The sequence below is a fragment of the Stomoxys calcitrans genome, chromosome 2 (assembly GCF_963082655.1).
Source record: "Stomoxys calcitrans chromosome 2, idStoCalc2.1, whole genome shotgun sequence".
NCBI classification, from domain to species: Eukaryota; Metazoa; Arthropoda; class Insecta; order Diptera; family Muscidae; genus Stomoxys; species Stomoxys calcitrans.
The window spans coordinates 158,830,943-158,903,031 of record NC_081553.1 but is presented as its reverse complement, the minus strand read 5'-3'; the positions used below and the strand labels follow the sequence as shown (position 1 = coordinate 158,903,031).

The 72,089-nt window shown below is 38.7% G+C and overlaps 2 protein-coding genes and 3 long non-coding RNA genes across 5 annotated transcripts; 3 read left to right on the top strand and 2 right to left on the bottom strand.

The window, feature by feature from the left end:
* Window positions 1–7,922: 7,922 nt before the first annotated feature.
* LOC106084237 (tubulin alpha-2 chain) lies at window positions 7,923–12,373 on the bottom strand. Its single transcript, XM_013247796.2, has 3 exons — window positions 12,132–12,373; window positions 11,502–12,026; window positions 7,923–8,866 (listed from the first exon to the last, which is right to left on the bottom strand). The coding sequence occupies exons 1-3, from the start codon at window positions 12,132–12,134 to the stop codon at window positions 8,042–8,044; spliced, it is 1,353 nt and encodes a 450-aa protein (XP_013103250.1). The 5' UTR covers window positions 12,135–12,373; the 3' UTR covers window positions 7,923–8,041.
* A 7,468-nt stretch (window positions 12,374–19,841) lies between these two features.
* LOC131994809 (uncharacterized) lies at window positions 19,842–27,919 on the top strand. Its single transcript, XR_009396878.1, has 3 exons — window positions 19,842–19,995; window positions 27,503–27,615; window positions 27,682–27,919. It is a non-coding gene; the product is annotated as an uncharacterized LOC131994809 (long non-coding RNA).
* A 3,468-nt stretch (window positions 27,920–31,387) lies between these two features.
* On the top strand, window positions 31,388–32,913 carry LOC131994808 (uncharacterized). Its single transcript, XR_009396877.1, has 2 exons — window positions 31,388–32,478; window positions 32,547–32,913. It is a non-coding gene; the product is annotated as an uncharacterized LOC131994808 (long non-coding RNA).
* Window positions 32,914–43,209: 10,296 nt separating this feature from the next.
* On the top strand, window positions 43,210–44,025 carry LOC131994807 (uncharacterized). The gene is made up of 3 exons (XR_009396876.1): window positions 43,210–43,535; window positions 43,810–43,901; window positions 43,964–44,025. It is a non-coding gene; the product is annotated as an uncharacterized LOC131994807 (long non-coding RNA).
* Window positions 44,026–47,202: 3,177 nt separating this feature from the next.
* Window positions 47,203–49,102, bottom strand: LOC106084240 (transmembrane emp24 domain-containing protein bai). The gene is made up of 5 exons (XM_013247801.2): window positions 48,828–49,102; window positions 48,649–48,769; window positions 48,508–48,578; window positions 48,321–48,447; window positions 47,203–48,258 (listed from the first exon to the last, which is right to left on the bottom strand). Exons 1-5 carry the CDS (start codon window positions 48,999–49,001, stop codon window positions 48,137–48,139), a joined length of 615 nt encoding a protein of 204 aa, XP_013103255.1. The 5' UTR covers window positions 49,002–49,102; the 3' UTR covers window positions 47,203–48,136.
* Between the last annotated feature and the right edge of the window lie 22,987 nt (window positions 49,103–72,089).

Below are 72,089 nucleotides of genomic sequence, written 5' to 3'. Positions count from 1 at the left end.
TCCGAAATAAACAAGAGAAAAATTTTTTAAAGCCAGTGTAAATAATTATATTTTATTTCTCGTCGTTAAATTAAACACCGAATAATTGTCCGTCATTTGGTTGACGATTTTCTATTCGTAGCGACAACAGCTGATTTTAGTGATGTCCTTTATCGTTAAAAGAGGCTACTGAATACCAAATTCGTCAACTTTTCTGTTTATAGCTTTTTAATTTAACGATTTTCTTAAAACGGTTCGCGGTTCTGTTATAGAAGAGGTGTTTTATTTACCCAAAATGACAGTACTTTGCCAATACCACCTGGTATTATTTTGTTTGCTTCATTGACAAAGATTTTTATTTGAATACAATTTGGTATCAATCCAATACCAGACAAAGCTAGCTTTTAAGAATTGACGGCGTCACAGTTGTATTCTTGCCATCGTGCCGGAAGTGTTGTTGAGCTTTGTACTTAAAATATTGACGCCAGTATAAAATATATGTTGAACAAATAAATAAATGTTTTAATGCAATTTGAGAGCGTGAAAACCTGTTCAAATGCTCCAAGGCGGTGAAAATGGGAATTGTACTAATTCTAAGGACAATGTACATCAAAAATGTCAATTTAAAAAAAGTTCCTTTAATAGGAGCAACTTTATCATAAATCTAAATTGCAAAATTGTTGGTCAATAATATAAATTCCTTTACAGGTCAGATTTCAGCAAATTTTTTAATTGAATATACAAATTTCTTTATTGAACCTTGTGTTCAATTTTTTCTGGGCAAAGGATGAGGGAAATAGTCAATTACATGTTGCCATATAAAACACTTTAAATGAACCCAAAAAGTCGACAGAATAACGAGCTGGTAAACGAATTGTATTCAAGAAAAATAAAAGTCATAAACGAAGGAGTATGAGGACGGAAACGGGGATAACATCCCGAATTTAGGATTGCCAAAGATTCATAAACCAAACTATCTTCTAAGACCTTATTTTTTCTATCTACTTACACAACAAATCTCTGTTCCGCAGCATTATTGTTAATTTAACATTGCGTACGTGGAACACAATGGGGTACCCAGACAAAATAAAAAGCATGATTCAATTAAGGAATTTGTACATTTAATTAAAAAATTCGCTGAAATCGGACCCATACATGAATTTGTATTATTGATGAACAATTTTGTAATAGGATTTGTGACAAGCTCAAAAATTCAATTAAAGCGGTTATTTACTCAATAAACAAATGTATTTGAAAGTTGTCTCTTCTCGCAAATAACATGTTCACAAATTTAATAAAAGGAAATAATCAACATTTTTTTCCATTGATAAAAAAAATTAGTTTATTGAATAAATTGCGGATAAAACATGTAATATATTGTTTTCAGTAAAGTGAATTATTATTTTTAAAAAATATTCTAAAAGAAAGAAACAAAATTTGCCGTTCCTTTATGAGCCTCTTTTCATCGTCGTGGATATTTTTTTGTTTATTTATGTATTTATTGTCTACACAACAAGATAATAATCTTATAATTAGAGTGTAAATTTATTGTTATATAATACATCCGACTACAGTAGGTTCTTAATAAATAAACAAGGTAACAATAAATAAAAAGTGGAACAAAACAGTGTTTCCAAATAAAAAGTATTAAAAAAACAGCCGTATGTAATTGGGAATTTAACAAAAAGCACAAATAAAAAAAAAACAAAAACAAAATAATTTAAAAAAATGTTAAAGCAAAATTTAAAGAAATTAAATATCAGTTAACTATGAGAAAAATTTAATAAGCCGTTTTTTAAATGCAATCGTGTTTCGTGTGTTAGATGATTCCAAAGACGTATGTTGCTAATATAAGACTCCGTCTTCTAAAAGGTATTGATTTTCAACTTTCATCCTCTATCAGATTGGGCAAACCTCAATCTCTCAAACAAAATTCTGGATTTCTTTTTCACAATAATCTTATGTAAAAATATTAATGATCTGGTATTTAGAAGATTGTTGAAACTAAGTCCAAATAGAGCATCTACATATTGTGAAACATGCTGACTCCTTTTTAAATCATACACATAACGGACTATGCTGTTAAAAGCTACATTCAATTTTCGGAGGCTCGAAGAATCACAATTCGAAAAAAGTTCACAACCATATATCAAACCTGGAACTAGGAATGTTTTCGCGAGAAGAATTCGAATATTTATGGGTGTAAAGGAGTGTGTGATCCATAAAGCACGAAGCTTTGCATAAGTCTGCCCCGCTGCAATGTTAGCATCATCGGATTAGCTTAAAGAACTGTTAAAAACCACGCATAAATTCTACGCACTAGATACAATATCAATCCATTAACCTAAATATAATCGGTTGTCGCATGTTGCAATTCTTGTTTTTGTGAGCAACCAAACATTTAGACTTACTTGGATTTAACAACAAACCATTTGCAGTCGCCAAGTCATAAACGCGATGTAGGTCCACATTAAGTTTACTTATGCAGTCGTCTACATTGTCCACAAAGCCGCTTTGAAAAATCTGCACGTCATCGGCATACATCATAATCTGACCGTGTGCTAGTTGACGAGGCAAGTCGTTCGCATATAATGAAAAAATAAGTGGACCTATAAACGAGCCTTGGGGAACCCCCTTAGGTACGAACAAGGGGTTAGATAATATATTCCCTGCGCATACAGATTGCCGTCTATCGCTCAGATACGACATAATCAGCCTCGTTGTCGTTGATGTGAAGTTAAAACAATTCCGTAGTTTCATGCACAAACTCAGGTGATCAACCGTGTCGAAAGCTTTGGAGTGATCCAAAAGAACCAGAAAGCAAATTTTGTTCTCATCAATGTCATTTCTGATCGATTCAGCCACTTCAACCAATGCAGTAATGGAACTATGATCAGAACGGAAGCCAGACTGTTGTTCAGACAACAGGGTGAAGATATACCGACATCTATCCATGAATAATTTTCTCGAAAACCTTAGAGAGATAACATACAATTGATATCGGCCGATAATCAACGTTTGATTTGGAGATAGGGATAATCTGTGCATGCTTCCAAGTAATAGGATACACACTGGAGCTCAAAATTTAATTAAACAAGTACGTAAAGTACGGTAGGAGATATGGAAGTCCAAGTCCAAGCCAATTGCATTTAACTTAACACGGACAAAACTCTCATAAACTTCCTCATGGCTAACACATCTAAACTCAAAAGGACTACGGGCATCTAAAACGAAAGCCGGCCCACCATCATCACTGTAAAATTGCGTGTCCGTTTGTATATCGGGTATGCTTACGAAGGTCCTGTTGAGTTCGTCTAGATCCCCATGGTATCGAATGCTTGACTTGGGTGTACCCACTCCGATGTCATGTATCACCTTCCACTTACTCTTCGAGCCCACTGCGCAATCAAATCTTGAAGAATAATACTCCATTTTAGCCGCATTAATAAAACTGTTAACTTTCCTCCTGGCTTCACGGAATTCTTCTTTCAGCTCTGGAGACTTGAAACGCTTCCATCTACTGTAAGCCAAGTCCCTATCCCCGATAAGCGGCTTGATTCTTGAATTAAACCTTGGTTTTGTTTTGGCCGAAGCCCTTTTAATCCGTATTGGAACTGTTGCATCATAGATACGTAAGATGTTATCCGCCATGAAAGCCCTCTGCTGATCGACAGTTAAAAGTGTTCACCTGGTAGACCATACCAACTAAATGTTCATAATTCAAATTACCGTAGTCACGATAAGATATGTCCTCCTCTTCCTCCCGCAAATCAAAATCGTAGGCGAGATAAATCAAATCATGCTTAGAGAAGCATGGAACAGAAATTAGATCATACAATGATATCTTCAAAGAATTATTGACAAAGAACAAATCTAAGAGTGGATTGACGGTTGACGTGAAATGTGTGGGGTTTGTATAATTGGTGACAAATAGGCCAAGTGTCAACATAGCATCAGTTAGAGTTGAATCTATAAGTATGTTTGAGTTAAAGTCCCCAGTGATTATAACATCTGTATAACCCAGTGTGACGGACTCCAGTACAACCTGAAGCCCATGTATGTCAATCATATTATTCGGACGTATCTACAACCAGTTAAAACTTTTTCACGATTTAAAGATAGTTCAACTAACACGTATTTTATCTGGTCCCCGAGTTCAGACTTTAAACGAATTCTAGCTTTCAGGTTTCTTCTGACATAAATGGCAACACCACCTCCACGACTTCCCCTGTCAGATCTGAACACAGTATATCCGTTTAAGTTGACGTCACTGTCAGCTATGGAAGGACTAAGCCATGTTTCCGAGAGGCATAAAATATTAATGCCCGATCCTTCAAAAATAAATCTAAATTCATCAATCTTCCTTACCAGACTTTGAGAATTTATGTGCCAGACTTTGAGAATGTCTCTAAGAAGTATAATGAACAAAATAATTTATATACATATTAAAGTGAATCATAATAAATACCAATCTCAGCATTTTTCGCACAATATCATGAAACCTAAACCCACACGAAGAAATTCTTCATTTGTCGTCTTCCGTCATCAGCCTCGTTTTCCAAGCCAATATAGCCTCCATAGGGATAATAACATATTACAATAAAATTATATTTGTATATATATATATATCTTCTTTTTACTTAACAATTAATATTCAATAAATTATTTTATTTTATTGAAAGATTAATAAAAACCACACCTTCTATTTTTTGTCTTGCCACTCCACCATGTGTCTGTATATATGATTGAAACTTGACATACATATATTTGGCTTATTTGCTCTTCTTCGCATTACATATGTGTGAAAGAGAACACAACAGAACGCAGAAATAGATACTCTCAATTTGTATTATTAAATAACAATTTAATTCGTACAATTAATAATATGTTCAACATATGTCTTGCTTACCTATCACTTGCCGTAATACAAAAGAAAATCGAATTTCTATGTCAAAAATGATTAAAGCAATTAACACTTTGTTTGAAAAGTTTTTTTTATAAGTCATTACCATATTTAATCGGTCAAATTTAGGTTCATATTTTTCTGTGTATAGCTCACCACAAACAAATTATTATTCTTACAACTAGAGCTCTATTCTTACGCTTATTGGAAAAACCCGTAATGCTATGTCTACATTCACTCGTTTTACTTATGCCGTTTTGAAATACATCTCAACCGTTCACACAAGTTAAGACGTTTAGGAAATTACATTTTTTCACACTCCAGCAAAAATGTTATGATGCACTATTTTTATTTTTAAGATTTATTTTTGCTCATACAGCAATGAGTGCAGTCCGATTCAAGTTTAAGCTCAATGATAATGGACCTCCTTTTTTATAGCCGAATCCCAACGGCGTGCCGAACATGTGACACCTCTTTGGAGAGAAGTTTTTACATAACAAAGTACCTCATAAATGTTGCCGGTATTATGAAGGGAAAACAATCGCTGAAATTTTTATCTGACGGTCTAGTCAGGATTCGAATCCAGGTGTTCAGCTTCATAGGCGGATATCATAACCTCTGCGCTACGGTGGAGTTTTCAGAACATTATAAAGGGAAAACGAGTCGTTTGCTCAAAACAGCCAAGCAGTGTTGGTTTTTGACTTCTAAGAACTATGCTAAGTATGATCTAAATCGGATCACAGCCTGATATAGCTTCTATATAAACCGATCTCGGATCTATACTTCTTGAGCCTCTAGAGGGCGCAATTATTTTCCGATTTGCTTGAAACTTTAAGTAAACTATTTCGTTTTGTCTCGCAACAACTATGCAAAGTATGGAATAAATCGGTTCATAACCTGAGATAGCTCCTATATAAGCCGATATCCCGATTATACCTCATTACCCTCTAGAGTGCGCAATATTATCCGATGTGGCTAAAATTTTGTATTTTCCCATGACCTTCAACATACGTGTCAAATAGGGTCTGAATCGGTCTATAGCCTGATACAGCTCCCATATAAACGATCGTCCGATTTTACTTTTTGACTCCCGAATCGGACCATAACTTGATATAAGTCCAATAGCATAGCAGTTCTTATACATTATCCTTTGTTTGCCTAAAAACTTTTACTTGTTATACCCTCCACCATAGGAAGGGGATATACTAATTTCGTCATTCTGTTTGAACTACTCGAAATATTCGTCTAAGACCCCATAAAGTATACATATTCTTAATCGTCATGACATTTTAAGTCGATATAGCCATGTCCGTCCGTCCTTCTGTCTGTCTGTTGAAAGCATGCTACTTTTCGAAGGAGTAAAGCTAGCCGCTTGAAATTTTGCTATAATATTTCTTATTAGAGTAGGTCGATTGGGATTGTAAATGGCCCATATCGGCCCATTGTTTTGATATAACTGCCATATAAACCGATCTTGGATCTTAACTTCTTGAGCCTCTAGAGGGCGCAATTCTTATCCGATTTAGCTGAAATTTCGCATGAGATGTTCTGTTATGGTTTCCAACAACTGTGCTATGTTTGGTTAAAATCGGTCCATAACCTGATGTAGCTGCCATATAAACCGATTTGCTTGATACAGCTCCCATATAAACCAATATCCTTATTTAACTTCTTGAGCCCCTTGAGTCCAATAGCATAGCAATTATTTTCTTTAATCCTTTGTTGGCCTACAAAGAGATACCGGCAAAAGAACTCGATAAATGCCTCTAGAGGGCGCAATTCTTATCCGATTGGAATCAAATTTTTCACGACTTCTTGAGACTCTAGAGGGCTCAATTCTTACCCGATTGGAATGAAATTTTGCACGACGTGTTTTGCTTCAACAACTGTGCTAAGTATGGTTCAAATCGGTTCATAACCTGATATAGCTGCCTTATAAACCGATCTTGAATCTTGACTTCTTGAACCACTAGAGGGCGTAATACTTATCCGATTTGAATGAAAATTTGCAAGAAGTTTTGATATGATATCCAACAACTGTGCCAAGTATGGTTCAAATCGGTACATAACCTGACAGCTATTGTCATATAAACCGGTCTGGGGACTTGACTTATTGAGCTTATTGAGAAATTTTGCATGACGTATTTTATTATGACTTTCAACAACTGTGTCAAATAAGATTCAAATCGGTTCATAACTTGATATATTGGGTTGCCCAAAAAGTAATTGCGGATTTTTTAAAAGAAAGTAAATGCATTTTTCGAAAAAAATTAAAAATGAACTTCAATCAAATATACTTTTTTTATACTTTTTTTCTAAAGCTAGCTAAAAGTAACATCTGATAACTGACAGAAGAAAGAATGCAATTACAGAGTCACAAGCTGTGAAAAAATTTGTCAACGCCGACTATATGAAAAATCCGCAATTACTTTTAGGGCAACCCAATAGCTGCCATATAAACCGATCTGGGTTCTTGACTTCTTGAGCCTCTAGAGGTCGCAATTATTATCCGATTTGCCTGAAATTTTGTACGACGGATCCTCTCATGACCATCAACATACGTGTTTATTATGGTCTGAATCGCTCTATAGCCTGATACAGCTCCCATATAAATCGATCTCTCAATGGAACTTTTTGAGCTTGGGGTTCAATTCTTATTCGAAATGGCTGACATTTTACACAGGTCTCCAACATATAACATAATTGTGGTCCGAACCGGACCATATCTTGATATCGCTCTAATAGCAGAGCAAATCTTTTCTTTTATCCTTTTTTTGCTTCAGAAGAGATGCCGGGAAAAGAACTCGACAAATGCGATCCATGGTGGAGGGTATATAATATTCGGCCCGGCCGAGCTTAGCACGCTTTACTTGTTTTTATTTAAAGAAATTACAACTATTCACAAAAAATTCATCGACAGCTTATTCATAATGGTACACTAAAGGTTCTCAACTGTGAATTAGGCTGCATTTACTAGATCGTACATCAACAAACATCCTTCCCAATCGTTCCCATTCAAAATAAAGTAGAAACTACAAAATTAATCTTTTAAAATGCATTTTTTATTAAAGGTAAAATTGCCGATTCGATAGCAAACGGAGTGGTGTATGGAGTTATTGAAAGAGTAGCATAAAGCTGATTGGGTATATTGTTATTTCCTTAGTATTCATCGCCCTCGCCAATATCGTTGTCTCCTGAGTCGATACCTACTTCTTCATAATCTTTTTCAAGTGCGGCTAAATCTTCCCGAGCTTCGGAAAACTCACCTTCTTCCATACCTTCACCGACATACCAATGTACGAAAGCACGCTTGGCGTACATCAAGTCAAACTTATGATCCAATCTAGCCCACGCCTCAGCAATCGCCGTTGTGTTGGATAGCATACAAACAGCTCGCTGTACCTTAGCCAAGTCTCCTCCTGGCACAACGGTAGGAGGCTGATAGTTGATACCAACCTTAAACCCGGTTGGGCACCAATCAACAAATTGTATCGATCGTTTCGTTTTAATTGTTGCAATAGCAGCATTGACATCTTTAGGGACAACGTCACCACGGTACAACATACAACAAGCCATGTATTTACCACGACGTGGATCACATTTCACCATTTGATTGGCTGGCTCAAAGCATGCATTCGTAATCTCAGCAACCGTCAATTGTTCATGGTAGGCCTTTTCCGCCGAAATGACGGGAGCATAAGTTGCCAACGGGAAGTGAATTCTTGGGTATGGCACCAGATTGGTTTGGAATTCTGTTAAATCGACATTGAGAGCACCATCGAAGCGTAGCGATGCCGTTATCGACGAAACTATCTGTCCAATTAAACGATTTAAATTAGTGTAGGTTGGGCGTTCTATATCCAGGTTGCGTCGACAAATATCATAAATGGCCTCGTTGTCCACCATAAACGCACAATCCGAGTGTTCCAGTGTTGTGTGGGTGGTTAAAATTGAATTGTATGGTTCAACAACTGCGGTTGAGACCTAAAAAACAAAACCAAATGTAATCTTAAGTTGCGCTCTTTGCGATGTATACAATTAATTGAACTTATAACGGAAATGAGCATAGCGGTATTGATGACAAGTAACATAATTTGGGCGCTTCAAATTAATTATGCCTTGCCAGCACCAGTGGTCTACGAAAATAGTTTTCTAAGATGAGATGAGAAATATTATGACGGTTAACGCTGATTTATAAATATTTTGGTCTGAACTGAAAAACCACCATGCTAGTTAGATTTGTGCAATAAAGTAGAATATTAAATTGTATGAAATAGGTCACAACTTTATTTTTTAGCTTTCCCCACTTCAATTCTCTAAATCAACTGCTAATAATATTTGTATCTACTATCGTTTAGTTTTTTCTTTGATAGTTGATAAAATACTCCCAAGGCAATATCATAGCAAATATAATTAAATAATTGATTTCGTGATTCTATGCTAGGGATGTAGGCGTGGGTAATTTTTGTGCACGCCTATATCCCTAATTGCAACATCGACAGATCATTCTTGAATACTTAGTTGTTGTTACTACATGTCTAGGAAAACAGAAGATAGATTAATGCACCAGTAATTAACCAGTCTTTTTAATTGTACGAAAGTACTCCTAGCAGACTCCTCTCCTACGTGCTCAAATTCGATATAAATGTTGGTTTTGGACTTGTATATGTGAATGCAGAAAATGAAAATGATTATTTTACTCATTTATAGGGTTAAAGATGGATGGAAAACTTATTAAAGCATACATTAAAAAAATTATGTCCCAAAATTTAAGATGTTTCCTTTTTCGTAGGATTTTAGCAATGAAAACGAGCCAAAAAACCAAAACTTCAAAATTAAGATGATATCTGAAAATTTAATTTCCTATCACTTAAGGACATGCCCAACCATTTCCAATTTTTATCGCTGATATAACTTCTTGAAAAATTCTCTTTTATTTAAACTTAGCATATTAACCTAAAAAAAAAAAAAAAAATAAACATGCTATTTTACATTTTCAACTACGCAAGGATCCTACTTGCAAGGATATTTTGACCCTCATTTTAGATTTTTGTCTTTAATTACAAGACGCAAAGTTAAGGATTTATTAATTTAAAATAAAAAAAAACTTTATATGCCGGAACATATTTTCCACCAACAGGAACTTTTCCTTAAAACGTTGGAAAATTGATCTTAAAATTAAATTTTGTAACCTTTGGCTCGAATGTTTAAAATTATGACAAACAATTTTTTCGGTGTATAAACTCTATATTTTGGGAAAACTAGTGATCACACGTAAATGTGGAGAGCATTCATTTTGCACATTCGTTTTTTTTTGCTGTTAAACTGATTTTTGGCCTACGCACATCTATTCATACGTATACCAATGTACAGTGAAAAAAATTATATTCTAATTTTGAAGATTCGATCCAACGATTAGCAAACTTAATTTAAAGACGATCAATTTTCCAACTTTTAAAGCAAACATTCCTTTTGTTGAAAAATGTGTTCCTTCATATGAGGGATTGTAATTAAAGACAAAAATCTGAAATAAAAGTAAAAATATCCTTGAAAGTTAGGAAATTGACCTTGGAACAAGACGACAGTGAACCGTAGTTAAAGACGCAAAATAGTCTAATAAACAAATGTTTAATTTGTTTTGGTTAAGATGCTTACTTTAGGTTAGGTTAGGTTGAAAAGAGGGTGCATATATTAATCCGCCCCATGCCACTATGGACATACACCTAAGCCAATAATCGGCTTGTTGTGCGCTTTAAAAACTATTAAGTAACCTCTTAAAAAAAAAAATTAAGTTAGGAATCCCGTACTACTTACAAAATCCTTAACTGTTTTCAATACCACCCCCCTAAGTTGATTCATGTCTGTTATTGTGTCTCCACTCCACCTAAGTGCCGGTATCTGTTAGACGAGAAAGCCGGGCAATGACAAAGGCAATGCTCCAACGTCTCATCATCTTCCCCGCATGCCCCAAACATGCTATCACTTGCCGCACCGATTTTGCATAAGTGAGCTGCTCGTAGTCCTATGTGTCCCGTTATGATACCAATAGCTATATTGACCTCCTTTTTACTTCCTTTCAGTAATAGCCTCGTCTTCTCACGATCTGGTTCCCACCATAGGATTTTCGCCGTCCTAACGACCGTTTTGCTATTCCACAATGTTGCATGCGCATTCGTCACCCACTCCCTTAACTCGGACTGCGTCGACCCGAAGGCTTTAACCAAGTTTATTGATGGCAGTCCTATGGCCTTCACCGCTAAATCGTCTGCTCTTACTCCGTTATGGCCCGGCACCCAAACGATGCGGATTTTCCCATCCTCAGAGAAGGCGTTAATCTCATTCTTACACTGCAAGACTGTTCGTGGCCTTACCGTCCTGGTTGTTATCGTTAACAGTCTAAGTTTAAGTTAACATTCATCTATGAAGTAAAATAAGAATCAATCAGCGATCAAAATTTGAATCGGATGGTTATGTCCGTCAGTAGATAGGAAAATAAATTTAAAGTATTTTAAAGTTTTGGTTCTTTGGCACGTTTTCATTGCTAAAATCCTACGACATTGAAATAAATATTACAATATGATTCCCCCTATTAAATATTGTAGATTAAGATGTAGTATACCTGTGGCGCTGGATAAATTGAAAATTCCAACTTTGACTTTTTGCCGTAATCCACTGAAAGACGTTCCATAAGCAATGATGTGAATCCACTTCCGGTTCCACCACCAAAGGAATGGAACACTAAAAAGCCTTGCAATCCGGTACATTGATCGGCTAATTTTCGAATGCGATCCAAGACTAAATCCACAATTTCTTTACCAATGGTGTAGTGACCTCGGGCGTAATTGTTGGCAGCATCTTCTTTGCCAGTTATCAATTGTTCAGGATGAAACAGTTGGCGATAAGTACCAGTGCGAACTTCATCGACCACAGTGGGTTCCAAATCTACAAAGACGGCGCGTGGAACGTGTTTACCCGAACCAGTTTCGCTGAAGAATGTGTTGAATGAGTCGTCACCGCCACCGACAGTTTTATCAGAAGGCATCTGACCATCAGGTTGAATACCATGTTCAAGACAGTATAGTTCCCAACATGCATTACCAATTTGGACACCAGCTTGGCCGATATGTACTGATATACATTCCCTCTGCAAAAACAAGTGATGCAATATTTAGTCGAGTCTTAAGGTAAAAAAAATATTAAACTGTACCACAAAAAGTATTAAGAAAGCAATATCACTTGATGTTCTTACCATTTTTTGTTCGATTTCTTAAATACGTTCTGTATACACTGTTAGTGAGAAAATCCAAGTGATGTCTGCAATGCAACAAATTTGGAAGTCAACTGAGTACTTTTTGTAACCAACTGGGGCCTTATATATACTAATGGTGAATGATGAAAGTGAACATCTGCTTCCACCCACCGCATACAAAAAAACGCACAGAAGACAAATTTCCGGCAAAGCCAAAAGATGAGCAAACGCTCTTACCGATTGCCATATGTAATGTGCAATGCGACAATTTAAAACATTTTTATTGACTTTAGTCTTTTATAGATACAATTTAGCACACCTAGAAAAAAATGTTTGATACAAACTTAGTGTGCCCGCACCATTGCCTTTGGAGAGTTAAATAGGTTACAATGATGCTAAAAATATACAAATGTAAACAGATTCTGATATGCTTTTTTAAATTAAAACCGATTTTGAAATCATTATCAAATTGTAAATGGCTTAAAAAATCTAAATCGTTAGCATTAGTGTAGCGGTAAATACTGTTAACACATTCGGCATAATGGCGAACATATACTAAAACAAGTAAAAGCGTGCTAAGTTCTTATATACCCTCCGCCATGGATCGATCTGTCGAGTTCTTTGCGCAGTAATTCTTTTTAGGCAAACAAAGGATAATGAATAAGAACGGAGGAGAAGGAGCAATATGAAGTAATATTCCGATTCGGGGCCTTAAGAATCAATATCGGGAGATCGTTTTATATGGGAGCTGTATCAAGCTATATAATCGATTCAGACCATGCACACGTATGTTGAAGGCCATGGGAGAAGCCGTTGTACAAAATTTGTGCCAAATCGGATGAGAATTAAGCTCTCTAGAGGCTCAAGAAGTCAAGATCCCAGATCAGTTTATATGGCAGCTATATCAGGTTTTGTACCTATTTGCTCCGTACTCATCACAGTTTTTGAAAGTCCTATCAAAACACCTCATGCAAAATTTCAGCCAAATCAGATGAGAATTGCGCCCTCTAGCGGCTCAATAAAATAAGATCCAAGATCGGTTTATTTGGCACCTATACCAGGTTATGGACCGATTTGGACCAAACATCGCACAAATGTTGGAAGTGATACCAAAAAACCACGCGCAAAATTACAGCCAAATCGGCCAATAAGAATTGCGCCTCCCAAAGCTCAAGAAGTCAAGACCCAAGATCACTTTATATTGAAGCTATATCAGGTTATGAACCGATTTGAACCATACTTGACACAGTAGTTGGAAGTGATAACAAAATACTACATGCAAAATTTTAGACAAATCGGACGAGAATTTCTCCCTCTAGATGCTCAAGAAGTCAAGACCCAAGATCGGTTTATATGGCAGCTATATCAAAACATGGATCGATTTGCCCCATTTACAATCCCAACCGACCTACACTTATAAGAAGTATTTGTTTGAAATTTCAAGTGGCTAGCTTTACTCCTTCAAAAGTTAGCGTGCTTTTGACAGACAGACGGACGGACGTACATGGCTAGTTCGACTTAAAATGTCATGATATATATACTTTATGGGGTCTTAGACGCACATTTCGAGGTGTTACAAAAAGAATGATGGAATTAGTATACCCTCATCCTATGGTGGAGGGTATAAAAAGGTATCGTATTATGAAATAACAAATTTACCCAAAATAAGTTTAAAATTTTATTTAGCTTTATGCAAATTTTCTCTTATGTTAAGAAAATGTACTGAACTATGGAAATCATATCCTGTAATTGGAGTGTGCATAGAAATTTCCTAAAATGTTTTCTCTACTACAAGTTAAAAAATCTTGGACCCAAGTTTTAAAATACTACCAGTCGGAGAAATAACATCTCAAATTTGAACTGAATCTTATTAAATTTGAAGTTGACAACGTTGGAGGCCACCGTAGCGCAGAGGTAAGCATGTCCGCCTATAAAGCTGAACGCCTGTGTCGAATCCTGGCGAGAACATCAGAAACAAAATTTAAGCGGTGGTTTTCCCACCTAATGCTAGTAACATTTGTAAGGTACTATGCCATGTTAAAACTTCCCCCATACCTTAGTAGAATGTTCATGGGCAATTTTGCAATTTGCAATGTTGTAAAATTAGTTACAAAAATATTTGATAAACTTATTTTTAGTTAGTGTAAAGTAAAAAGGTACACATGTTCCTGAAAATATAAAAATTTACTTTTATGGCAGTTGTCTTAGCTGCTAGTAAAACTTATAGCCCTTTATAGTCTTTTTCTATTTTATAAGAACGTGTTATGTTTATGTTTGTGGGCGTCATTGGCGTAGCTAGGCGAATTTGTAGCACCCCGAAGAATTTTCGTTAGTATTAACTACTATTAAATAATGATTGTATTTCAAACCTTCCAATTCTAAAAAAATCCGTTTAGGAAAACTATTTGTTTATGGAAAGTCGTTCGTGTTCTTTATTTGCAAAGCAATGGGGAATGGGGAATTGAGAAGCTGCATTATTTACTGGAGTTTTTTTTTTCACAGGTATGAGGAGGCCACCGTAGCGCAGAGGTTAGCATGTCCGCCTATAATGCTGAACGCCTGGGTTCGAATCCTGGCGTGACCACCAAAAAAAATTTTAGCGGTGATTTTTCCCTCCTAATGCTGGCAACACTTGTGAGGTACTATGCCATGTAAAACTTCTCCCCAAAAGAGGTGTCGCACTGCGGCACGCCGTTCTGACTCGGCTATAAGAAGGAGGCCGCTTATCATTGAGCTTAAAACTTGAATCGGACTGCACTCATTGATATGTGAGAAGTTTGCCCTGTTCCTTAGTGGAATGTTCATGGGCAAAATTTGCAATTTGCAAATGATTAAGCATAACATTCTTATAACAAATACTCTGGCATAACTCCACAACATTTTTCCATTAGAAAGGAAATTTTCCGAAAAAAATTATGAAAAAACCCTACTGGAGAGACGACAAAACTTAAGAAAACTCAATCCAATCAATATGCTTATTTAAAAACCATTAAGGAAAGGTAAAAGTCGGGCAGAGCCGACTATATAATACCCTAAACCACCTAGTGCACGTAATACTTTTAATACATAAAACTTATCTCCAAACCCATACTCAGAAAAAGGCTTATCGTAAATAGGAGTTAATTACATAATACTCGTTAGTCCATGATATTTATCCACGATTAGTTAAAAATTCCTCCTAAAGAGTGAGAAAACGTTGTGCGAATAAAACTACTCGTGAGTATAGATAAAATAGCTTATAATTTAGGAGGAGTTAGTAATTTTCCTTAAACGATTAAACATTGGCAAAAGCATATCGTCGTTGACAATACCTTTTCTGACATTTATTACTGAATGAACTAGTTAAAGAAATAAAGATTTTTAGTTCAATATAACTAAAACGTATATTCCCTCTCCTATTTCTTGAGTTCACTAATACATGCTCGAAATTAAGAACAATTTAATAAGCACACTTCTAATGATGGTGAAACGTAGTGTCTATAAAAAGAACATGGCTAAGCCGAACAAAATAAGCATTGCCCCTTTTCAATGAAAAGAAGTGGGAAAATGTTTCGCTTTTGTGTTGTTAGCAAATATTGAAATGGAAAATAGTCGAAGACTTAAGCAATACTGATGTGGATAAATGCCTAGAGCGTCTGCTTTGTAAACAGATGGTTATTGGTTCAATATTCGGTGGGACAAGAGGTAAAGTTCTATTTAATTATACCCTCCATAATAGGATGGGGGTATACTAACACCTCGAAATATGCGTCTGAGATCCCAAAAAGTATATATATTCTTGATCGTCATGTCATTCGATCTAGTCCGTCATGTCATTCGATCTATCTAGTCATGTCCGTCCGTCTGTCTGTCTGTCGAAAGCACACTAACTTTGGAAGGAGTAAAGCTATCCGCTTGAAATTTTGCACAAATACTTTCTATTAGTTCAATAGTATTTGTTTGTCTAAAAAAAGATACCGCGCATAAAACTCGACAAATGCGATCCATGGTGGAGGGTATATAAGATTCGGCCCGGCGGAACATAGCACGTTCTTACTTGTTTGTAATATTAATTTTTTCATATTAAATTTGTGTTCTTCACAATAGCTGAGCAATTGATAGCATGGGGATGGGAGACAGGCGGAAATAAATGGGTTTGAGTAATTAAGATGTGTCCAATTGGATTCTCCGAGGTGTTCGGAAGATGCGATTGTTTTAAATAATTTAATCTTTCATTTTCAATGATCTTCATATTTAATTTATTTTTTCATATTTTACCTGTGGGAAGTTGAAAGTGGACTTATACCACGTATTAACAATTTCGTAACTATAATGAAATTGTTGAACTCGCAACGAGCATATTATTCCTTAGCGCCATAGGAAGTTCAATATTTCCCAAATAAAACGTCTCATGCAACATCGGACGAAAATTGTGGCTTCTACAGGCTTTAAGTCTATTTCGGATGAAAGATATATCTGGGACCTATATCTTAATCTAAACCGAATTTAATGAAAAGAAAAGTCCAAATCGGATGAAAGATATATATGGGAGGTAAATCTAAATCTGAACCGATTTTTATGAAATTTTTGCACACATGAAGACGTCAAAAAAGCACGTCATGTCATATTTTGTAAGGATCGGATTAAAATTGTGGCTTCTACAGCCTTAAAAAGCCATTTCAAATGAAAGATATATATGGGAGCTATATCTAAATCTCAACTGATTAGATTCAAAACCAATAGCGTTCGTCCTTGGACCAAAAAAGAGACGTGTGCAAAATTTCATGAAAATTGGACAATAAATGAGACCTGTAACCTGAATACTTGGACAGGCAGACGGACATAGCTAAATCTAATCAGGATCTAAGCGTTACAAACAAATGCAAAAGTGATACCCTGTACCGCAGTGCTGGTGTAAGGCATAAAAACTTTGGATTAAAACCACAATTAAACAAACACGGATTATGTGTACCGATTTTGATGAAATTTGGCAAAGGCTTTCAGATGGATAATGAAATATTCCATATCAAATTTCATGCAAATCGGTTGCATACGTCAGCAAAAGTGAAAATCGTGAGATATATATGCAAGGGAGCTATATCTAAATCTGAACCCATTTTTACCAAAATGCATAGCATTCGTCTTTGGGCTATAAAAGTGATATTTGGAAATTGATTGGTTGAAAAATGTGATCTTCATCTTGATTACAAAAAAAACGGCAGACAGACGAACGATTTAGAAAGGATGAGTGGACGGGCGGATAAAGCTATTTATTATTTTTTTACTATCACCGTCACAGCAGTGGTAGGGTACAACATGTGTTTAATAATAAACGCCACATGAAAGTTTCATTTGTTTGCCAATTTTGGTGGAGAGAATGTTTGATTTACGGAAAGCGCAAAATACCTGGGTGTTTTGCTGGACAGGAAATTGAACTTCAAATCCAACATTTTGGAAAAGGCAAGAAAGGCCACTCTTGCCCTATACACCTGCAAGAGAGCCATTGGCAAAAGTTGGGGGTTTAGACCGCGTGTCATTCATTGGGTATACACTGCAGTTGTCAGACCTATAATGCTATATGGAGTTGTCGTCTGGTGGACGGCACTTCAAAAGTCCACCTACTGCTCAATTCTTAACCGGATTCAAAGGATGGCTTGTTTTTGCATCACATCCGCACTGAGGACGACACCATCTGATGGACTGAATTTAATGCTACATCTTATGCCTCTGAACACTTTGGCTACCCAAATTGCAGCGACCACAGCCGTGCGGTTAAGAGAGCTTTCTCATTGGTCATGTGGTGGCTATAGGCACTGTGTTATCCTTGATACAATATCCGATGTTCCAGGCAGTGTGGATTACACCCTACCTGAGCCGCTTTTTGATAAAAATTACTGTACCACTATTCCTGATAGAACCGATTGGAACTACGATATCTGTGGTAACAGAAGTTACATAGACTTCTATGGATGGTTCCAAACTAAACGGCCAGATGGGCTTTGGGGTGTACTCTAAAGATCTAGAACTGGTCATATTGAAAAGGTTTTCCGACCAGTGCAGTGTGTATCAAGCAGAGATCCTGGCAATTAAGGAAGTGGTGGAATGGCCAAGATTTAATGTCATTACGACGATTGGCATAAATATCTTCTCAGACAGTCAGGCAGCCATTAAATACCTGGAGAACGTATTTCTGAACACAAAAACCGCTCTCGACTGTCGCAGATCTCTCAGAGATATCCCAGGAAAATGTAAAGCGGATGAGCTTGCGAGACTAGGAACTACCCTACACATTCCAGGGATGCTGGAATCTGTGGGTATGCCTCTAGCAACATGTAAGCTAAGTTAGCAGGTCATAAAGAGGGGGCTGTGAGCATTCCACAATTTAATGTGCCCTAATCTAGAAGAGGTCTAATGCTTTGCTGTCATTGGCTAGAACAGATAGCTCAGTCATTGTGTCCGTCATGACAGGGTACTGTCTAATCGGAAAACATGCTGACAAACTGAAGGTTGCCAGCAACGACTTTTGCAGAAGCTGTGAGGACATCGAAGAAGATGAGACTATAGAACACCTTCTGTGTGTGTATCCCGCACTAGCAGTCAGAAGGAATTCCACTTTAGGTTCTCATTTCTTTGAGAACCTGTCTGATTTAGCGAATGTGAACATTCGCAAGTCATTGGGCGTTTTAAAGCGATCTGGATGGTTCAACGGTAGGAACTAGAAGGCATCTTTTTTCTTCTGTTCCTGTGGTATCACAATGGACTAAAACGTCTAAGTGAGTCTGTTGGCCGACTGCCACTTAAACCTAACCTAACCTTGCCAGTTTTGAGGTAGGGACGAGAACACTTAACTGAATCCCCTAGAAATAACTTCGTCATGACTAATATTATGACGGTCGTACCCCATATGCATACATCAGTCTCATAAATGCCGCATTTTCCCCCGATTTCACTTTAACACATCGGAACTTTTTTGATATAGCCCCCATAAAGACCGAACTGCCGGTTGAAGATCTTTCACCCATAAATAACGTGTTTATTATCCGATTTTTCTGAAATTGAGTACAGTGAGCCTCTACATATTCTCCCCGAATATGATGCAGATCGGATCACTTTTGGATATAACTGCCGCATATATCGATCGATAAGATAAGAATGAATTGTGGTAAGTTTTGTTCAGATCTGACCAAATGTCGATATAGCTGTTGTAGGTTCATAATGGTGCATTTTCACCGGATGTTGTTGTTGTAGCTAAATTGAATGTGGAGATAGCGACCCTCGTCAAGCTCCAAAAGTGAGCAAGCCCGTCCCGGAGCATTATGGCCGTTGGTTATTTAAAGGCGCCAATAACTCTCTCGCAGGCACTGAGTATTTAAGCCGGTGCCGCCCAGCCTCTCATGCTCACATTCATCCCGTACCGGATTTTAATGAACTTGAATTTTTAATGTATACCCGAGGTAGTAGTTATCCAAAGTTTGGCAGGACCGAACATGTAACCTTTTTATTGAATTAATTTTGTTCTTGTTTTTTTTTTGGTTGAGCTGTAGCACCCCCAGCAAAAATGTCTAGCTACGCCAATGGTGGGCGTGCTTGTGCATGCTAAATAAGGAAGCGATGCGGGTGAATTGGCGTATAAACATGCATTCATATATACATACGTATCAAGCAGGTTATTCATTGTCTGCTTAGTTTCGTATGGAGCTGGAGCTCACTCAGTTTGTTTGGTTACATAGTAGAGTGCGTATCGTTAAGCCCAGAACTGACTTCAATCGCTGCGAAAATGTCTACTAAATTATTGCAAAATCCGACGGCAGAACACAAACAAAAGATAACCAACAACACACAACAAAGACAACAGTATTGAAACAGAGTTGATTGTGCCCATTTCGTGAGCATTTGTTTATAACTACTCGAAATATTCGTCTGAGACCCCATAAAGTAAAGTTGATCGTCATGATGTCGATCTAGCCATGTCCACGCAAACTTTCGAAGGAGTTAAGCTAGCCGCTTGAAATTTTGCACAAATACTTCATATTAGAGTAGGTCGGTTGGGATTGTAAATGGGCCATATCGGCCCTTGTTTTGATATAGCTGTCATATAAACCAATCTTGGATCTTGATTTCTTGAGCCACTAGAAGACGCAATTCTTATCCGATTTGGCTGAAGTTTTGCATGACGCGTTTTGTTATGACTTCCAACAACTGTGCCAAGTATGGTTCAAATTGGTTCATAACCTGAAATAACTGCCATATAAACCGATCTTGGGTCTTGACTTCTTGAGTCTCTAGAGGGCGCAGTTCTTATCCGATTGGAATAAAATTTTGCATGACGTGTTTCGCTATGACTTCCAATAACTGTGCTAAGTCAGGTTCAAATCGGTCAATAACCTGATATAGCTGCCATTTAAACCGATCTTGAATCTTGATTTCTTGAGCCACTAGAGGGCGCAATTCTTATTCGATTATGTTATGATATCCAACAACTGTGCTAAGTCAGGTTCAAGTCGGTTCAAAACCTGATATAGCTGCCATATAAACCGATCTTGGATCTTGACTTCTTGAGCCTTTAGAGGGCGCAATTGCTATCCGATTTGGCATGACGTGTTTTGTTAGGACTTCCAGTAGTTGTACCAAATATAGTTTTAATTGGTCACTAGCCTGATATAGCTGCCACATAAACCGATCTGGGATCTTGACTTGTAGAGGTCGCAATTATTATCTGATTTTGCCGAAGTTTTGTACAACGGTTTCTCTCATGACCTTCAACATACGTGTTAATTATGGTCTGAATCGGCCTATAGCCTGATACAGCTCCCATAGAAATCGATCTCTCTATTTAACTTCTTGTTTTATTTATTAATTAATAATAATTGCGGATTACAATAAAAATTTCCCAGCACGGGATGACTATGAGCACCGCACGGGTCGGTACTGTGATCTCCGATATTTGTGGTGTTCATTGTCACAGGTGGCGAATAGTCGAATGCTTCGGATATCGAGTAGCTGCATTTGCAGTCGCGGACAATCAGCGATATCGAGTGGAGAGTTGCAGTAAGAGGCCGGGTGGCACCGGCTTTTGTTGAAATACTAAGTGCCTGCGAAACTCGATATGACAAGGCTAGTTATTGCGGCCATTGAAAAACCAATGGCCATAACGTTCCCGCGGCGATCGTTCCTTGGACTGGAACGAAGTTTCTCACCTATGGAGCTTGAAAAGGATCGTTACCTCCATATAGCAATGTGGTTACAACAATAAAAATTCGACTTAAGCCTATTTATTTTAATGATTTAATAGCGTTTTTAACAAACAATTTGTTTTGCTTTAATTATAGATATTAAGGGGCAAAACATAGCTTTGGAAATTTCTAGTAGAAAAGGACAATACCTACCAAATATATATATGGACCAATCACAAATGAAAGGTATTTAAGAGTAGAATACGAATCTGATACCTAAATGGTGGACCAAATAGAAGGTATTTGAGTGTAGAATTCGAATATGATATCCAAATGTGGAACCGGCCCTCCCTAAAAACACCTCCCAAAGATCGCAAATTTACGAGCATAGCTATATGGGGCAAATGAAAGGTACCGCACGAATCTGATATCAATATTAGAGAAAAAGTTTCTATGGGGCCAACCTAACCCATAGCACCACCCAATTAGGAAGTATTTGCTGACCATTGCAATGTGCGGCTCCAATAAGAGGTACTTTAGAGTAGAATACGAAGCTGATATATATTTTCAGAGAAAGTCACTGAATGGCCGCCCCATGCCCCAAAACACCCCCCAAACGGGACAAGTTTGCTGACTATGCAAATATGGGGCGTAAATTAAAGGTATTTTGGAGTAGACCACGAATCTGATATCAAAATTCGGGACCAACTGTCTGGGGGACGTCCCACCCCAATAACAACCCCCAAAGATGTATTTGCTCACCATGGCAATTTGGGTCTTAAAGAGTTCTCCACAAATGGGACATATTTGCTGATTTTTGCAATAAGGGTTTAAATGAAAGGTATTTGAGATTAGAAAACGAATTTGATATCTAACTTTGAGTCCAATGGGAATATGGGATTCAAATAAATGATATTGAGAGTAGAGCACGATGCTGATTTATTTTCAGGGCTAAGTGTTTGGGGGAAACCCCACTCCCCAAAACACACCGTAATCGGACATACTTACCGACCAGGTCAATGTGGGGCTCAAATGAAAAGTTTGGGGTGTAGAGCACGAAATAGATACCCATTTTCGGGACCAATTTTCTGACGGTCAACCTCTTCCGAAAAAGACCCCACAAACTGCAATTATTTATCGACCATCGTAGAAAGAGTAAAAATTTACCGACCAAATGAAAGGTATTTGAGAGTAGAAAACGAATATAATAACCAATTTTGGTGCCAATTGTTTGGGCCCATAAAGTTATCTCTAACCAATAGCAATATGGGGTATTTGAGAGAAGAGTTCTTTGAGAGAAGAGTATTTGAGAGAAGAATATTTGAGAGAAAAGTATTTGAGAGAAGAGTACGATGCGGATATTTTTTTTCAGAGCCAAGTGTCTGAGGACCATCTCACCCATATAAAGTAAAAGAAGGCGCAGCGGACTGGGCCCGGTTCAGCTAGTATGATATATTATAGACTAAATAATGAATAACACAAGGCAAAAATGGGTGAAATACCTTATTTAAAATATTAAAGAATAAAAATCAAACATAAGTAGAAAATAGCATTGTCTATATAAAGGCTATTTGCAACAAATAGCCATTGGTAGTACAATGTATTTTTCATTTGGTAGGGTATCTGTAAGCATTTTATTGCGTATGGGTTATATCAGTTCATCCTTCCATTATTGGATAAGGGGAGCTTGATATGGTATTAAAGAATTTTATATTTCGTTTTTTAATAAACTCTGAAAATGTTTCATATCCAGTATCGTGATGTAATATATCTCTTCTATATCGCCAGGGTGTGTTATAAATCATTTTTAAACATTTTTTAAATGACATTTGGCGGATGTAAACCAAACTGGTGATCCATAAGATAAGGTTGGTCTAATAACACACTTAAAGATTAAGTTCTAATTCTGTATACTTAAGTTCGAACGGCGGTTTAAAAACGGTCATAGCGCTCTGAATGATTTCATGGCTTTATCACAAGCTGTTTCTATATGTTTGTTGAATTTTATTTTTTTATCTAGAATAACACCGAGATATTTTATATGACTGTTGATATCTATAGAGTTATTATTAAATACGCTGAAATAGTGAAAAGCGAAAAAAATTAGGATGTGACCAAATAGAATGGATGAATTCCAAATGCAACAAATTTCCATCTCGCCTACGCCTAGCGCTAGTGAGCCCTACATGGAGTGCATATCAGTCATGTCCGGTACTGCCGAGATAGAGCTATACAACGTGTACATACCGTCGGTTGGTAGTTGTGTCCCAATTAACGGCCAAACCTTCAAGCCCGACATAAGTGGGCTACTATCTGACCATAATCGTCTGGTTCTAGGGGACTTCAATACGGTCGAATATCCCAAGTGCGGCTCAATTTCCCGGCGCAGGCAGTGGTACTCGCAGACGAGCGCGATGGGATTCGTTGTACGGACCCCACTAACATCAAAATCAACAAGCTGAATCTGGAAATAAATAGGGTAGTCAACGAACATAAGCAGAATTTGTGGCTGGGATACTTGGAGCAATGTAACTTAGACACCGTTTTAGGCAAGCTGTAGTCTGCTGTTAAGTTACTTTCGAACCGCGGTAGACGGGATGACTGATCCGAAGAGATGTGCCAGGTTGTTCAACCATCAATTTATTGCGCATCCCGAGATTGACAGGGCAAGGAGGAGATCAATACGCCGTATCCGTGGTCTCCGAGCCAATGTACAGCCCTCACAATTTACCGTGGGCGAAGTTACGAATGTCATCCGTGGGGCCAAATCATCCAAAGCGTTGGGCACCGGCGGAATAACTCGAATTGAGTACCTTACTACTGTCTTTGAACACTCTTATAATTCCCGATGTCTGGAAAATGGGCATAGTGATCCCGCTATTGAAGTATGGAAAATACCCGAGTTTTGGGAGAATCGTACAAACCGATCTCCTTTCTCTCACCAGTAGCAAAACCGTAGAAACAAAGGTCCTCAAGTCATTTGCCGGCAGCAAGAAACAAGAAACCTTGTTGACCACGTCTGTGGTAAGTTATGCAGCGCCAGTGGGGTCTCGTTAGCTTTGCGACACGCAGTGGAATAATATTCGGATCTGTCAGAATGCCGCCCTTCGAACTGCGACGAGCTGTCTCTTCAGTTCTTATATGGACCACCTTCATCAGGACACAAAGATCCTACCTGTGCGAAGATATCACTACATGCTGTCTAAGCAATACCTTTTGAGAAGTTATCGTATCCAAATCATCATCTTGTGGATAGATATCCACCACCCAGAAGCCTTAAGGTAGATCTACATGATCTAGAGCGTGAGGTTCAGCGCTACAAGAGAGAACATCTAGTTCAAGTGGGTCTAGACTCTAGACAACATTCATGCAGATACGGTAGCAGATGTGGTAAATAGCTACCGGGTGAATGTAATCCTCCTTCTTACTTTCCTTCAGTAATAGCCTCGTCGCCTCGGATCACCCCATAGAATTTTCGCCGTCCCACCGACTCTTTCACTATTCCACAAGGAATAGTGAACATGCGTTTGTCGCCCACGCCCTTAACTCCAAGTTTATTGACGGCAGTCCTCTGGCATGATGGAACATTTCCGGCGTTACTACAAGAGGAGTCCGACTATCTGGCGCCTCAACTGGTCACTATTTTTACAGCGTGCCTAAGACTTGCATATACTCCGAAAGCCTGGTAGGAGGCAAGGGTGGTATTGCACACAAGCCCGGCAACGCAAGTTATGCGACCTCAAAGGCCTACAGACCTACAAGCCTTACGTCCTTTTTACTCAAAACCATGAAACGCATTGGGGATACCATGATAAAGAGTAGGACATTCAGCGAACTGCTCAAATAAAACAGCATGCCTATGTCAAGGGAAAGTCAGTGGTGACTGCCCTGCACGAGGTTGTGCATAAAATAGAATAATCCTTCGATGCCAAGACACATTGGCGGTGGACCTACACATTGGTCCAATTCTTAGACCAGTATCATCAGGAGGACCGGGTTCTTAGAGACTGGATAAAGCATATGCTTAGGAACAGGTGGATTAATTGCACAGGGCACGTCACAGGGGGCGTTTTATCGCCACTCCTTTGGGTGACCACCATAAATAGCCTTTTACGGATGCTGACTAAGGAGGGATTTAAACCCGTCTGCTATGCAGACTATGTCATAATACTTCTTAGGGGTATGGATACGAATCAGCTATGAAGATTCGCCGAAAGATTCTTGCATACTAATTCTCTAATATCCTATAAGGGTGGGGACACTTCGCCCTGAAAGCGGATATCGAGTACGTGCCATTGTAGCCAATGACGCTGAACGCTATCGAATCCTGGCGAGGACATCTGACAAAGCTGTGTTTATCCCCTCTTACTGTTGGCGACATTTACGTGGTACAATGTCATGCATGATCATTTAAAAAATTTTTTCCCATAGAGGTGTCGCACTGCGGGACGCCGTTCGGACTCGGCTATAAGAAAAGGTCCCTTATCATTGAGTTTAAACTTGAATTGGAGAGAACTCATTGATGTGTGAGAATTTGCCCCTTCTCGGTACCTGGTGGTAATGTTCTTCCTTAGGGTAATGTTCTCATTAGGGGAGGGATGACACCTCAGACATTTCGACTCAAATATGGATATCAAATTCGTGCTGCATTTGCAAATCCCTTTAATTTGAGCCCCATTTTGCCATGGTCGGTAAATATGAACCCTTTGGAGGGTATTTTCGGGCTGGGGCGGCCATCGGCACCGGCACTGAAAATAGATATCAAATTCGTTCTTTATTCCCTACGGAAATGAAGTTCAGTTTAGGGGGTGTTTAAGGGCGTACCCCAAAACACTTGGCTCCAAAATTGTATATCAAATTCGTTTTCTACTCTCAAATACCTTTCATTTGAGTCCCATATTGTCATAATGGGTCGAATAACCCATTTGACGTATCTTTAAGAGGAAAAGCGCCACCTAGACTTGAACGCAAATTTTAATGTAATATTCGTAATCTACTCCTTAATACCTTTCATTTAAGTCTCATATAGCCATGGTCGGCTAATATGCCCATTTGGGGGTATTTGGGGGTGGGCGACCTAATGTTTTATGCCATATTTGTAATCTACTGCCTAATACTTTTTATTTGAGTCCCATATTGACATGAACTTCGAATACATCTGTTTAGAGGAGTTTTGGGGTTGGGGGGCCCGCTGGGTACTTGGACCCAAATTTTAATACCATATTCGTTTTCTGGTCTCCAATACCTTTTATTTTACACCCTTTTTATGCCCATCGGACCACTTTCAGATATGGGTGGCATTTTTGGGATAAGGGGGAGGGTCCGCCTCCACCCGATATCTAAAAATTATATAGCCTATATTTCCTTCCAGACACACGTGCAAAATCTACGAAAATTTTATGGGGCGGCCCAATGTGTACTTAGACTCAAATTTTAATACCATATTGGTATTCTACTCTCTAATACCTTTCATTTGATAACTATATTGTCCCAATCGGTCCACTTTTGATTTTGGGTTGTGTTTGGGGGAGGGTCCGTCCCCCTTCCGATATCGAAAAATAAAATAGCCTATGTTTTCTTCCAGACCAACCTGCACAATATGCGAAAATTTCGAGAAAATCGGTTCTGCCGTTTTCCAGTCTATACGGAACAAACAAACTGAGTCTCATATATCCGTAATTGGCTAATGTGTCCATTTGTTTTTGTGAAGGTGGGGTGACCCCCTATACTTCGACAAGAATTTGTATGCCAGATTCGTTATCTACTCCCGCATACTTTTCATTTGATACACATATTGTCCTTATCGGTCCACTTTTGATTTTGTGTGGTGTTTTTGGGGTAACGGTGGAGGATCTGCCCCCTTCCGTTATCAATAAATTATAAAGCCTATTCCTTCTTCCTGACCATATTCGTAATCTACTCCAGAATACCTTTCATTTGAGTCTCATATTGTCATAATCGCAAATAAACCTATTTTAAGGAGGTTTGGGGCTGGGGCGGTCCCCCAGGTACTTGGATCCAATTTTTATTATGAAGTTCGTATTCTACTCTTGAATACCTTCCATTTGAATCCCATATTGTTCCGATCGGTCCACTTTTATTTGTGGGTAGTACTTTTTGGGTAAGGGGGAGGGAATTTCCCAAATTTGAGCAAAGAAAAGTCGTGGACGGTAGCAAGAAAAATATGAAATAAAATAGTGTTTTCTATTCTTGTCTTAGAATATAATCACAGGAAGAAATTTTATATACTGCAGTGGTATAGCAGAAATTAGTTCGCATCGCTTCTGCTCAGAACAGGCCGAACATACAGCGTAACACGGCCTGAAATTTGGGTAATCAATTAAAGAACCTAAAATTATTCTGTTGTTTTACTGATCTTTATTTAACTTTGTTTGCAGGAACTTTTAAAATTGGAATGCGATGCACAATTTATGCAGTGATGGAATATTTTAACGCAAATGATTTCGCAATGGATTTATACGACTAATTGCAGACGGACGTACACCTTTGATGGTAACTATTATATTGTAAATAAAACTACGTATTGTCGTGGACCCATTCCTTGCCATTGGAGTGAGAAGTCGGACTGACGGGCGATAGTCACTGGCATTTGAGCACCGGCTTTTGGCTCCAATCCTCTGGTAAGTGACAAAAAAAAAAAAAAAACAACCAGCTATCGATGGCACAAAACAGAAAACAATAGACCAGAGCAAAACACTTATATAAACTAACTGGAAGACAACACAACCGTATAATTGCTGACGCCCAAAATGCCTTCACAGCGCCTCAGGACATTGCCCTTCCCCCCTTGGCACCCTCGTCCTGGAATGTTAAGGTACACCGTGATCCATCACCTGCCTACTCACGCAACTGTTTTGTCACTTATCCTATCCATTTATCCTTCCAACATTTTCAAAATCATAAGACAAGCAGATCAAATTACTTCAGAGTACATAATTCTTGTTTTTTTTTTTTTTTTTTTTTTTTTTTTTTTTTTTTTTTTGAATAGAAAAGGTTTTACATGACTATGGATGATTAAATACAAACCAAAACAAAACAGAATTAGAGTTAAGTTCGAAAAAATCAAAAATGAATTTATGAAACTTTAGAACAATTAAAAAATAGATTTAAAAATTGCAAAGTTATAAGCCAAAAAAGGTTAATTCAGCACATAGAAGCTTTTAATGTTACTTCTATTTAAATGTAATTCAACAAACAAAATTAAACAGTTGTTTTAGACTTCCTTCTCTTTTTAGGATTAGGTAGTCTCGTCAAGATGAATGCCAATGGCACCCAGATCTCGGGTAAGATTTAGCCTCGAGAGCCGCTTCTGCGGCCGATAAGGGCCCTTTGAGTTCTCATATGTGCATCCATTCGTCTAGTCTTTGGTAAGCATTGTCAAGTTTAGGTGTATTTGTCGCAGTTAGTTCTTGTGTAAAAAAATATTTTTTTGTTTCTTTTCATAGTTTTTCTGTTGTGTTGCTTTTTCAGCGCAATAGGGCCAACATCGGCTGATTGGAGAAAGGAAATATCCTTTAACTACGTGCCACCTAACCTAAGGATGACCTCATGTTTAGATCGAAGTCTGCAACCTAACCAAAGGGTAAGTAAAAAAGAAAAAAAACCCTAATGTGGTTCCAAACTAATTTTTTTTTTGTCATTTTAATAATTTCTTTATACAAAAAAAAAAAAAAAAAACGACTGTCCAAGGGTCAAACGTCCGAATGGCTGTCAAGTTCTCGTGTGAGGAGAATCTAGATGGAATACCTTATTGACGCTGAAGAATGCGACAGCGACTGTATCCCTCGCTGGTGTATGATTGTGGATGTGTGGAATGTCTTCCAAGTTTTTGCAAGTTTTTAACAAATTTGTTTGGTTTTTTTTTAATAAATCTTCTTCCTTTTCAGTGTTTAACAGTTTTTCTTTTTCCCCAGCTTTATTAACGTGTTCTTTTATCGTTTATTTCTTAAATATTGTTAAGACTTTTTTATATCAATTGTTTGTTCTAAAGAACTGCATTAGTTTATGTTGTCTCTTGTTTATAATGTCAGCCTATTTTGTACTCACAAGAATTACATTTAATAAAAAAAAAAAAAAATTGAAAATTCTTGACTGGCGTTTTTTGTTGTTGTTCACTGAACTCCACCTCCTTTAGATGGCAAGTCCCCATCGGAAAAGAAAGAAGCTTCCCTGGGTCACCGGCCGGCTTGGCTTGGATTTGCCTCCATCATCCAATTCTAACCATCAGATGTCTCTGGCAGTCCACTATCCGCCAAGAGATGTCGCTGGGGTTGCACATTAGGCCATACACTACAGAATCTGTACTGAACTTTGGTTTTTCAACAGTCTATAAAATATTGTGGATATGGCGTAGCGGAACTTCTGGGAAAATATGGTGCTTAGCGACTTATTGGGGAATTTTTTCAAAGCCATTGAAAACAAAAAGTGTGAACGTTTTTATTTTAATAGGTAATATTTATATACAAAATTAATATTAGCAACGTGTAATGACTGGTACTATGTTCGTTTTCCACAGTTGAAAACCCTTTTTTCATGATTACTTTTTCGAACATTACCAAAAAATCTTATAATAACAATTTTATTGAAATTTTGCCATAAGTAATGAGGGAATGTCGTACTGGATGAAATCAGTTAAATTAATAAAATAAATTAATAAAATAAAACAAAGGATTAATATGAGAATCAGTAAAACATTTACAAATAAATAAATTATTTCATGCGCTTTGGTTAAAACTGAACGGAATAGAAGCCGAGATTTTGCCATGATTTTGTTCAGATGTGTCACCACACTCTAAATATTTCGAATATTTTATTCCATCAATTGTGCTGTTTTCAGTTCAAAATATTTTTCGCGAATGTTCATCATATGCACTGAATAAAGAATAATTTATTTCCATTTATTTAAGGTTCAACGTTACGAAAACATCGCTCGACGTTAACGAATATTATAGAGCTTATTACGGTTGTGAACGATGGATTTAGAATGAAATACCAGACAGACTGTATTTATACCGATTACAGCAAGGCATTCGATAAGATAAATCATATTGTAGATTGTTATTAACTAAGTTGAATTACATGGGATTCGGTCCTTCGTTATAAAATAGGATAAAGTTGTACCTTATTGGCAAATCACAAATGGTGGAATTTGGTAGTGCAGTGTCTTTTATTTTTGTCGTATAATCTCCAGACGTATCAAAGTTTACTGCAATCTGATCTTAACAGTTTTTTGACTGGTGCAAAAATAATCTACTGGAACTAAACATTAAAAAAAAATGTAAGCATATGACATTTTTCAGACTAGGTAGTATACAATCAAGTTATTATTTTAATGGCCACTTAATTGCATCGGTCTCATCTATGAACGATCTTGGGATCCTTTTGAATCGCCGACTAGACTTCCGCGAGCATATTTCTGTAATTACTTACAAAGCATATAAAAGCCTAGGCTTTGTAAATTGCTGGAGTAAAGAATTCTCATATCCATTAGTAACTAAGCAGTTGTATATTTCTTTTGTGCGTTGTATCTTAGAGTACGATTCTGTAAAATGGGACCCAATTTACCTTATTCATTCCAATACAATTGAATCTGCTGAGAAACAATTTTTACTATTTTGCCTCAGGAATCGTAGCTGGAACAAGCAGCATTTGCCCAGCTATAATTACAGATTGAATCTAATTAAATTACCAACGTTATGCTGAATATAACTATACTAATGAACATTATTCATAGTAAAATATTGCAAATTGTGCCCACAAACATTCCACTTGGGAAGGGGCAAACTTCTCTCATATCAACGAGTGCAGTCCGATTCAAGTTTAAGCTCAATGATAAGGGGCCTCCTTTTTATAGCCGAGTCCGAACGGCGTGCCGCAGTGCGACACCTCTTTGGAAAGTAGTTTTACATGGCATAGTACCTCACAAATGTTGCCAGCATTAGGAAGGGAAAAGCACCGCTGAAAATTTTTTTTGATGGTCTCGCCAGGATTCGACCCCTGACGTTCAGCGTCATAGGCGGACATGCTAACCTCTGCGTTACGGTGACCTCCAATCTACATGTATATGGGTCGGATATTGTTACATTCCGCCTTCAACGGCGCTATGGTGGAGTCCAGCTAGCTATCGGGTCTCAAGGAGGTTCCAACCCTTCCACCATTAGCCCAGGAGGATGAACCAATAAATAAGAAAAATTGTAGGAAATCTAATAAACACATAACAAAACAAAAAAAAACGCTAACACACCGTACACTGATAACAAGGGAACTTGATGTACCTGCTCCCACACATTGCCCGCCCAACCTTGACCCTTTAGTCCAAAAGAATATAATTTAAAAAGGGCCCCTGTTTCCACACACACTTACCTTATGACAACATACACCCTACTTCCCTCTCTAACGAAACAAAATTAGCACATCATGATTAGATTTTCACATAGACATAAAATTTTTACATTTGGTTTTGTTTATAAAAGTCCTTAAATAGCCTAACATTAACACATTACAATAAACCTTTTCTTTTTTTTTTTTTTTTCAAAATAACACACACAAAAAAAAAATATATACAACCTAGAAGCTTCTAACACCAGCAGATCTTTACTCTATCTTTTGTGAGCCATTTGGCACGAATTCACATTAAATAAAAATCATATAGACACTTGGAGCCTTTTGATTTTCACTCCAAAGCACACCAAAAAAAAAACTAACAAATTCCTAATTGAGAGAGCTCTCTAAATCGGTATCATAAAAATCATATCACATCAAACTTTCAATTTTGGCCTATATGGTTTCCTTGTAAACCCTGCGCTCACCAACAATTTAACATTTCTGGCATTAAACACTTTTACACGCATAAATACTTAAAACTAGTAACTACAAACATAAGACATTATAAAACACCACCAAACATCACAAACATACACTTAACCCAAGGTCTAAGGTTTTTTTTTTTTTTTCAATTTAAGGCAATTTTTTTCTTTTTAGTGGATTTAAAGAATATACTTTTTTTTGTTTTTTTTTTTTTTTCTTTTGGTTTATGACAATTATTCTTTTGCTGGCTTTAGTAAATATTTCATTGGTATTCTATCTCATTCCAGCGCTTTTCGCCCGGTGGGTTCTCTGCCTAGGCCGCTGGCGCATGTGTGCAGCAATTGCCCGAACACAATTTTTCCGCCACGGTAAGTTGATTACGTCTAATTTTACCTGAACTTCCACTCAAATGGGTTTTCGTCTATTCAACCTTTAGGATCCGAACTTGGACGTTTTGGTCATATATAGCCTGCCTTAATGATTGCCAGATGATGGACCGAACCCTGGAGCAGTCGCAACCACGACAGGGGACAGATGATTCCAATTTTCCTCCCTATCAAACTACGCTGGCCATTTACTCCCGACAAGACTTTACGTTGAACCTCACAGATGTGGTTTCTTCCTGAGGGCGCTTTAATTGATAACAAAGGGACATAGATAACATTGCTGAGTTGTACCCAATTAACCTCTTAAATGTATAAGAACACTCACTTTATAAGTTTTCGCCCACAATTTAATAAAAAAAAACACACACACAGAGGCACAAAGTTCAGCTTCAATATATGTCATTCCAAACACCACAATTGATTGTAACCGTTTTTCTATGTTCCGGACAGCAAAAAAAAACACAATGCTACCACAGAGCTGCGAGGGCTGGATATGAAACAATGGCCGTCTTTTCTCCTACCGTTCCTTTTTATAGCCTCAGACGACTCTATTTTCCCGCGCATTTTCATAGCTTTCCATTATAGTCATTGTTATTAGGCATCTTCTTGTTAGTTCCTAATTCTATTTTCCTAATGACATTCACTAATGCTCAGTGCTGCTCAATACCGTATAAACGCCTTTCATTTAGGCCAGCCCACCAATCTTCGCCTTGACAGGCGCCAATGCGCAAGCAGCCAATGCGCAAGCATTACATTTGAGATTACAACTCATCGTAGTATTTCCTGTCACATCATATCATTCTGACTCAAGCATCAACACATCCATCACCCTCCTTAACACAAGCCACGCCACTTTACAGCTCGTGGTCGCAAAACAAAAAAAAACTTCGCACCTTTTCTCTCCCCGGGACTAGGAAAGCTTCAAGGGCTGGAGTGCAATCCTCGTGTCGTAGACATACCCAGCACAAAGAGTTCCCACATTCATCTGTGACATATATTGGTCAGAGGATGACGCAAAAAAAAACAAAAATAGTACAGCAATAATTGCCCCGTAATAGCATTACAAATATAGTGCGGATTGTTATTGGGTAAGTCTTCAAACCTATGAATTAGTCATATGGTTATATTTTGTTCCCTTTCTCCAATGAATTTTGGATCATCATCAATATTATTCGAGCAAAACAACTCATAGAGAATCGAATAACTTCTACGCTAAAACCATATTCGGATACGTCACGTACTAATTGTACCTTAACTGATTCACTAGTAGTTTAAAAGTCACTATAAACAGCTGTCCCTCTTCTAGACCCCATCTCGTATTACACTTTGTTTACATTAATTTCTTCCTCTTCTCGTTAATAGCACCCGAGTTTGACTTGAGGTACATACATTATCATGACCTTTTTCCCTATTGTCCCTGGTCATAGCGACATAAACGATCTTCCAATCGAGAGGTAAGTACGAGGGCGTTATGAAAGCTATGACGTCGCTGTCTTAATGCATCATACTATTCCAGGTCACCCTATCAATATTGACGAGGCATTTCGGAATCTACTTTGTCCGCCGCAACAAAACTTCGAGCTTTTTCCCGGTAGGGAAGAAAAGAACGATGTGCGGTTCTTGAACGAATCCCAAGGCAGTACTTGGTAGCGTATCATCCTCTAAAATGTCTTCTCCTATGGATATGCAGACGGACAGCCCTTATTAGTATTGCACTTATACCCGGTAAGCGCGCATATATCAATCGTTAAGTGGTCTGCAAAAGCAATAAGTAGCGTGAAATGTAATCTATACAAAAAACTCAGTGCAACATCCATGCCACAAGCGTGTGTCGTTATTGTTTTATTGCCAATTAAACATGATAACAAAAAAAAACAACATCCTACCTAGAGCGGAGCACTATTCACATTATAGAAAAGAAACCAAACGCAATATATTAACAATACGGTGAATGTTCTGTGGTTAATACAAAAAAAACGATGTGGAGACATTCGGTCAGCAAAAATGGTTATTCCGACCAGACGCAAGGTGTCGTTCAACAATTATTTCTAGTGTCTATGAATCCGGGCAAAATCGTGAGGGATATAGAATCATCATCAATCAACGTATGAACAGAAACAAATCATCGCCGTGAAAATAAGCTTAGGTGTCGTTAGGTTTCCCCTATGTGGTCGGTTCCACTCTTGAACCTCATATTCTTTTTACGTGGGGAACTCCCACACCCTGAGATGCTATCAGCCGGGCTTTAACCTTACTCATATATCCATGCCGACCTTATAATTCACGTCCAGCCGATATTAAATAAAAAAAAATATTCCCGTGGTATGTATGCAGGTACAGTGGTTCGCAGTGTTGTGGAACAGGTAAAAAAAATCTAAACTTTACAAAAAAAATTGGCCAACCCCTTGTGCTGAGAGTTACAATCTTGTAGTCTGTTGTTCCCATCTCGTCACGCGTAAAGATAATGTTTCATTCGAAATCAATCGGTTCATTTCGTGAGAGATTCTAAACCCAACCTCCATACTGCTTGGGCCTCGCCGCCAGAAACCTGCTGGCCTTATCAGGATCATCGGAAATACAAAGGAAATAATGTGAATACGTGTTGGTAAACAAAACGTGCTAAAAACAACAAATTAATATCGATTATGCTGAGTCGTAAATACGGGTGACCTGCACCGCCGTATTTAATATCTCATTATAAATAATAGTCTTACTATTCGCATACACTATAACAAGTGGAAATAAATGGTCCAAGATCTATTCTTACATTTGCAAAAAAAAACAATAATTGTTTAGTCGCTCATGCTATTTCGTAAAGAAAGTTCCACCAAGTGTGTAGATTATTTCATATTCCCCAAACGTAAGAAAAATTATTTGTACAAAGGACAAACATACACAGAATAAAAGTTAACTGGTACAAAATCTTGGCGTGACACAGATAACGAAGCACAATCACAGAATGTTTCACAGGACATGAACTTATTCTATATTGCATTTTATTTATCCGTATCACAGCTATATTGCACTTGTTCTAAAATTTAATATCCTTTGCGTGATAATGGCCTAAAGGCTTGCCCTGAAACGTCTCTAATTCATACATATTATTACCAACCGGTCTGACAACCCTACACTTCAAAAATTTCTTTGCGAATTTTGCATTTATATTATTTTTAAAATCTGATAATATGAAGTTCCGGCGATATACCTCTTGACCAGGCTGAAACTTAATTACTCGTGACCTAGCATTGTATTTACGCGAACTAGACTCATGTGCTCTATGCATGTTCTCCTTTATCTTCTCCCTCATCATTGACATTTTGTCGCTCTTATTCAATTGTAAAATCTGATGATCGGTTAGGGACTGTAATTTACGAGCTAGTCTGTAGTCAGCTCCGCTGGTATACATGTTGTAGCCGAACAAGGCAAAAAATGGGTTCACCCCTGTAGCGGAGTGAACTGCTGTTCGCAGGGAACATTCAACTTCGGACAGATATAGGTCCCAGTCACGATGATCATTCTCGACATACGTCCGTATAGCTGCCAGTACCGATTGATTAACTCTTTCTGCAGCATTCGACTGCGGTGAGTAAAAGGCCGTCTTCATGTGGTTGATACCATACGTCTCCACCATCTCACAAAAAGTTTTGGAAACAAATTGTTTCCCATTATCGCTGTGAATGGTTTCGGGCACTCCGAATTTGTGGAAGATCTCCTGTGTCAGGAATTCTATGACATTCTTAGCAGTGGCCTCTCTCATGGCACGAAGAAAAATGAATTTTGTGAAATGGTCAAGGACGATGAATATATATGCATTACCCTTTTTCGATCTGGGGTATTTTCCCAGAAAGTCTATGTATAATTTCTGGAACGGCCTCTCCGTCACCACTTCCTCCCCGATCGTAGGCCGCAAATTCTGGTTTGAAGGCTTTGATTCCTTGCAAGTTTGACACCTTTTCACGAACTGCCGTACTTGACTTGCCATCTTTGGCCAGTAATAAAATGTCCTTAAACGGTTCAGCGTCTTCGCAATGCCTCCATGGCCGCTTATCCGCTCATTGTGTGCCTTCTCCATTAAAATATGTGTTATGTCCTCCGGAATCCATAGTTTCCATTGGGAATCCACTAGGCGATCATCAACTAGTCTAGGGCGAATAAATATCTTCTCTCCGTCTATTTTGAGGTCAGGCAGTTTCTCTTGATTCTCCATAATAGTATTTCTCAACTCAGTGTATTCGGCGCTTTCAAACGCATTTGTATGGAAATCAAAGATATAGTCCTCCGCAATTTCTTCCACCTCGATTCTACCCTCCGCTGGCATTCTAGAAAGAGTATCTGCCACAATATTTTCAGAGCCTTTGCGATGTATTATTGAAAAATTATATGCCTGGAGCTGCAGGGACCATCTCGCCAGGCGTCCGCTTAAGTCCTTTAACGACATTAGCCACTTTAAGCTCGCGTGGTCTGTAATCACAGTAAACTTCATCAATTCTACATAAGGGCGGAATCTCTTTATCGCCAATACAGCAGATAAACACTCCTTCTCTGTAACAGAGTAGTTCCTTTGGCAAGCATTCAGCTTCTGGGAGTAGAATGCTATCGGATTCTCCTCTCCACTCTCCGTCTTCTGAAAAAGTACAGCCCCTACTCCATAATCAGAGGCGTCACACTGAATGAAAAATTCTCTGCTAAAATCAGGGTGGCGTAGTACAGGCGCTGTTGTCAGACAATACTTTAGTCTATCAAAGGCTTCTATGGCCCGGGGTGTTAATGAAAACTTTTGGCCTTTCCTGAGGGTATCGGTGAGAGGTGAGGAGATCGAGGCAAAATCCTTAATAAACCTGCGGTACCAGCCCGCTGTCCCCAGAAAACTTCTAACCTCTCTAGGGGATTTTGGCAATTTTATCCCTTGGATTGCCGACACCTTTTCAGGATCGGTCTTCAACATTCCTCCCCCTATGATAAAACCTAGATAACGCAGTTCTTTAAAGCAAAATAATGACTTTCTAATTCCTATTGTAAGGTTGGCTCTATTCAAACAATCGGCTACCTCTCCGAGAATCCTTAAATGTGTCTGGAAGTCATCAGCGATAATCAATAAATCATCTAGGTATATAAACACGTTGGACTTCAATCTCGACGGGATGACCTTGTCCATGAGCCTGCAAAGTCTTTGCGCAGCGTTGCATAACCCGAATGGCATGACTCTGAACTGGTAGAGGGGGCGTCCAGGAACCGTAAAAGCGGTATATGGCTTAGCTTCCTCTTCCAATTCAATTTGCCAAAAGGCGTATTTTAAATCAACGCTGCTGATATAGTAAGTTTGATCAATCCTACTTAGTATGCCATCTATGTTTTGTAGTGGGTAAGCGTCCTTTATGGTCAGTGCATTTAATTTCCTTGCATCGAGGCAGAACCTGTTCTTACCTGGCTTTCTTACCACTGTTGTCCTGTTACTCCAAGGGCCATTACATTCTTCTATCACGTTAAGTGCTAGCATATTGTCAATTTCCTTGTATACTATCTCTTGAACAGCTGGGGACAGTGGGTAGTGTTTATCTTTAACTGGTACTGCGCCCTCGATAAGTCTTATTTCATGTTTCTCCAGAGGAGTGCAGCCTAAACCCTTTTCCTCAAATGATGGGAACTTCCGCACTACTTCAGCCAATTGCCTTTGCTGGTCCTTCGTGAGGTCATGCATTTCCGATCTATCATTGGTAGAAGTACCATGGATCTCCGCCTGCAACTCCGCATTTATTTCTGCTACGGGGAAGAGTTCCGGGGCTATCTTAAATCTTTCCCAAAAATCCGCCCCTAAATACAATTCCTGATCTAAATCAGGGCATAGAAAGAGTTTTAGCTGACTATTCTTCCTGTTATACTCCATATTCACAACAATGTGTCCTAGTATTCTATGGACTCCACCCGATGCGGTACTCACATTAGAGACACAAGGTTTGATTTCCATGCCTAATTCTTCCACCACTTCACGGCAATTCTTTCCCAATAAACTGACCGTTGCACCGGAGTCTAAAAGACCCCGTATCTCTTTCCCCTCGACATTAACTACTGCATACGGTCTTGGATCTCTTTTAAATTGACTTCGCATGATGGCCTCGCAAACCGCCTTGTTAACCATTTTGTTCTCTCTTCGACGTTGTCTTAGTATCATTATCCTTTGTCTTTTCTTGCAGTGAATAACTATCTTATCGTTATTATTATCTTCGTTAATCTTCTCATTTAGTTCAGGCTTATCGTCATCAAAAATTCTAGATCGAACAATCTCATAGTTGCGTTGCCTATCCTCTAATGGCAAATAGTGCCGGACCGCAGGGTAGCTTGCCTCCTCACTCCCCTCGTCATTGGCTACTTGTTCGATTGGTTCGCAAGTGCGGGGTTTTCGGAGGAACGATGGTTCCCCGCTGCAACCATGTTCTTCCGCGAGTTTCCCGTGGAACAATTCGCACATTTCGGGGTTATGGTGTTTTGCCTTCCGCACTTGAAACAAAATAGATTCCTCTGTGAGGAACTACAATCCCTGAAACCATGACCAGCAATCTGGCAATTCCAGCATTTCAATTGGGTCGTAATAGCCGATACTTCAGCCAAATCATCGGGCTCCTCAAAATTCTCAAAAACGATCGGTTCATCCTGAATTTCGCTAACCCGAATCGGTCTATTATTTAAGGGGACAGGATGTGGTATGGGGTCCTTTTTGAAGAAGGTCCTTTCAATCTCTAGGCATTCTACCCTTAACTGTTCGAGTGATGACACAGGCATGGAGTAAACTATACTCGACAAGGATTTACGTAGATTCTTCTTAACTAGTGAAATCATTTCATACTCAGATACTGGCCTCTCTAATTTAGACCTCATAAGGTTCGCATCATGAAAGAATGAATCTATTGTCTCCCCAGGCAACTGCTTACGTTCCAATAAATCTCTCATCTCCTCAAAGCAAGTACGTCTCGTCTTGAATCTTTCTATCAACGCATGTTTCAATGACTCCCAATTGGAAACATTGTTGGTTTTCTGTTGGAGCCAAAACCACTCATAGGCCGGCCCAGACACCAAAATGTGAAATTCGTTCAAAATATCGTCCCATTCTAGCCTATAGTGTCGCTGGAAATACTCCAACCGATAAATAAAATCCTCCACAGATAGAGTATTCGGTTTCCCAGAAAAATTCAATCCAAAACGTTCAACCTTTATACCTTGCTGCCCGTTACTAATGGATGGCGTTACAGTATTCCTGCGGATGTTCAAGTTGCCGTCCCCATACGAAGGCGTCGGGCCAGATCCAGTGTGAGCTGGTGGAATGGTTTGGTTCATCTGATTCGACGAGCCACCGCGTCCCTCAATCGACAACCTAGCAACAGCCTCATTCAATTTGTTCACCACTGAATAAACTTTCTCCATTTCCCTTCCTATGCTCTCTTGTACCAGTGAGTTTAGCCCCAAACGAGCTTCATTCACGCTCTCATAAACCATATTCCTTATTACTTGATCCTCCTCTCTTGGAAGATCTCTTTCTAACTGGGCACTATGCTGTGCTGCTCTAGACGTAGCACTAGTACTAGCATTAGGATTGTTGATAGTCCCGGATAAATCCCTCATAGACGCGTCTCTATTCGTGGCTGACTCCATTCTTCCGCCGGAGCCCTTTTTCTTAAATTTCGGTCTGGGTGATTGCCCTGAAATTCTACTAATATCAAACGCTAGTGATCTATTTCTCTTGCTGCGTCTTTTACCTGCAGCGTATTCACTCATCAGTCAGAATATTTAATTATAAGGTTGAGAATTTCCATAGATATTAAAAAAAAACATATATTGGGTTTGGTTAAAAAAAAATAAAAAAAATTAACTACTACAAATCTAAAAAATTAAAAAAATAAAAAAAAACACATTTGACAAAACAACAATCTGATGTATAATTAGTAAACAAATGGATTACAAATAAATTAATTGTTAGGAGAGGTAAAAAAATAAAATAAAAAATAAGCAAACGACATACACAAATTATTAGACACGAAATTAGTATAAAATAGTGAATATATAGTAATAATTGTTAACAATGTTTCTAGAGAACCGATATTTACTTGCGAGAGTTTGTAGGGTATTTCTTTCAATTGCCAATGTAAAGTGTGTGGAATATTTCTCATGTATGAACAAAAAAAAATTTTTAATATCACAGTGTCCTAATAAGGTTGTCATAGTGTACTGTCACACAGCTATTACATTTAGGAACAAAACATATTTATGGGTAACATCACGGCATATTTCCCTTATTCACAAAGGAAGAAGATCTCGTGACAGGATATCGTACAACGCAGTCTGTGACACGTTTCGTCCTAGCAGCCATTGCACTCTGTCCCTATGCTAACCCTAAAGCTATTGACGTTAATTAAAAAAAATACACGAAACAGAAACAAACAGAAAAAAACAGGTCATTAAAACAATACATTCTTTGTTACATTTGACGAACAAGAGCTATTGCACTTGACCCTATCAGTCTGGAAACGAGTATCCAAATTTCCTTATAACCTATACTAAATATTGCACAATTGTCACATTTTATCATAAAAATGTGGTTGCAATATTTGCAAGCTTACTAGAAAACGCGATACCACGTTTTAAATCTATTTCACCCTATGGTCTATTGCACGGTGCTTTGCTGTTATTGCACTGATAAAGAAAAATTATTTTGTCGACGCCATCATGGCTTGCCTCGGTACTGTGTTTGGCGCAAACTTCTTTGCGCCCGAAAGTTGGCTTGGTATCATTTCGCCATAGTCTCAGCGATCCGACATTATCATTTAAAAAATTTGGGCGCCATATTGTTACATTCCGCCTTCAACGGCGCTATGGTGGAGTCCAGCTAGCTATCGGGTCTCAAGGAGGTTCCAACCCTTCCACCATTAGCCCAGGAGGATGAACCAATAAATAAGAAAAATTGTAGGAAATCTAATAAACACATAACAAAACAAAAAAAAACGCTAACACACCGTACACTGATAACAAGGGAACTTGATGTACCTGCTCCCACACATTGCCCGCCCAACCTTGACCCTTTAGTCCAAAAGAATATAATTTAAAAAGGGCCCCTGTTTCCACACACACTTACCTTATGACAACATACACCCTACTTCCCTCTCTAACGAAACAAAATTAGCACATCATGATTAGATTTTCACATAGACATAAAATTTTTACATTTGGTTTTGTTTATAAAAGTCCTTAAATAGCCTAACATTAACACATTACAATAAACCTTTTCTTTTTTTTTTTTTTTCAAAATAACACACACAAAAAAAAAATATATACAACCTAGAAGCTTCTAACACCAGCAGATCTTTACTCTATCTTTTGTGAGCCATTTGGCACGAATTCACATTAAATAAAAATCATATAGACACTTGGAGCCTTTTGATTTTCACTCCAAAGCACACCAAAAAAAAAACTAACAAATTCCTAATTGAGAGAGCTCTCTAAATCGGTATCATAAAAATCATATCACATCAAACTTTCAATTTTGGCCTATATGGTTTCCTTGTAAACCCTGCGCTCACCAACAATTTAACATTTCTGGCATTAAACACTTTTACACGCATAAATACTTAAAACTAGTAACTACAAACATAAGACATTATAAAACACCACCAAACATCACAAACATACACTTAACCCAAGGTCTAAGGTTTTTTTTTTTTTTTCAATTTAAGGCAATTTTTTTCTTTTTTGTGGATTTAAAGAATATACTTTTTTTTGTTTTTTTTTTTTTTTCTTTTGGTTTATGACAATTATTCTTTTGCTGGCTTTAGTAAATATTTCATTGGTATTCTATCTCATTCCAGCGCTTTTCGCCCGGTGGGTTCTCTGCCTAGGCCGCTGGCGCATGTGTGCAGCAATTGCCCGAACACAATTTTTCCGCCACGGTAAGTTGATTACGTCTAATTTTACCTGAACTTCCACTCAAATGGGTTTTCGTCTATTCAACCTTTAGGATCCGAACTTGGACGTTTTGGTCATATATAGCCTGCCTTAATGATTGCCAGATGATGGACCGAACCCTGGAGCAGTCGCAACCACGACAGGGGACAGATGATTCCAATTTTCCTCCCTATCAAACTACGCTGGCCATTTACTCCCGACAAGACTTTACGTTGAACCTCACAGATGTGGTTTCTTCCTGAGGGCGCTTTAATTGATAACAAAGGGACATAGATAACATTGCTGAGTTGTACCCAATTAACCTCTTAAATGTATAAGAACACTCACTTTATAAGTTTTCGCCCACAATTTAATAAAAAAAAAACACACACACAGAGGCACAAAGTTCAGCTTCAATATATGTCATTCCAAACACCACAATTGATTGTAACCGTTTTTCTATGTTCCGGACAGCAAAAAAAAACACAATGCTACCACAGAGCTGCGAGGGCTGGATATGAAACAATGGCCGTCTTTTCTCCTACCGTTCCTTTTTATAGCCTCAGACGACTCTATTTTCCCGCGCATTTTCATAGCTTTCCATTATAGTCATTGTTATTAGGCATCTTCTTGTTAGTTCCTAATTCTATTTTCCTAATGACATTCACTAATGCTCAGTGCTGCTCAATACCGTATAAACGCCTTTCATTTAGGCCAGCCCACCAATCTTCGCCTTGACAGGCGCCAATGCGCAAGCAGCCAATGCGCAAGCATTACATTTGAGATTACAACTCATCGTAGTATTTCCTGTCACATCATATCATTCTGACTCAAGCATCAACACATCCATCACCCTCCTTAACACAAGCCACGCCACTTTACAGCTCGTGGTCGCAAAACAAAAAAAAACTTCGCACCTTTTCTCTCCCCGGGACTAGGAAAGCTTCAAGGGCTGGAGTGCAATCCTCGTGTCGTAGACATACCCAGCACAAAGAGTTCCCACATTCATCTGTGACATATATTGGTCAGAGGATGACGCAAAAAAAAACAAAAATAGTACAGCAATAATTGCCCCGTAATAGCATTACAAATATAGTGCGGATTGTTATTGGGTAAGTCTTCAAACCTATGAATTAGTCATATGGTTATATTTTGTTCCCTTTCTCCAATGAATTTTGGATCATCATCAATATTATTCGAGCAAAACAACTCATAGAGAATCGAATAACTTCTACGCTAAAACCATATTCGGATACGTCACGTACTAATTGTACCTTAACTGATTCACTAGTAGTTTAAAAGTCACTATAAACAGCTGTCCCTCTTCTAGACCCCATCTCGTATTACACTTTGTTTACATTAATTTCTTCCTCTTCTCGTTAATAGCACCCGAGTTTGACTTGAGGTACATACATTATCATGACCTTTTTCCCTATTGTCCCTGGTCATAGCGACATAAACGATCTTCCAATCGAGAGGTAAGTACGAGGGCGTTATGAAAGCTATGACGTCGCTGTCTTAATGCATCATACTATTCCAGGTCACCCTATCAATATTGACGAGGCATTTCGGAATCTACTTTGTCCGCCGCAACAATATCTAGAATAATCTCCAGTGCCCTAGTGAGGGCAATCCTCATCCAACCAACCAACACCGTTTCTTTGAATTTGTTAAGGAGGAAAGATGCTGCCATGGGATTGAGTGGGTGTAGCTGGGCAGTTAAACAAGTGACGCACAGTGGGATTAGAAAAAAAATAGTGCAAATTAGTCTGCCAATTGTGAGCGGATACAGATATCTTCAATGATAACAAAGTGTCCGTAGCCGCTACATGTAAATTGCAAATTTGCCCATGAACTTTCCACTGAGGAACAGAGGCAAACTTCTCACATATCAATGAGTGCAGTCCGATTCAAGTTTAAAGCTCAATGATAAGGCGCCTCCTTTTTATAGCCGAGTCCGAACGGCGTGCCGCAGTGCGACACCTCTTTGGAGCGAAGTTTTACATGGCATAGTACCCCACAAATGTTGCCAGCATTAGGAGGGGAAAACCACCGATGAAAATTTTTTTCTTATGGTCTCGCCAGGATTTGAAACCAGGAGATCAGCGTCATAGGCAGACATGCAAACCTCTGTGCTACGGTGGCCTCCCATGGTAAAATATTCTCAGATTTTATTTTAGACAGACTTTATATAAATGTTACAATCAGACCAACTCATCATTATCAACTACTTCAAATAAATTATTATACCACCAATTATGCAAATAACGACCCCTGGCGCCGCCTCTTCCTTGAATTCATAAAATTCTATAACCTAATTGATCTTTCAGAAAGTCGTGAATCGATAAAAAGGAAGTTAATTTTATACTTGATTCATATATAGTATTTAAACCTCGATATTCTTAAAAGGTCCAAAAAATATGTATATATGTACATATATTTATGTTTGTACATATGTATGTTGTACATATGGATTTTGTAATCTATAGAATTAGACAAATAAATAAAAAAACAAAAATCATTTAATGTAATTGTATATTAGATCTACATTAACTGAAAATGTCTTAAGCGCTGTATGAAATTCAACTTTATTCGAAAGTAGTTTATTTAAACTCAACCATTGAGTATTTTTTTTGAGTGTAACATATGAAAATCACTTTCAAAATAGCACATGTAATTTTTTTCGATTACAGCGTGCTCTACTCCTTCTGACAAAAACATAAAGAAATCAGCTGTTTTTGTTGTTAGTCGAATGAAAGCAACCCCAAATTTAATTGTCTTCACAAATGTATGATTTAACCATCTTTCTTACAATTTTAGCAAATATTATACATAAAAAAATCAGCTTATGCTCAAATTTGTAGGTTATGCCATAGAAAATAACATACAAGTGTGATAGCAAAACTTATGACTCTTATGTAAATTGACAATTTTGATAAACATTTTCAATTACATGCGAATGCAAAAAGTGGCAGGTCATAAAACTTCTACATGCCGTGAAATAGCGCCTTAAGCCAGTTATCTGCTGGTTGTGCGCTCCAAATACTAAAAAGTAACAAGGGTGTGAAGTTAAAGTTGTTTTGAACCAGGAATGAGTGAGATAGAAACCTAAAATTAAAATCAATATATTCCAGGGAATTTTGGGCTGTTTCAGTTGATCTCACTTCTGTAGCTTCATTTGTACAGCTGTGAATTGACATACAATGTTGCAAAAAACTTGTAAGTCGGTTTTCGGGTATTTCTAGAAAAGATTTAAACCGAAAAGTGATCTTCAAAAGAAAGTCCTAAGGGAGAAGAATTCTTCAAAGCTCTTAAGTAGCAGTTGAGTGGAGCGGACATGCTTCCATTTCGCTCCTCAAAGAAAAAACCATGTCTCGGAATAGGTACTACCTATTACGAAAAAATTTTAAAGCCTGTTTAGAGGAGGCTCAAAATTAACTCCACAAAACCAACAGCTGCGGTGGTGGCGTCAGACCGCAGCATGTTGTCCTCCCCTTCTATAGGTTTGGGTGCCTTGGCACCTCTAGTCAAAAGTAATGCTTGAAGCGCACAACGAGCCGTCAGATTTATTAATGAGGAAGAGACGGATAAACCCGACTCGGATTCAGACAGCGACAGTGTCCATGAAACAGTCGTCGCCGCCGATATTCGAGACGAAAGAGGAGGGCAGCGCGATGATGGCAGAAGTGAGCGATGACTTTGCTAAGCTTACAAGCAGACCGGGAAAGCGATTCGGCGCACGACTAAGGCAAAAGAGGAGTATGTACCGGCAGCGCAATCGAGCGAAAGTGCAGGATGCTGGAAGGGATAAAACTGAAATTCTAGGCACTTCTAAGGAAGTTGGAAAGAGAATCAGATCTCCCGAATAGCATACCACTCCCGATGAAAAACAGGTTCCGCTTTCAAGTACTCTGGGAAGACCAAGCCAGGCCCCCGCAATACAGACACCAGACAGTGTCCTGTGGAGGGAAACAAAGTCGAACCAGCAGCGAAGGAAGCGCGCACGGCCCCTGAGTCTTCATGGATGACTGTGACTTCCAAAAGGATGCCACAGCCATCACGGAGTGGCAACGACATAGGCTGTGCATCCTGTAGGATTCCACCAGATCGTCGGTTTCAGGTGAGCCATTTGGTAAACGATCGGGAGAAGGAGGAAGGAACTTCCCTTGTGGTTGGCATTGATCAAGTCTCCGTGACAAGTTAGCTATGCAGACGATGTTATAATACTTCTTAGGGCAAAGGATCCAAACCAGCTATACAGAAGGGCCGAAAGGCTTATGCATATAGCATATGACTGGGCTTGACCCAGGGATCTCAACGCTAACCTACGAGGAAGACGAAGGTAAGTCAATTGGATCAACTCACCACGTTCCCTCAATAAAACGATTTCGATATCTGACAAGGTCATTACTTAGGAATGATTTTGAATAGGAAAATTAATTGGAAGTGGAAGCGGTTCTGGCAAACTGAACAGAACCAGGGTCCGGGGAAAGAAGGACGAACACTTCCCCTGAGCCTGGCAGCCTTTAGCCGATGAAGGGTTCCACCCGGTACACAATACCGGCTACCATGGGTATGTTGTTAAGATCAAGTCGTCTAACGTTGGTTAGATCATCGGGAACGACCTTGGTTTCGCTTCGCGGGCTAATGTGAAATATTTCTGAAATGATAGATTTCCCCAAAAAAAACTGTGTAACCATTTCACTTAAAATGTTATGGTGAAAGCAATGTGAATTCCTCCTTATACTGAAAATACACCTTAAAATCACAAAACAACTGTTGAATAACCACTTTTGGGTTGTTTTTTTATTTGTGACATAAGTTTTTGGGTTAAAACATCACTTCAGTGCGCTATAAACTGAGATTTAAAATAAACATCTACAATTTGAATTTAGTTTTTTACTTGTCAAAAATGTTGGGGTTGATTTTTAAATTTTACAAAAAATTTTAAGACAAATTACAAGTTCAAGGTTTCCTTTTTCTTTCTATCTTTGTTTACCTTTGCTTCTGCAAATTGTATGAATTTGCAAACAAAACATGTTTTAATTTTTCGAACTGTCTTTGAAAAAAATATTTCGTGTGAATTGGCGGTCACCTAAATATTAATTTGGTGAAAAGGGAAAACTGTTTTTGGCGAAACCATGTTCACACCGGCATGTTGTAAGAATGAAGAAGAAAGGAGGTTCAATCAGATGATGATGGAAAAACAAAAGGGTAAAAATGTCCCGAAACTAGGAGTCAGAAATTGGAGTAAAGGTATAGAAGACCGAGACGCTTGGACATCAATCCCATTGCAAGGGGTTGTATGCACCGGATTGACCCGATGTGTTCCTTTATCGGCAAGGGCTGCCACATCAGTGTACAACACACAGCTACAAAAACAACACATCTTTTCATAGTTCGTCCAAAGAATCAAACAGTCGCAGAAGCTTCAAGTTATCTGCAAGCAATTATTTTCCTAACTGCACAAAATTGTCGTTCAATGCATAGAGAATCAAAAAAAGAAAGATGCACGTGTTCATATATGGGGTAATGATGGTCCTGTATCTCAAAACAAATCAACCATTAACTAAGGAGATAGCTTCCAGACATTTTTAGCTATGGGTTCAATGCAAAGTTCATTATGTATTTTGTATTCATTTGATCGAATTAGATGTGCAAACATATATCATATTCTATGGACGTAGACTATATTTCGTAAGATAAAGGACATTTATTCTATAAGTTTCTTGGCCTTAAAATATCTTCGGAGATAAAGAACCTGCCAAGTTGCTAAGCCTAAGAGACAACACATACTAAATATACTGAAAAACAGAACTCTGCTGTTGGTTTTTTCTGCAAATAATACAAAAAAAAATTAGTGTTATCATCTAATAAACGCATTGAAGGGTACGAACCATTAGTGTCCCTCATTTCTTCCTCTCTCTTTCGCATTAGAGCAAAATCTCGAACAATGGAATCTGATAAATCTTCTAAACGCTTCAGATCTACCTCAAGAGGTTTAATCTTGGACGCTTCGGCAATCTGAAATGTATAGAGGTACGTTAATATGTGGAAAATTATTTAAATGGAATTTTTACTTACACCTTCGTAATTTTTAGTTTCCACCCCTTTCTTTGTGGTTAGTGAAACCTCTTGGACTACGCCTCGTTGATCTGGAAATAAGAAGCACAATCATTATAATGGAAGAAAAAGGACAGATGAATACATCGACAAGCATCTTACGTGTAGGTACTTTTGATATGAAGCAAATTTCGTAAGTATCATAGATTTCAGACATGAAACTAAATTTCCCTTTGGTAATATGTTCTTTTTGCGACAAGATATGTCCTTTCGAGTCTCTGGCCTAAATAGTAGGTACTATGAATATTGGCATATACATTGTTTAATAATCAATAGCTTACAATATAATCCATAACTTGACCAGGTACATCAGAAACCTCATATTCACCCATAATGAGTTGATTAGCCTGCATGTCTTCTTGTAAACATTTCTGGGTATTTGGCGATAGGTGGAACATAACACAATTTGTGCAAGTTATCAATGTACATATTGAAATGAATACAACAATCTTCATGTTGACGCCTTATGAAAATATAGTATCTAAAATTTTAACACAAACGGATGAGGTGGCTGATTTTTCCAAACGTGCCACATATAATAAACGCAACTGCAATAAAATATGACGTTTAAAATATGGCAACTGTTCACACTTTTTGATTTTTAGTCAAATACCGTTCACACTAGCTGATATGCTTGTCAAATTAAGGCTGGCACTATATCATGGCGAAACAATTAAATGTGGTCTCTTTTGTCAACAACTACAAATCCTATGATACAATCAGCCATCTTGTCGTCAAGCGGATCGACGTTTTGCCAACACACACAAAAAAATTTGTTTGCGTGTGTGTACATGAGCAACGAATAATGGAGAAAGAAAATAAGAACAAACAAAGATAATGCAAATAAAAATCTGACATCGTAATATCGTCAAACCTGGCCGGCTTTTAACAGCGTGAGACCACCTTCTAAAATACGCCTTTTCGCAATATTTTTCGCGGTACAGAGTTCTATGAGCAAAATAGCTGCATCAGAAAAAATGTCTCACAATTTCAATTGCAAATGTAATTAAATTGATAAATTAAAGAGTCAATCTGATAGTAAATAAATATATATTTATAATTTAATAGGCATTTTCGCTGTGAATGAAGTCAGTCAGTCAGTATGCACCTCTAGCGAAATTTTGGTTGCAGCCAAGACATTTATGTCGCCACGTGAAATAATTACCAGGAAATATACCGTAAACAGCTGAGTACAATTTTACTCACTACAACTATTTTTCAGTGGCGACCATGGTGAAACAATGATAAATCCACGTTGAGTGGCGACCAAGATATATTCATTTCGCGCCATTTTTCGTTATTTGTGTTTTGGTTCTTAACTATAGTACACACACACACAACCAAAACTCGTCGACAGATAGTGCACTTCGCGAAAAAAAAATTGTACTCAGCTGTTTACGTACGGTACACTACCTGGTAATTATGTTATGATGTCGGCTGATCGCTTGGCAGTGAATCCTGAGTACGCACCAAGGTAAAGTAAACAGCTGACTAAAAGCTTTTCTCAAAGACGCTAGGAATTTTACAAGATGCTCTACGCTCTGCTCTCAATGACATGTTTTTGGCGTCGTTTCCATTTTTTAAAAATTCATTATTTCCTTTCCCGTGAAGTAAACTATGGCGTAATTCACATATATATGGTTTCGGCAGTTTAAGCTTCCAATATGTGTATCTTTCTTTCCTTTTTGCTTTAAATTTGATGTTTTTTAATTTTTTTCGGCAGAACTGCTTGCTTTGAAGCAAAAAAATATTACCGACACCTATAAGCTTGACATTTGATGACAAATTTTGAGAGCACCAAAATTTCTCTGTTATTTCAATCGTCTTTGGTAATACACTCAAAATCAAAGTTGCACTAATCACTGATTTTCACAGATAGTGACATAGATAAATTATATATACATAAAGAATTTGGACAACGCGCATAACCTGGTTGGCGGCGCTTGTGAATATAGGTAAATGATAATTACTTAAGAACGTGCCGCAAGCAGAATTCTGCTCTCAATGGCATGCAGTTTGCGTCGTTTGCATTCTCTAATAGCCTGTTTGTGGATGTCAAACGCTGGCGCTGCAAGTGGCCTGCAAACGAATAAAAAGTGATTTCGGTTTGTGTATCTCATTTTAACTATAGAACTTATCGAACGACAAGTCGATCAAAAACGTAGACATTCCTATACAAAAATGGATTTATGTATATCGAACCAGTTGTCAAAACTGCGAAGCAAATGTCAAAATCTGTCACTTGATAAATTGCTTTCGAGGGAGAGTTTTTTAGCAAAAATTGAAAGCAAAAAACAAGTAAAATTATAAAATTGTACAAGTTGGAGCATTAAAGAATCCATTACGGATTCTATGACAAAAGTAAAGGGCCAAAAAGGTTTGCCTATAACACTTTACGGACCACTCACCAAAGCATGCTTCTGCAAATTTTTACACAAATAAAAGCTTCTATGAGCTTTATATCTAGAGGTAGATTTCCAATGTTGGAATCCTGCTCAGCAGCCAAAAAAGTAAACGCCAGTGGATGATTCCGTTTATTTTTTTATTAAACACAACATGATTTAATGCTTATATTGTTTTATGCTTGTGTATATGATTGAAAAAAAGAAAATCATACCATAGTTGCACAATTGTACAAACGAATTGGTAGTAAATTTGGCAATCCCAAAATCATAAGCATGTAAAAATGAATACATTGGCTTTCGTACATATGTGCTGTAATTAATTAACACATACATTTTCATTCGTGGTTTCAAGAAAAAATTCACCAAAGCCTATAATGTCACCCTGTTACGAAAAGAAAATTTCATTTGAGCTGCGTACCAGCAAACCAAATTTTTGGGTTACGGTAACCCGTAACGGAAATTTCGTTTAGGATATTTCAATGCATTTCTTATGGTACCGAAAATTTCGCCAGAGGTGCATACTGCGCTTAAGTCAGGAATTTCGTGCTACTTGCAAAATCCACGTCCCTAAGTTGGTTCATATTTGGTGTTGTGTTCCCGCCTAAGTGCCGGTGTCTGTTATGGCTGGTACTGTGTTCGTTTTTCACCGCTGAAAACCCATTTTTCGCGATTAAATTTTTGAAACACTTCACAAATAACAATGATAAAATAAAAAATTTATTAAAATTTCACCATAAGTAATGGGGGAATGTCCTACTGAATGAAATCAGCTAGTTGTTATGCTTTAAAATCTATTATCTAAAAAAAAAAGATAAAGCTTTCGGTATTATAATGGGACACATAGGACTACGAGCTCACTTATGCAAAATTGGTGCGACAAGTGATAGCATGTGCAGAAGATGGTGAGACGTTGGAGCATTTCCTATGTTATTGCCCGGCTTTCGCGGTTAACAGACACAGGCACTTAGGTTGGGACACAACACCAGACATAAGCTAACTAAGGAGCGTGGTATGGAAAACAATTAGGGATTTTGTAATCAGCACGGAATTCCTGACTTAAATTTTTTTCGAGGTTACTTTTTACTATTTAGAGCGCTCAACAACCCGGTTACTGAACTAGGTGTTTGTCCACAGTGGCATGGGCAGATTAATATCCGCACCCTCTTTTCAGCATACTGAACTTCTTCTCACTTCCTTTCATAGGATTTTCGTCGCGTTACCGTTCGTCGCCCACGCCATTATCTCGGACCGAAAGGTTTCGGGTTAACCAAGTAATAGGTGCATGTTCCTCGAAAGGCTCAACATGTCCTCCGTTCTCTCCCACTCTCTATACTAACGTTTTAAGTTTAGACATGGGTTTTTCTTGGCGGAGTCATTAACGACATCGGCCTGTTCGCAGAAAAGCTTACAGGAAGCAAGTTTTGCCGCACTAGTATTCTTATTGTATTCCTTGAGCCGTGTTAGTACACTCCCGTAAACTTTAGAACAATGTTGCGAATCTTCCCAGTCATCCAGTTTTTCTTGGGCTGATTTCCATTCTATTATTGCAGTCGTAATTCCGTTGACAATGTCGTCAATGTCTTCTACATTCGAAAAATTTTGAACCTCAACGCTAGTAAAAATTAACTAAATTTGGGAAATATTGAACTTCCTTTGGCGCTAAAGAATAATATGCTAGTTGCGAGTTCAACAATTTCTTTATAGTTACGAAATTGTTTATATTACATAGTATTAGTTCACATTCAACTTCCCACAGGACAAAAGTAAAGAGCATTGAAAATGAAAGATAAAATTATTGAAAAAATCGCTTTTTCAGAACACTCCGGAGCATCCAATTGGTCACATCTTATTAATTACTCAAAATATTTATTTCCGCCTGTCTCCCCCATCCCCACGCTATCAATTGCTCAGCTATTGTAAAGAATACAAATTTAATATGAAATATTGCAATTATACATTAAATAAAACTTTACTTTTTGTCCCAGCCGAGTATTGAGCCAAGAACCTTCTGTTTACAAAGCAGATGCTCTACGCATTCATCCATTTCAGTATTGTTTAAGTCTTCGACTAAAATAGTCAATTCAATATTTACTAACCCATATTTACGAACATCACAAAAGCAAAATATATTCCCACTTCTTTTCATCAAAGAAGGTCATGCTTACTTTGTTCAGCTGAGTCATGTTTATTAAACGTTTCACCATCATTAGAAGTGTGTTTATTAAATTGTTCTTTATTTCGAGCTTGTGTTAGTGAACTCAAGAAATGGGAATGGGAATGAACGTTTTAGTTATATTGAACTAAAAATCTTTATTTCTTTAAGTAGTTCATTCAGTAATAAATTTCAGAAGCGGTATTGTCAGCAATGATATGATTTTACCAATGTTTAGTAAAATTCCCGCTTATTCCAAAAATAATTGTTTAAGGAAAATTACTAATTCCCCGTGAATTGTAGTCTATTTTATCTATACTCACGAGTAGTTAAATTTATTCGTACAATGTTTATTTTCTCACTTTTTGGTAATTTTTAACTAATCGTGGATAAATATCGTGGACTAACGAATTATGCAATTCACTCCTATTTACGATAAGCATTTTTCTGAGTGTATGACAATATAAATTATATGACAATATAAATTATCTTTCCCAAGTATTCTTCTGATTAGTCTTCCGAATTTTGTCCAGTTGAGTTTCAACTTATTGCGGAAGCTTATCGGATTCGGCGCTGGCCGTGCTATCTAAATCTAACATAGCGATGGTCTGAGAAGGAATGCTCTGTGGAGATCATAACATCCTGAACATCTTCATCACATCAGATTTTCCGAACATATTGTCACATCTGAAACCACCTTTCTAATCCTATTAAGAAAGGCAGCGGTGTTACCAATATTAAATGTTACTAGGTCGTTAGTATTCAAGAATTCTGCTGGGGCTAGCCCCCGCTTATTAACATTGGTACTAGCCCACGAAATATGGTGAGAGTTCGTACTCTATTAGTACCGCATTTTCTTTACGTTTTGCTTCCCTCACCAGCCGTTACAGCTCCGAAGTGGGTGGCGGTGTCAGAGTGTCGAAAGGCAGATGAAGTGATGTCAGGTATGCTTTGCCGTCTCCCTATCTCATCACTGTTGCTTCTGTCGTTGACAAATGAAAATTTTTCCTTGGACATTCCACTAAGAAACTGGGGCAAACTTCCCACATATCAATCAGTGCTGTTCGATTCAAATTTTAAGGTCAATGATAAAAGTTCTCCTTTTTATAGCGAGTCTGATCGGCGTGCCACAGTGCGACACCTCTTTGGGGAAAAGTTTTAACATGGCATAGTGCCTTTCAAATGTCGCAAGCATTAGGAAGGGATAACCCCTGCTGAAAATTGACCTGACAGGTGCCTCGGCCGAATACCAATGTTAGCATAGAATAATTGGTAGTTGATATGGTTCAGTCCAGAATCTTTGTTCCGGACCGTCCATGGTTCTTGAATTAAATCAATTAAAATCTCGCCCTTGATGATTTTTTTCCATCAGAGCGTGTGTAGCCGTCTTACTTCGATGGAAGTTAATCTGGATGACCTTAATTATTGGTTACCCAGTAAATGGGCTTCGTGGGAGTGGGTGATGGTATCATCGTCCGCTCCCCGTTCTTTAGGCTGTATTGCATTTCCCGTCACCATTGGTTCCATTGTCGGGCCCCTTTTCGTTAGGCTGTATTGAGTTTTCCGCCCCTGCTCTACGTAATGTTTTAATACGCGAATCTTTGCATATCCTAGTATTCCCAATCTTGAAAAAGAGAGCCTTGTCCCCGTAGTACGCAATGCCTTTAGTATTAGACAAACTTTTTACGAAGACTTGATCAATGCTCACCACAAGGAGAGTTCCTTCCTCTTTCTCCTCCCTATGGAGACCTCCTATTTCTCCGCGACCAATCTATGGTTTTGCTTGACTAAGAAACCCACCATGCGTTCCGTTGCGAAGTTGCGGCTCCATCGCTTGATAAAGACAGTTGCCTTTGTGAGCTGTCCATGTATGCCACCAGGCTGAGCTTTGGCTCCCAGGGAGTGTGAGTACTTCAGACGAGCTTTTTAACGGTATCAATACATTCTGCTGACGCCAAGCGTAGCGTAAAGATACTTGGGACCGATGATCTGTTGGATTCCTACCGGATACACTGTCGATATCGATGAGTTCATAAGTCAGATCATCTCTGCTGTTCTTCCTTGCCACTCTGGAATGGGACGGCTCCTTACCATTTTCAGCGATCATCTTCCCCTTACGTGATGGCTGTGTCGTTCTTTGGAAGACACAGTCCTCCATTAAGACTCAGGGGCCGTGAACATACCCTACATATGCTATCACTTGCCGCACCGATTTTGCATACATGAAGTGCTATGTGTCCTGTTTAATACCGAAAGCTACGCTGACCTACTTCTCACTTACTTTCAGTAATAGCCTTGTATTCTCACGATCCGAATCTCTCCATAGGGGTTTCGTCGCCCACGTCCTTCACTCGGACTGCGTCGACCCGAAAGACATTGGGTTTGGGTCGGATATCTATAATAGTCTCAAGTACCCTTTGTCTTCCTCGTGAAGAAGAAACCTCCACCGGTGCGAGACGGCTACACACGCTCAGATGGAGAAAATCAACAAAGGGCAATATTTATAACGCCTGAATTCAGGAACCATGGATGACCCGCAACAAAGTTTTTGGACTGAACTCTATCAACTACCAATTATTCTATGTTGCTCGGCCGAGAACCTGCGTTATTTGTCATAAAGTTTTGAATTATTTTCTGTCAACGTCGGATGAGACAGGGAGACGGTGGAGCATATCTGGCATCACTTTATTTGTCTTTCGACTCTCCGACATGGTCACCTACGTCGGAGCTGCAACGGCTGGTGAGGAAGGCAAAACAAACAGGAGGTACTAATACGGTGCGAACTCTTACCACATTTCGTGGGGTAGTACCAACATTAATAAGCTGGGACAAGCCCTGGCAGAATTCTTGATTTCTAACAACCCAATAACACTTAATATTGGTAAAACCGCTACCTTTGTTAATAGGATTAGGGGTTTTAGATGTGACTATCAGGATTGGAGGGCCAGTGCCGAATCCGATAAGTTTCCGTAATAAGTTGAAAACCAACTGACTAAAATTCGGAAGACTACTCAGAAGAAGACTTGGGTAAGATAATTTGTATTGTCCAAGCATAGAAGACATTGACGACAATGTCAACGGTGAGGTGAGTGAGGTCTTTCGAAGATAGTTGTCCTCTTCGGGGAAAGGAAAGGAAATCAGCCCAAGAAATACCCAAGATGACCGGGGAGATTCGCATAATTGGGAAATAAGTTTGCGGACTTTATAACAGAGCACGTCGTAAAAAAGAGTAAGTATATAGAGATATGTATTACACACGGCTCAAGGAATACAAAAAAATTATCAGAGCTGTGAAACATGCCTTCTGGAAGCTTTTCTGTGAACAGGTTGATAGCGTTAATTATGCCGCCAAGATGAAAAAGTTTGTCTCAAAAACACTTCTTCAGTAGACGAAATGGGAGTGAGAGCAGAGACAACGGAGGACATGTTGAAGCTTTTGATGAAAACGCATTTTTAACAGGATACGACGGGACACACGGCGACACCGGAATCGATCGAAGGTTTATAATAACGGAATTTATGGTCAAGGAAGCCTTGGGGAGCTTCAAATCATTTATGTCAACCGGAACCGATGGAATATTTACGGCGTTAGTATAGAAGGAGGCCTCACCAATATATTCACAGCTTGCCTAGAACTTCAATATACTCCGAAACCTGGCAGGAGGCAATGGTGGTATTTATACCCAAGCCGGGCAAGGTAAATTATGCGACACCAAAGGCCTATAAGCCTTACGTCCTATCTATTTACCATAGAAATTATTGTGGATACCATGATAAAGAAAGGGACATCCAGCGAACAGCTCAAATACAAACAGCATGCCTATGTCAAGGGAAAGTCGGCTGAAACTGCCCTGGCGTCGAGCTTGTTCATAAAAAAGAAGAATTCATCGATACTAAGACGTAAACATTGGCGACATGCATTGACTTCAAGAGGAATTTAACGATGTATAGACCGACACAGTGATCCAATCCTTAGACTAGTACCAGGTGGACCTGGTCCCTAGAGACTAGATAAACTATTGGATTGCCCAAAAAGTAATTGCGAATTTTTTAAAAGAAAGTAAATGCATTTTTATTAAAACTTAGAATGAACTTTAATCAAATATACTTTTTTTACACTTTTTTTCTAAAGCAAGCTAAAAGTAACAGCTGATAACTGACAGAAGAAAGAATGCAATTACAGAGTCACAAGCTGCGAAAAAATTTGTCAACGCCGACTATATGAAAAATCCGCAATTACTTTTTGTGCAACCCAATATATGCTAAGGAACAGGTGGATAAATTGTGGATCTCATGATATAAATATAAGGTAAAAGTGAAACAAGGCATGCCATAGGGGGACATTTTATCGTCATGGCGGACCACCATAAATGACCTATTACGTACGCTGACTGAGGAGGGATTTGCAAGCGATGTTATAACACTTCCAAGGATCCGAATCAGCTATGCAGAAGAGCCGAAAGGGTCTTGCATATGGCATATGACAGAGGTTTTAATGTTAACAAAGAGAAGACTGAAATCTGCTTGTTTACGAGAAGGAGATTTAACGCACCACGTTTCCTCAATAGAACAATTTCGATATCTGACAAAGTCAAATACTTAAGTGTGATCTTGCACAGGAAAATTAACTGGAAGTGTCACATTCAGCAGCGTACTGAGAAGGCTCACAGATGTTGGGCGCTATATAGATGGGGCCTGAATCCGAGGACAGTCCACTGGCTCTACAGGAGCGTGATTAGACCAATACTTATTTTACCCTCAGCAGTTTGGTGGACTGCGATGGAGAAAAAGTGCAACATAATGATAATACAACAGGTTCTGAGAACATGCAGCCTTGGCATAGGCAGAGAAAAAATGCAACGTAATGATAATACAACAGGTTCTAAGAACATGCAGCCTTGGCATTGGCGGAGCGATGAGAACTACGCCCACTAGGGCACTGGAGACTATACTAGATATCCGACCCATTGACATACAGGTTAAGTGTGAGGCAGTCACTGCGGTTATAAGACTTAAGGCGATGGGATAATGCATAGAGGATAGGAACAGGCCATACCATCGTGGTATTATCGAGGCGACGGTAGGAAACCCAGATGGATTAGAAGGGGTTTCCGATCGGATACCTGAGATGACACTTGAGGTCGAGTGCGAGACACTGCTGCCAGAGGCATAGTCCTGATTAACGGAACTCTGGTATTGCCATCTAGGAGATCGTGTTATACAGATGGAGCAAAGCTAAAGAACAGAGTGGGCCTGAGGGTCTACATTGAGAACCCAAGCACTGAGATCTGTTTTCGACTGCCTGACCATGATACGATCCTGCAGAGATCCGGGCGATAACGGAATGCATTAGACGGTGAGGTGTTCACGCGAAGATGTCGTGTGTGTAAACTGGCCATCAGAGCAATAACAACCAGGACGGTAAGGTCACGAACAGTCTTGTAGTGTATTAACACCTTCTCTGGAGAATGGCAAAATTCGCATCGTTTGTGTGCCGGTTCATAACAGAGTAAGGGGAAATGAAAGAGCAGACGATTTGGGGGTGAACGCTAAATGATTTTCGTCAATAAACTTGGTTAACTCGAAGCCTTTCGGGTCGACGCAATCCGATTTAAGGGCGTGGGGGACGAACGCTATTACAAAATTCTTCATTGTTTTGTAACACTGTGGAACAGCGAAACGGTCGAAACGGCGATCCGCATCATAAGAAGACGAGGCTATGACTCAAAGGAAGAAAGAAGGAGTTCAGTATAGCTTTCTATATCATAGCAGGACAAACAGGATTACGAGATCACTTATGCGAAATCGGTGCGGCAAGTGTAAGCATATGTAACACATTTGGGGAAGTTTATGAGACGTTGGAGCATTTCCTATGTCATTGCACAGCTTTCGCCGCTAATTGACACCGGTACTTAGGCGGGGACACAATACCAGACATGAACCAACTTATGTGCGTGAAATGGAAAACAATGAAGAATTTTGTAAATAGCACGAAATTCTTAACATAGATTTTCTTCGATGTTACTTTTAAGTAATTAGAGCGCACAACAAGCCGATTAGTGGTTTAGGTGTATGTATGTATTGTTGAATGGGCGGATTAATATCTGCATCCTCTTTAAAACCAAACCTTAGCTAACCCATGTACATATTTATGCAAATTTTAGCTTAAAATTAAATTTTTTTCTCTCTATCACTAATGTCTCTGTGATAAAATGCATGATTCTTCTCAAAAATTCCTCTTGATTCTGCTTAGCCATGTTTGTGTGTCCTCATATCCTTTCTGTGCCGTTTGTTCGTCCGTCATTTTTTTTTTTTGTAATCAAGGTGGAGATCGCATTTGTTATCGCATTTGTTATCCGAACAGGCCATACCATCGTGGTATTATCGAGGCGACGGTAGGAAACCCAGATGGATTAGAAGGGGTTTCCGATCGGATACCTGAGATGACACTTGAGGTCGAGTGCGAGACACTGCTGCCAGAGGCATAGTCCTGATTAACGGAACTCTGGTATTGCCATCTAGGAGATCGTGTTATACAGATGGAGCAAAGCTAAAGAACAGAGTGGGCCTGAGGGTCTACATTGAGAACCCAAGCACTGAGATCTGTTTTCGACTGCCTGACCATGATACGATCCTGCAGAGATCCGGGCGATAACGGAATGCATTAGACGGTGAGGTGTTCACGCGAAGATGTCGTGTGTGTAAACTGGCCATCAGAGCAATAACAACCAGGACGGTAAGGTCACGAACAGTCTTGTAGTGTATTAACACCTTCTCTGGAGAATGGCAAAATTCGCATCGTTTGTGTGCCGGTTCATAACAGAGTAAGGGGAAATGAAAGAGCAGACGATTTGGGGGTGAACGCTAAATGATTTTCGTCAATAAACTTGGTTAACTCGAAGCCTTTCGGGTCGACGCAATCCGATTTAAGGGCGTGGGGGACGAACGCTATTACAAAATTCTTCATTGTTTTGTAACACTGTGGAACAGCGAAACGGTCGAAACGGCGATCCGCATCATAAGAAGACGAGGCTATGACTCAAAGGAAGAAAGAAGGAGTTCAGTATAGCTTTCTATATCATAGCAGGACAAACAGGATTACGAGATCACTTATGCGAAATCGGTGCGGCAAGTGTAAGCATATGTAACACATTTGGGGAAGTTTATGAGACGTTGGAGCATTTCCTATGTCATTGCACAGCTTTCGCCGCTAATTGACACCGGTACTTAGGCGGGGACACAATACCAGACATGAACCAACTTATGTGCGTGAAATGGAAAACAATGAAGAATTTTGTAAATAGCACGAAATTCTTAACATAGATTTTCTTCGATGTTACTTTTAAGTAATTAGAGCGCACAACAAGCCGATTAGTGGTTTAGGTGTATGTATGTATTGTTGAATGGGCGGATTAATATCTGCATCCTCTTTAAAACCAAACCTTAGCTAACCCATGTACATATTTATGCAAATTTTAGCTTAAAATTAAATTTTTTTCTCTCTATCACTAATGTCTCTGTGATAAAATGCATGATTCTTCTCAAAAATTCCTCTTGATTCTGCTTAGCCATGTTTGTGTGTCCTCATATCCTTTCTGTGCCGTTTGTTCGTCCGTCATTTTTTTTTGTAATCAAGGTGGAGATCGCATTTGTTATCCAAACATCACGAAAGTTTCCACGTACCACTGTTTTATTCCAAAGAAGTAAGTTATGGATTTTGGTAAATTGGTTCAGATTAAGATATAGCTCCCATATATATAATTCGCCCGATTAACATTTATAAGGGTGTAGTTACTACAATTTTCAAGTGATTTACACAAAATTTGGTATGGAATGGTGTGTAATCCATATGAAAGCCTTTGCTAAATTTCATCAAAATCTGTTCAGATTTAGCTCTATATAAATTTTTGGTTTCCGCAACATTGTAAGTGGTTTTATTTATGTTGGACCGTCCGCCCACGTCCACGACTTGCGATAATTCGGTTCGCTTGGGACTGAGCTTAGCATGGAAAATCGAAAACACGGTTAAAAGAGGTATTTTTTTTTATATTTCATTATTTATGTTTTTTGTGATTTGTCTTAATACCGTAAAAATTGTACATGATTTCATATAAATTAGTTTATATTGTACATAGCTTTTTAAAATACATATACATACATAATTATTGGAAGTACTTATTCAATTTCCAAGTTTGTTCGCGAAGATAATTTTTATTGTAAGGTGTTATTTCGCTTTCAATGAGCTTAATGGTCGAAATGCTGTTTGTTTTTGCGCGTGTAATCTTTGTTTTTATATTGGGTTGCCCAAAAAGTAATTGTCGGTAATATAGTAGTAATATAGTCGGCGTTGACAAATTTTTTCAACGGCTTGTGACTCTGTAATTGCATTCTTTCTTCTGTCAGTTATCAGCTGTTACTTTTAGCTTGCTTTAGAAAAAAAGTGCGCGAAATTTTGTTTACATTTGTTTGTTTGGCGTCAATTTTAATATGGGTACCACATGTATTGAAAGAAATCCATTTAACAAACCGAATCAACGCTTGTGATATGCACCTTAAACGCAGTGAATGCGATCCGTTTTTAAAACGAATCATAACTGGAGATGAAAAATGGATTGTTTACAACAACGTTAGTCGAAAACGATCATGGTCCAAGCATGGTGAACCAGCTCAAACCACTTCAAAGGCTGATATCCACCAAAAGAATGTTATGCTGTCTGTTTGGTGGGATTGGAAGGGTGTGGTATATTTTGAGCTGCTTCCAAGGAACCAAACGATTAATTCGGATGTTTACTGTCAACAATTGGACAAATTGAATCAAGGAGAAGCGACCAGAATTGGTCAATCGTAAAGGTGTCATATTCCACCAGGACAACGCTAGACCGCACACATCTTTGGTCATTCGCCAAAAACTGAGTGAGCTTGGCTGGGAACTTTTGATGCATCCACCATATAGCCCTGACCTTGCACCATCAGACTACCATTTATTTCGATCTTTGCAGAACTCCTTAAATGGTGAAACTTTCGGCAATGATGAGGCTATAAAATCGCACTTGGTTCAGTTTTTTGCAGATACAGGCCAGAAGTTCTATGAGCGTGGAATACTAAATTTGCCAAGAAGATGGCAAAAGGTTATCGAACAAAATGGCAATAACATATTTGATTAAAGTTCATTCTAAGTTTTATTAAAAATGCATTTACTTTCTTTTAAAAAATCCGCAATTACTTTGTAGGCAACCCAATACCATAGGGTCGGGTATACGTATTTCGTCATTCCGTTTGTAACGCCCCTAAATATTCGTCTAAGATCCCATAAAGTATATATATATCCTTGATCGTCATGAAAGTTTAGGTCGATCTAGCCATGTCTGTCCGCCCGTCTGTCTGTTTGTTAAAAGCACGCTAACTTTCGAAGGAGTAACGTTAGACACTTGAAATTTTGCACCAATATTAATATAGGTCAGTTGGGATTGTAAATGGGCCATATCGGTTTATTTTTTGATACAGCTGCCATTTGAACCAGTTTGGCACGCTTTCACTTGTTTTGTTTTGGTTAGTTTGTATGTGAGGTACCTGGCTGTACATTTTCTGGACTACTATTGTTTTTAGGATTTCCAATAGAACACTGCATGCCTCCATTGCTTGAACTAGTGAGGTGTTTCTGGATCTTAAAACTTTCCCTCGTCTGATTCTTCGGATCCCCATCAGTCGCGCATTCTTCGCTTTGGTTAGCCGTATGTATTTTGGCATCAGATACAATTGCACTTTGCACGCCTTATCGAAGCCAATCGTTTGTAGATGTTGTCTTACTTCTGTTTTTTTTTCAAACCATCTATAGAAGCAATTCAAGAGTCATATTTTATGAATGTTTTCTTGTTTTTTATTAAATTGCCTAAAGTTTGCATGCCTACATCATACTTTTCTGATATAAAACCAAAGGACATGTATTTACTGTAATCTTAATCAGTTATAATATTTCTATACTTGAAAGAACTTTGCTTGCTCCTTTTTCTCTTTTGTTGTTGGAGTCATTTATGAACAAATTTATTCGCAAAATTTTTCAAATAAAACATTAAACTGTCCAATAGTTATTAAACGATTTTTGTACAATAAACCCACTTAGCTGTGTTTTATTTTAGTCTTACCTAGTGTAAGTTAGATGTTCTGGATAGAATATCAGTGCAAAGTTGCACTGGTATATAACCGATGTAATGCAGTAGCAGATAGTAAGAAGCGATTAATCGTGATTTACACTATACTTGCTTTACTTTAATTGGGTATGAAAGAACATTTGTCCCATTAGCCGAACGTGGAATAGCGTTCCAAGCGGCGCGATCTTCTGCACTTATTCTATAATCTCTGACACCAAGCTTCAAGGTGTCTCCCACCACTTGATCTTTCTATCGCGCTTTTGGTCGTCCGGGAGCTTCTTCATCCATTCTGACAATATGACCTAGCCAACGCAACTGCTGTATTTTGATACGTGTAACTATGCTAATGTCGTCATACAGCTCGTGGTTCATACGATGCCTTTATTCTCCGTAAACGCAAACTAGTCCACATATTTTTTTTTAACCATCTTTCTGTCAACAAGCACTGACTCGTTTGCCTTCACAAGTAGCCATGCCTCAGAACCATATAACAACACGGGTAGTATCAGTGTCTTGTATAATGTCATCTTCGTCTGTGGAGAGTTGGCCTTGTTTCTAAACTGCTTACTTAAACCAAAGTACAATCTGTTTGTCGGTATTATTTTTCGTTATATATCAAAACTGGTGTCGTTCGTTTCGGTTACGGCGGTGCCGGTGGTATACTAATTTCGTCATTTCGTTTGTAACACATCGAAATATTGAACTCAGACCCAACAAAGTAAATATATTCTTGATCGTCATGACATTCAAAGTTGATTTGGCCATATTTGTCCGTTGGTCCGTCTGTCGAAAGCAGGCTAACTTTCGAAGGAATAAAGCTAGGCGCTTGAATTTTTTAGTGTAGGTTTGTTGAGATTGTAAATGGGCCATATAAATCGATCTTGGATCTTGATTTCTTGAGCCTCTGGAGGGCGCAATTATTCCATTTGGCAAGTTTTGAATGATGTGTTTTGTTATGTCTTCCAACAACTCTGCCAAGTATGTTCTTAATCGGTTCACAAACTGATATAGCTCCCATATAAATCGATCTCCCGATTATAATTCTTGAGGCTCTTGAGGGCACAATTATTATTTGATTTGGCTGAAATTTATCACAAAAACTTCTATTATCGTCTCCAATATCCAAACCAAGTATGGTGTTAATCGGTTCATAACCTGATGTAGCTCCAATAGCATAGGAATTCTTATACATTATCCTTTGTTTGCATATATAAGGATACCAGGCAAAGAACTTCACAAATGCCATTCATGGTGGAGGGTATATAAAATTCCGCCCGGCCGAACTAAGCATGCTTTTACCTGTCTATAACTGGTCGGTTTTACAAGGCGTTTTAGGAGTTGAGTAGGAGGCCACCGTAGCGAAGAGGTTAGCATGTTCGCCTATGACGCTGAACGCCTGGGTTCGAATCCTGGCGAGACCATCAGAAAAAAATTTTCAGCGGTGGTTTCCCCTCCCAATGCTGGCAACATTTATGAGGTACAATGCCATGTAAAACTTCTCTCCAAAGAGGTGTCGCACTGTGGCACGCCGTTCGGACTCGGCTTTAAAGGGAGGCCCCCTATCATTGAGATTAAAACTTGAATCGGACTGCACTCATTGATATGTGAGAAGTTTGCCCCTGTTCCTTAGTGGAATGTTCATGGGCAAAATTTCCAAATTTGCACTTTTTAGGAGTGGGTACAATCTATTTCGTCCTATCTTCATTTACTGTCAGACCGATTTACACTGATATCTTTTTCCATTCTCTCAAAGGTTGCAGTTACTACTTCCAGTGATCGACCTTTGATATCTATGTCGTCGGCTTGGGTAAGTAGCATATGTTATTTTGTGAACAGTGTGCTATATCTATTCTTAAATAGTTCCGCGGGTAAGCCGTCGGCTCCTGCTGCCTAGCTGTTCTTGAGTCGGGTTACAGCTACTCCAAGTAGCTTATTCTGACTAAGAGGTAACATTCTATACCATCATCAGGGATTTGTTCTGCGGTATCTTCTTAGCCGCCAACGTCGGACACTAGCAGTTGGGTGAAATGTTCTTTCTAAATCCCCAACACACTATCTATGTCAGTTACCAGATTTCCTTCTTTGTCTCTGCAGGAGGATGTGCCTCTACCAAAGCCATCGGTTTAATGTTTGATTGTTTGGTAGAATTTCAGGATTTCATTCTGACTCCTCACGCCTTTCCATTTTCTTTTTCTTTCTGCCGAATAGACGTTTCTCCTCTCTTCTTTTCTTCCGATACCTCTCCTTCATCTGGCGCGATGCTACTGATTGCAGGGTCGGTCTGTATGCTGCATTCTTGGCTTAAGTAGCATTTCGACACTATTGGTCGTACCATGGGTTTTTTGGGGGAGGCTTCCGGTACCCAAGTACGGATTTCGCCGCATTTTCCATGGAGTGGGCAATGGTGCGCCACAAGGAGTGCTGCCATCAATCAGTTGGGTCAGTCGAGTGGAGTATGCCGTTGCCATCAGCAGCTGCTGCATCGTTTCTATGTCCAGCTTCCGTGCAGTGTCACATCGTACGTTTCTTGCCATGCTCAAACGGGTGCGAACATTTGCTACAACAAGAAAATGATCGGTTAACGATAACCCGTTGACATGACGTCCAAGTTGGACTAGTGATTTCTAGGGAATTCAGTTGAGTATTTTCCGTCCTAGCTTAAAATTGGCAAATAAAGGAAACTTTCATGTGACATTTGTTATAAAAAAATATTGTTCCCTACACCACTACTGTGCATCTGACAGCAGTGTCTCGCATTCGACCTCAAGTGACATCTCAGGTATCCGATCGAAACCTTTTCTAATCCATACGGGTTTCCTATCGTCGCCTCGATTATACCGCGATGGTATGACCTGCTCTTATCATCTATCCCTCTCTCTCATCACCTTAAGTCTCATAGCAGCAGTGGCTGCCTCACACTTAACCTGTATGTCGATGGGTCGGATATTTAAAATAGTCTCCATTGCCCTTGTGGTCGTGGTCCTCATCGCTCCGCCTGTTGTATTATCCTCGCGTTGCACTTTTCCCCATCGCAGTCCATCAAACTACTGAGGCTTAAGTATGTATTGGTCTTATCACGCTTCTGTAGAGTCAGTGCACTATCTTGGGGTTAAGGCCACATTTTGAGTCTACGGCCTGGCTATATGGTGCCTAATATCTGTGAACCCTGTCGGTACACTCCTGAACATCATTCCTAAATATTTGACCTTGTCAGATATCGAAATCGTTCTTTTGGGGAAACGTGGTGCGTCAAATTTGCCCATCTTCGTCTCACTCGTGAACAGACAGATTTCCACCTTCTCTGGGTCAAGCCCAGTCGTAAGCCATCTGCAAGACCCTTTCGGCCCTACTGCTGAAGTTGATCTGTTCCTTGTTACATAGAAGTATTATAACATTGTCTGAAGACGGCCCACTGTGACGTGCCCTGTGTTACTTACTCCCTTGTATTTGCATCATGGGACCCACAATTTATCCATCTGCTCCTTACCATATAGTTTATCCAGCCTCTAGGGACCCGGTCCACACGGTACTGGTCTAAGGATTGAATCAGTGTTAAAAGCACCCTCGACGTCAATGCATACCGCCAATGTGTAAATCAAAGGATTCTTCTATTTTATGCTCAACCCCGTGCAGGGTAGTCTCCACCTATTTTCCCTTAACACAGGCGTGCTGTTTGTACTTGAGCAATTCGATGGATGTCTTACTCTTTATCATGGTATCCACGATAATTTCTATGGTTTTAGAAATTACATAAAGCTTATGTCATTTCTAATTTCGAATCAATTTGAGCCCCATAGCCATCGCAATATGGGGCTCAAATAGAAGGTATTAGAGTGTAGAATGCGAATATGATATCCAAATATGGAACCAAGAGTTTTGGGGGCCGCTACTCCCCAAAAACACACCCAGAGAGCACAAATTTACGAGAATAGCAACATGGGGCTTAAATGAAAGGTCTTTGTAAGTACCCACGAATCTGATATCAATATTCGGGAAAAGTTTCTATGGGGCCAACCTACCCCATAACACCACCCAAATAGGAAGTATTTGCTGACCATTGCAATATGCGACTCCAATAAGAGGTACTTTAGAGTAGAATGCAAAGCTGATCTATATTTTCAGAGAATGTCACTGAATGGCCGCCCCATCCTCCTCAACACCCCCCAAACCGGACATGTTTGCTGAATATGCAAATATGGGGCGTAAATTTAAGGTATTTTGGAGTAGACCACGAATCTGATATCAACATTTGGGACCAACTGTCTAGGAGACGTCCCACCCCCATAACAACCCCAAAATAGGACGTATTTGCTCACCATGGCAATCTGGAAGAGAGTGGAGCTATCCACAAAGCGGACATATTTGCTGACTTTTGCAATAAAGAGTTTGAAGGGAAGGTATTTGAGATTAGAAAACGAATTTGATATCTAACTTTGAGTCCAATGGCAATATGGGGTTCAAATAAATGATATTGAGAGTAGAACACGATGCTGATTTATTTTCAGGGCTAAGTGTTTTGTGGGACAACCCCACTCCCCAAAACATACCTAAATCGGAATTATTTACCGACCAGGTCAATGTGCGGCTCAAAAGTATTGGGGAGTAGAGCATGAAATTTATAGCTATTTTCGGGACCAATTTTCTGACGGTCTACTCCTTCCCAAAAACACCCCACAAACAGAAATTATATATTGACCATCGTAACATGGGGTTCAAGTAAAAGTATTCGGGAGTAGAAAACGAATCTAATATCCAAATGTGGGACCAAGTATTTGGGGCACAGCCCCTTCCTCAAGAGTAAAAATTTACCGACCAAATGAAAGGTAATTGAGATTAGAAAACAAATATGATAACCAATTTTGGGGCCAAGTGTTTGAGGCGTACCCCAAACACTTGGCCCCAAACTTTCCTCTAAATAATATGGGGTTAAAATAAGTGGTATTTAAGAGAAGAGCACGATGCGGATATTTTTTCAGGGACAAGTGTCTGGGGACCATCTCACCCTGAAATCACCCATAAATCGGATATAGATATTTACGGGTTAAGGCAATATGGAACTCAAATGAAAGGTATTTGGGAGTAGATTGCGAAATTCATACCTACTTTCGGGACCACGTTTCTGGGCTTCTGGACCACACAACCCCATAAACCCACCAACCGCCACCTTGTAAAATCCCCATGAGAATATCGGGCTTAAATAAAGCCTCTTAAGAATGGAAATGGACCTTAAATCCGTTGAGCGAATTCATAAATCAGTAAAGATTATATCATGTCAAAGGAGCACCTCAAGGAGGTGTACTGTCTCCTCTACTTTGGAATATAGCCATTAACAATATTGTTGTCTCTGGAAGAAAAAGGCGTAAAAGTGATCGCGTATGCTGATGACGTGGCAATTGCGGTTAGGGGAAAGTTTCCCTGCACTCTAAGAGATATACTTCAGGAAGCTCTACATGCAACAGCAAAGTGGACTACCGAAAGTGGTCTATGTATAAATCTTTGCGAGACAGATGTATTTTTTTTAAGCAGGAGATACAAGTTGCCTACAGTGAAACCTGTCTCCTTGGGTGGAGAGAATGTTCCGTTTACAGAAAACGCATAATATCTGGGTGTTTTGTTGGACAGGAAATTGAACTTCAAATCCAACATTTTGGAAAGGGCAAGAAAGGCCACTCTTGCCACCTGCAAGAGAGCCATTGGCAAAAGTTGGGCGTTTAGACCACGTGTCATGCATTGGGTATATACTGCAGTTGTCAGACCTATAATGCTATATGGTGTTGTGGTCTGGTGGACGGCGCTTCAAAAATCCATCTACTGCTCAATACTTAATCGGATCCAAAGGATGGCTTCTTTGTGCATCACACCCCCACTGAGGATGACACCATCTGATGCACAGAATTTAATTATACATCTTATGCCTCAGGACATTGTGACTATCCAAATTGCAGCGACCACTACCGTGAGGCTAAAGGAGCTTTCTCATTGGCCATGTGACGCCAACGGACACTGTGTTATCCTTGATACAACATCCGATATTCCAGGCAGTGTGGATTACACCCTACCTGAGCCTCTTTTTGATAAAAATGATTGTATCACTATTCCTGATAGAACCGATTGGAACTACGATATTCTGGTAACAGAAGTTACATAGCCTTCTGTACGACTGTCGCAGATCTCTCAACCATATGGCTGAACAGTTCAAAATTCACCTGTTCTGGGTGCCGGGCCACAGAGATATCCCAGGGAATTCTAAAGCGGATGAGCTTGCGAGACAAGGAACTACCCTACACATTCCAGGGACACTGGAATCTGTGGGTATGCCTCTAGCGACATGTAAGCTAAGTTAACAGGACCAGGCCCAAAGGACAACGAATAATAGATAGAGAAGAAGAAGAGACTATAGAACACCTTCTGTTTATGTATACTTTAGGTTCTCAAGTCTTTGAGAACCTGTCTGACTTCGCGGATGTGAACATTCGCATGTTATTGGGCTTTTTAAAGCAATCTGGATGGTTCAACGGTAGGAACTAGAAGGTATCTTTCTTCTTCTGTTCCTGTGGTATCACAATGGACGAAAACGTCTAAGCGGGTCTGTGGAATCATATAATCTGATAAAGATAAAGAAAGGCATTTAAATTGTTTAATTGCTAGCCAAGCGAAATACATACAAATACTCATTTCGACGCATGGTATTTCACTAAAAGCTTTTTAATTGTCGAAAATAAATATTTAACAGATGATTTTATTCCATATAAAGTAAAAGAAGGCGCAGCGGAGCGGGGCCGGTTCAGCTAGTATAAATATAAAAGAAATTTTCCACCTATTCACTTATTATTGAGCTATGCAATGGTATATTCACGCCTCTATGAGACGGACATTGGGATTATATCAGAGTACATTTTTTCGAGCGCGTTAAGAATAGAAACCACCAAATGCCAATATCTCTACTTAAAAAGAACATTTCTTATTCGAAGAAAGGTACCTTGATATAATCCAATTTTCGTCCCAAAGAGACAAAATTTTAGTTAAATTTGTTTAATTTTAGATTTTGCTTTTGTATTCTAAATAGAAGCAAGAATAAAACCCAGAACAATGAGACACAATTCTAATAACAAAAGGAATTTTTTCCTATGTAAAGATAAAAACAAATATTAAGAATATTCTACACGATATGTGTACATATAAAATATTGAAAATAGACCCGACTTCGAAATTCCAAACGAAAAACAACAAATTAGTTGAAAAACTTTTCAACTTAAATCTTATAAATATTCAAGAGATGAATAAACTGACAAGGAGAACTTCATTGGCTCCAAGGATTTACGGATTGCTTTAAATTCATAAAGAGGGTACACCATTGTGGCCAATATGTTCATATGTTAATTCCCCGTCCTATAACATGTGTAAATACATGGTAAATATTTTGGAACATACAACCGCGAATTCTTAATATAACATAAATGACGCAGTTGACTTTAAGACAAAAATTGGAAACCTCAAAATAGATGACGACGATATTTTAATTTCATTTGATGTGGTTTCATTATTTCCGAGCATCCCGGTGAATTTGGCTATACAAACGAATGAGAGAAAAGGGGGAGAAATTGAAAAACATACACGTATACCATGCAACATTTTTTAAGGAAATAATGTCATCTTGTATCAAGGACACAATATATTGGGTTGCCCAAAAAGTAATTGCGGATTTTTTAAAAGAAAGTAAATGCATTTTTAATAAAACTTAGAATGAACTTTAATCAACTATACTTTTTTTTTAAAGCAAGCTAAAAGTAACAGCTGATAACTGACAGAAGAAAGAATGCAATTACAGAGTCACAAGCTGTGAAAAAATTTGTCAACGCCGCCTATATGAAAAATCCGCAATTACTTTTTGGGCAACCCAATACTTCAATCAATATGTGTATGATATCTTCGCAGTCGTAAGGAAATCGGATGTGGACCAAACTTTAGAAGCTCTAAATGCCTACCATCGACAAATAAACTTCTCTAAAGAGGAGGAACTAGAAAACAAACGACCATACCTTGACTGTATGGTACATAGACAAAATAACGTACTGAAAGTTGATTGGTACCAAAAATCGACCGCTTTCGGACGACTTATTAATTTTCATTCTAAACACCCCAGACGAATAATAACCAATACCGCGACAAATTTTATCAAGAGTGTTTTAAGCATTAGCTACACTGAGTTTCACGCGAGAAACGAGGGAAGAATGAAAGGCATTTTAAAAGCCAATGGTTTTCCCAGTCACACCGTAATACAATTGATATGCAAAACAAAACAAAGCTACGGAGACGATTCAAAAAGGCCTAAAGATTCAGAAGGAACGGTATCATATGTAGAAGGCTTCTCAGAGAGACTAAGCAAGTCCAATATCTACGATAAGGAGAAGTATCAGCTAGCCTGGAAGACAAATAGGACCGACAATGAGCTATTCAGCAAGACCAAGTCCAAAATTGAAAAAGAGGTCAAATCGAATATAGTGTATAAAATTAAATGCAACGGGGACAAGACCAACATATGCACAATGGCATATGTTGGCACTACTATAACAAAATTGAAAACTAGACTCTCTTCACACAAGTCAGAGCAAAAAGCTGTAAATAAACCGCTAGAGCCGAAAACCGCACTTGCTGCCCACTGTGCCCAAACTGGCCACAAACCGCATTTTAATACGTAAAGATTCTTAATCAGGAGAATCATTACAAACGCAGATTCACTCTTGAGATGCTGCACATTATTGACATTCCTCCTGACGAGAGAATGAATTACAAGAAAGAAGTTGAAACATCGGCAATAAATTGAAGCAACTCCCTAAA

Coding starts and splice junctions, on each gene's coding strand:
- LOC106084240 (XM_013247801.2), bottom strand. CDS start 49,001: ATGAAGATTGTTGTATTCATTTCAATATGTACATTGATAACTTGCACA. Junction 48,770..48,827: donor GTCAAGTTATGGATTATATT/GTAAGCTATTGA, acceptor CCTACTATTTAG/GCCAGAGACTCGAAAGGACA. Junction 48,579..48,648: donor CATATCAAAAGTACCTACAC/GTAAGATGCTTG, acceptor TCTTATTTCCAG/ATCAACGAGGCGTAGTCCAA.
- LOC106084237 (XM_013247796.2), bottom strand. Junction 8,867..11,501: donor CAATTTATCCAGCGCCACAG/GTATACTACATC, acceptor TTTGTTTTTTAG/GTCTCAACCGCAGTTGTTGA.